General features: G+C 35.8%; 2 protein-coding genes and 1 long non-coding RNA gene across 4 annotated transcripts in view; 2 read left to right on the top strand and 1 right to left on the bottom strand.

Annotated features, from left to right (window-relative positions):
* Positions 1–16773: 16773 nt before the first annotated feature.
* LOC148780238 (uncharacterized) lies at positions 16774–21132 on the top strand. The gene is made up of 2 exons (XR_016042145.1): positions 16774–17994; positions 20817–21132. It is a non-coding gene; the product is annotated as an uncharacterized LOC148780238 (long non-coding RNA).
* Positions 21133–28992: 7860 nt separating this feature from the next.
* On the bottom strand, positions 28993–41135 carry LOC18433939 (O-fucosyltransferase family protein). 2 transcript variants are annotated; one of them, XM_011625013.3, is made up of 10 exons: positions 40586–41135; positions 40103–40187; positions 37697–37767; positions 37213–37301; positions 36864–37107; positions 32610–32722; positions 32436–32526; positions 31916–32044; positions 31024–31574; positions 28993–29996 (listed from the first exon to the last, which is right to left on the bottom strand). In XM_011625013.3, the coding sequence occupies exons 1-10, from the start codon at positions 40763–40765 to the stop codon at positions 29543–29545; spliced, it is 2007 nt and encodes a 668-aa protein (XP_011623315.1). In that variant the 5' UTR covers positions 40766–41135; the 3' UTR covers positions 28993–29542. The 2 variants fall into 2 exon arrangements, with proteins under 2 accessions (XP_011623315.1, XP_088705117.1); XM_088848991.1 differs by lacking the exons at positions 36864–37107; positions 37213–37301; positions 37697–37767; positions 40103–40187; positions 40586–41135 and having other exon boundaries at positions 32436–32519; positions 32610–32717.
* Positions 41136–68174: 27039 nt separating this feature from the next.
* The window catches only part of LOC18433940 (phosphatidylinositol 4-kinase gamma 5), a 5521-nt gene continuing 1606 nt past the window's right edge, over positions 68175–72089 (top strand). The window contains exons 1-2 of the mRNA XM_006844017.4: positions 68175–68467; positions 70825–72089. The exon at positions 70825–72089 is cut by the window's right edge and continues 1606 nt beyond it. Of these exons, the coding sequence (XP_006844080.1) occupies positions 71150–72089 (940 nt within the window). The 5' untranslated portion in view covers positions 68175–68467; positions 70825–71149. The remainder of the gene's footprint in view (positions 68468–70824) is intronic.

Raw genomic sequence — 72089 nt, 5'->3', positions numbered from 1 at the left:
GAGATGTTGACATGTATGGTTATGAGGCCTTACGTGTCTTAGCCTAAATTTGTGGAAATTCCATATATCCAACGGTCATATCCATATAAACGTAACCATTCATCCAATGGTCATATCCAAATGAACGTAACCCTTCAAAAATCCGTTGGAGATCAGGGAATCCTTTCGTTTCTCAGAGACCTGTTGGAAAAATACAACGGTTACCCCTTCTTCTCCCTAGAAAATGGGAAGCCAGAGAAAGGATGTGTACAGCAAAGAATATGTGTACATCTCTCTAAACGGTGAAGGGTAAAATCCGGGTTCTACAATCACCAGCCTCTCGGCACCCCTTCTCTGATCTCGGGTTTGATCTTATACACGCTTCATCAAATTTTGCTAACAGTTTGCATATGCTTGTAATTTTAAATAATCCAATTAAGGCGCACCTCTAAATTTTATCATAAATGTAATTTTGATATAAAAAATTCTTAGGATGGAAATCTCGATGCCGAGATGATCAACTAGAGGGTTTTCCAACATCAAAACAACTTTTTGTGATGGACTTTTGAGATGCACCCTTAATCTACATTTTAAGGTTGCTACCGCATATAAACTTTTTTCATAATAAAATATACAATACAACTTTTTTACGCTTCATCAAATTTTGCTAACAGTTTGCATATGGTTGTAATTTTAAATACTCCAATTAAGGCGCACCTCTAATAGGATATCTTGAGAATCTATTTTTATCTCTAATTATAAAATTTTAAACTCTAAAAATAGTTCAAATCAAGTAGATCTATAACACATGAATATCTTGATTTGGACGGTCCAGATAATGTGTTGTAAGATACACTATTTTGTGGATTTGAAATCTTTTTTCTTTTCATATTTATATATCTTGATGTCGAGATGATCAATTAGAGGGTTTTCCAACATCAAAACAACTTTTTGTGATGGACTTTTGAGATGCACCCTTAATCTACATTTTAAGGTTGCAATCTCATATAAACTTTTTTTTTCATAATAAAATATGCAATACAACTTTTTTACTTTTTATTTCTAGACCCGGACACGGCTCATAGGTCAGATCTGGGTCCAGTTGACTTGGAGCTGAGCTGGGTCCAAGTCTAGCCTAAACCTAGTCAGGTCAGGACCAAGGCCAAGTCAACCCACCCAACCCATTCTCAGCCCTAAACCATACATGTGTTTGACATGTGCGGAATTCTTTTTCCAAAACTCCATGGGAGCAACATTAGCTATGAATTTAGGATAGAGAAGCCCACTTCTGCAGAACTTAGGATGTCACTACCACGATTTTATTAATCCGTATGTTGATTTTCAACGTGATTAGCTACAATTTAGGATGCACTTTTGCTTATCTTCCCCTATCCCATAAATCTTCTTAAAATGCTATGCAAAACTAACACACATTCTCTTTTTATATGTTAGTGGTAGAAATAGAGCGTGAGACGTTATGTTGAAGCATCCACCCCTAACAACTAATGCCGCAACCCCATTCCCTACATACAATCTTTCAATTGCCCCCCTTGACTTTGATTGGGATTTTCGCTCATACTTCTTGAAGAGTTCCTTGATGCGCCACGTCGTTCGTTTTGTTCGCCCCTTACTGCAAGAGAGTCCATCTTCGATTTCACTTAAATGCCTAAAGATATCTTCTTACGAAGTTCAATGACACCCAATCCAAATGGAAGGAATTTTCCTTGTTAGAAACATCATAGGATTTCAAGAATGTACAAAGTAACATGACCGACTTTTCCTCACCTTCCATTCTTAGTTGATACTTTTGAGATTTCGAATGATGTTGTTTACTCACCTTCCATTTTTAGTTGATACTTTTGAGATTTCGAATATGTTCAACAACTTTTATTCTTAAGGCCTGCATCTTTTCTTTCAAGAAAATTTTATTTATGAGGATTTTATTTGGTAAAAATTTCTAGCTTTGCTAATGAATCCTTTATCATTTTGTTCTTAATAATTTAAAGGGAAATATATCAAATTACCCACAAGTGATGAATAATTTAACACTTTGCCCACAGGTGATGAATAATTTAACACGTCACCCCGAGTACAATTCACGTTTTTTTTTTTTTTTTAAATCAACACAAAGTTTAATATTACATATATTATAACCTTCACTTACAAACTGAAAGGCATTTTGAACACTGTTCGGTCCCATGTTAGAAACATCGGACCGCATTCTGTTAAAACTTTTTTTAACAGTCTCCAGTCCGATGTTTCTAACATCGAACCGTGTGATTCGCTTACAAGTATTTTGAACACTTTGTGGTCCGATGTTTCTAACATCGAACTACATTCTATTAAAAAAAGTTAACAGTTTGGCAAACATCGTATCACATTCTGGTGTAAAAAAAATTAACACCGTAGTTTTAACAAAGGAAAAACCGTTATGGAGCAATGAAGAACAAAGTAATTTTGAAACATCAAGTTTTTTTATGCGTTCATGAAGAACAATATAATAATGAAGAACATGAAGAACATTGTAATTTGATACATCAAGATTTTTTTGCATTCATCCATATTTGAATAGTACAACCTCAATACATTCATTTAAGGAGCAATGAAATTTTGAGTACATGATGAACGACAAGATTGCTTGTTGATGCATATAAAGGTTCAATCAAAAGTCACTGGGCTCAATTGCATCGTCTGAATTATCAGAAAAGTCACTTTCATTTTCCGATGCATCAGTGACGTCCATTTATTCTTTAGGTGTACTTGAAAAGTCATGCTCTTCCTCAGGTGTATCACTGCCTTCATTGTCTCGTTCAGGTGTACCAGAGAAGTCTGTCTCTTCCTCATATGTATCAAGGAAGTCATTGGCTTGCTCAGGTGCATGAGGGCAATCCATCCCTTGCTAAGATGTGGGAGGCCTACTATAATCAATTGGCTCTTTGCATGACCTCTTATTGTGGCCCTTAGCACCACAACCATTGCAGAAGTAAGTTATGGTGTATGTTTCTTCTATCCTAATTGGCTGCTTCTTTGGTCTATTAGGGGGTCGCATTGTCTTAGGGGGAGCACCACCCTATCTATAATTCCAGGCAAAGGAACATTATCTGGTACTGGTAGGAACATGCCTAAATAAGCAATCATGTAAGTAGCTACACAGAAAAATGACTAGCAAAATGCAGTTACTGGAAGGCAAAAGTGGTTGATAGCACAAATTGCATGACTGCAAGGTAAACCATTAATCTTCCACTCCATGCATGTACAAGACCACTGATCAAGATCTATGGCATACCTCTTGTCCTCAACCACTTCGTACTTCCTTCATGACACCCATATTAGGTTGTGGTAAAATCATGACTGTCTGTAGACACCCTATTTTTTTAATTTGGCTATTTTCCCCCATTTTTCCTATTTTTTTAATTTATAAATCCCTAAAATGCCTTAAAAATACCTAGTAGACCCTTAGGGACCATCCGACCCAAAGACATCATAGTCTACCTTTTTCTATGGTCCATAGTCCCTCGGACCATGGCCCCAACCTTCTAAAATATAGAGAATCTCCAAGATAACCCTAAAACCCTAGGAAACCATCTTCAAATCCAGAATCTCCAAGATAATCCTAAAACCCCAAGAAACCATCTTCAAATTCGAAAACCCTAAGAAACCATCTTCAAATCCAAAAAGTTATCTTAAACACTAGAAAATAGGAAAAACTGACTTCAATAGATGCTTTTCAGATAAGTATGATAAAAAAACTACGAAATTTGGATCAAAATCAAGAAGATCTGCGAAATCCTGAAAAATTAGATGCCTTATAGGGGTCAAAACTCGTTGGGAAAGATAAGCACGCGTAACAAGTAAATCCCTGGTCAAAAGTCAAATTTTTTAGAGTCACGGATTTGGGCGGCACGCTCTATGTCGCCTGGGCAGCACGCTATGTGTCACTCAAGGCTGGGCGGCAAGAGTTGTGTCGCCAAGGCGGCACGCTTCATGTTGTACACACCAATTTTTGTCAAAATTGATATTTTTCACTTCTAGTGTATTCCTCAGCCTCTTGTGAAGTTCTCAGAGAAACTTTGGGTCAAAATGGATTTTTTTTACTATTTTTAATTATTTGTTTAGTAAAACAAGTCATTTACAAAAATCTGGGTCAAAACAGGGTTCCTGCAGGGTTCTGGGCAAACAAACTAGTTCTGGGTCACAAGGTAGGTTGTGTGAACTATGGATTTGGGTTTACTAGGTTAAGTGTGGTCATAAGAGTTCAAGAAACCATAGAATTTTTCAAATTTAAAATGGGGTGTCTACAGTTGCCCCTCTTTGGCACTCCCTGTCGTTTGAAGGACAGGTGAGTGGCAAAGAAGTAGACACTCTAGCATTTCCTGTCCTTCAAGGGGCAGGTGAATGTCAAAGATTTCTTCTTGATGTCACGTGATCAGATGGTACACCAACTATCCCTCCAAGTCATTGCACACACGGAGCTCACCCACCTAGGGCATTTTTCGTCCTAGGGTTTTCGATGTGAGAAATCGGTGAGTTACACAAACTTGAAACTCGAGTTAGATTTTCTAGCCACGCCACTTAACTTTAGGGGTTTTGCAGTTCGAAATTTTTTAACCCTAACATTTTCTTTGATTTCTTTAGGGTTTCCTAAGGTTGTTTATAGGTTTTAGGAAAAAAAAGAATAATAAAGACATTGAAAATTTGTTCCTGACGTCACATGGTCAGATGGCACACCAACTATCCCTCCAAGTCATTGCGCTCACGGAGCTCACCCACCTAGGGTATTTTTCCTCCTAGGGTTTTCGGCGTGAGATGTCAGTGAGTTACACAAGCTTGAAACACGAATTGGATTTTCTAGCCATACCACTTAACTTCAGTTTCAAATCCGCAGACCTACATTTTCCTGGATTTCCTAAGGCTTTCTATAGGAAGAGACTTGTCTGGCCGAATCCGAAGTGAGAGACGAGGCAGCAACGCGGTAATCATCATATACGGGTTTTCAAGCTCCCCTTCGTTTTACAAGTCGTTTTAGAAATTTTGAAAGTAGGGGGAGATTTAAAATAGAACCCGGAACAGGGACAGGCTACGATTTTAACAAACAAATTAAAGTTTTTGAAAACACAAGACATATAATAAAAATTTTGAAAAGAGGAAGATATTTTGAAAAACAAGGTTGGTTAACAATTTTAATTCCTGCAACCATAGAGCCCTCTAAGAAGTTTAGCGTCATGCAGTTATGGACCATACACCCAACCCTTTTACTTCAATATGGGGATAGACAGAATACACTGACCTTTTACGTCATACGGGGATAAACATTTTTCTACAGGGTAGTTGTGCCCTGGATAAACTCGACCTTTTGCGTCATACGGGGTTGAACGTTACCTGCCTCGGCTCTTTTACATCGCATGAGTTTGACATTGAACTAGATGCACCCGACCTTTAGCGTCATACGGGGCTAGACGTTTTCCATTGAACATGGTGGTTGTGCCTTCAGTACACCCGACCTTTTGCGTCATATGAGGATAGATGTTACCTGTCTCGGCTCTTTTACATCGCATGAGTTTGACATTGAACTAAATCTTGATTGGCAGTTTAAGCTCATGCCACCATGGAATTGGACTTTGGTTGGTAGTCTAGGTTCATGTCACCGTAGAGCAAAATTTGCAGAAAATTAGTTGGCAGTTTAGGCTCATGCCACGAGGAGCATTTTCTTTTTTGAATTTTTTGAAATTGTTATTTTTCAAAAACAGGTTGGCAGTTTAGGCTCATGCCACCAAGGAGCATTGTCTTTTTCATTTTTATTCTTTTTTGAAATTTTGGAAAATTGGTTGACAGTTTAAGTTGGTGCCACCAAGGAACAAATTATTTTTTTATTTTTTAAATTTTGGAAAATTGGTTGGCGGTTTGGAAAGCACATGGGCGACACTATTGATTCGCTAAAGCACAACGGAATACTTTCTTTGCGCACACTTTTCAAACTAAATTTTTACAAACTTAGTCCCCTAGTTGTAGGGTATGTTGTCTCGAATTTCCTGCTATTAGGTTATCATACGCACACACAGGGATGAGCTTGCCTCATTTTGCCTTAGGGGATCCACACGAGAGAAAAACGCTCCCAGACTAGCCAATATCGTAATTGGCAAGGTTCACCCATCTCTGATGTGTGGTAGTTGGTAGTTATACTCATACAACGATGGAGTGCCTGGCTAGTTTCAAGCTTTCATAACATGCGTAGGAAGTTGGCTTCGATAACAAGGTCAGATTGATTAACACTTTAGCCTCTTATAGTGATGGAGGAAGTTCTTTCTAAAAAGGTTTTTATCTTTTAAAATGGATGACTTTAACAATTAAATTGAAACAACATTTTAAAAAGGGATGGGCCTTACAGTTTTGCCACCTGTGGCCCCATTGGTAGTGATTTTCTTTGTTATATTTTACCCAGAGATGATGAAAGGATTCCCTTGCGGGATCGTGAGAACTCATAAATCACGAAGTTATCTTTTTACCTTTGGAGCTTTCATCCTCTGTTTCGCAGATCCATGAAGAGTCCTCTGGATTCTTGCCGGGCTTTTCTGTCTGAGGGTCTCGACGTTTTTCAGGGTTCATCGAAATCACTTCAGTTTTCCATTCATGTCACCATCCTACATATTTCTGAGTTGGTTCTATTGGAAACCTGCAGGGCTTATGAGGAGTCCTCATCCTCAGGGTCTGCTTGTGCAGTATTATTGGAATTTGCAAGTGCTTGTTTGTACTTGAGTGTTTTGCATCGAAAGCACCTTCTTGGAGATTTTATTCTCTCTTTTACCCATGATGCTTTTTCAGATTTTCACCACTTCTATTTTTTATTATTATTTATTTATTTATTTTTATTTATTTATTTTTCTTTGCGATACCTTTTTAGGTTTCACCACGTTTTTTAGCCCGTTACGGGTAGTATTTTCTAAGATACATTATGTTAATGGGGTCGTTGTTATTTTATAAGAATTGCCTGCATGCACTCAAGTAACCACGAATGGCCCCTCCCAATTAGGTTTAAACTTGCCTAAAGGGTGTGGATTTGCATGCGTGTGGAAGATTTTCTCGAGTACCATGTCTCCTTCTCTGAATTGTCGAGGAACAACTTTTCTTTGGTATGCCCTCTCGGTTTTATGCTAGTAAGCAATGATATTTTGTGTTGCACGTAGTCACTTTTCATCCAAATTAATGAGGGCAGCGATTCGTTCTTTGATCTTTTGTACAGGGCGAAGGGTTATACCGGCGGTGTTTAGTTAAGTGATACGGACGGTGCATGGATGAGGTCTCCATAGAGTTGACACTTGAGACACCTCTTAACGAACTTCCAGCAGTCTTCAGCCATGGTGGTCCAGTAATAGCCTTTCTAAGCTAAGGCGGCTGCACCAAAATGACCTCCTTCATTGTGCAACTCTATTAGTGCTTGGTCAATTTCTAGATGATCAAGGCACCATAGAATGATGTCATCGAAGGACGTTTTGAATAGGAGATCACCTCTTACTAAAAATCCCATAGAAATCCTTTGAAGGGCTTCTTTATTCTTTTTTATGGCTCCTTCGGGGTATAAAGCATCTTTTAGCAAGGATAAAAAATCAAGGAACCACGGTTTTGCTTTGACTAACACATCTGAAGCCACGAGAGATATTTCCCCATCGTTGTCATTCTCTTGCTTTATTTCTTTTTCGATCCTCGATGGGGAAGAGTCATGTTTGTTCTTGATATAGAATGGCAATGTGGTGATTTCTGGAGGAATATCAACCATCGAAGCAAGGGTTGCAAGGGTGTCGTCGAACCAATTATTTTCCCTATTTACATGCTGAAAAGTGATTTTCTTAAAGTATGAAAACATCTTTTCCACCTTTTCTTGATAGGGTTTGAGCTTTTTCTTCTTTCACCCTCCAAATCCCTTGAACTTGGTTTATGACGAGTAAGGAGTCACTAATCACTCGTATTTGCTGGATTTTCATTCCCATGGCATTCTCAAGCCCGGCTATCAAGGCTTCGTATTCAGCAACGTTATTGGTACATGGGAAATTCAACCTGATGGCTGTTGGCATTAAAATCTTCTCGGGTGAACATAGTATAACTCCAACACCTGACCCGTATTCGCTCTTTGCACCGTCGAAATATAGCTCACAAATCAAGTCCTCAATTGTGAAGAGGTTCTCATCAGGGAGATCCATGTTAAAAGAAATATTGTCTGGCAGTGCGTGTTCGGCTAGGTGGTCAGCAATGACTTGTCCTTTGACCGATTTTTGAGTGACATACTCAATCTCAAACTCGCTCAATAGCATTCTCGACCTCTCCAAAATTCTGTTGAGGACTGGTCTCTCCAATAGGTACTTGAGTGGGTCAATTTTTTATATGAGCTTGACTGAATGTGATAAGACATAATGTCTTAGTTTCTGCATGGCCCACACAAGTGTTGAGCAATGTTTCTCCACATCCGTGTATCTTGTCTCATAGTCGACCATGGTTTTGCTGATATAGTATATCGTTTGTTATTTTCCATGGTCGTTATATTGTCCTAACATTGCCCCCACGGTCTTGTCTTTCACTGACATGTATAGGAACATGGGTTTATTTGGACTAGGAGAACTAAGGATGGGAGGTTTGGTGAGGTACTCCTTGATTTGATTGAACGCTTCTTGACATTCATTGTCCCATATGAATGAGGTGTCCTTCTTAAGAAGTATATTGAATGGTGCGCACTTATCCGCCAGTTGTGAAATGAAACGCCTTATGGCTTGTATCCAACCTTGAAGCCCACGGATTTCTCTGATGTTCCAGGGATGAGGCATTTCAGTGATGGCTTGTATTTTGGACGGGTCCACCTCAATGCCTCTTTGGCTTATTATAAAGCTTAGTAATTTGTCAAATTCAACTCCAAAAGCACATATTTGTAGATTGAGTTTGAGTTGATGTTTTTGGAGTCTTTCAAAAATAGTTCTCAGGTAGGTGAGATGATCAGACCCAGTCTTTGACTTGACCAGAATGTCGTCGACATAGTCTTCTATAATGGTATGCATTAGATTGTGGAAGATGCTAGTCACTGCCCGTTGATAAGTTGCTCCTGGTTTTTGAGACCGAAGGGCATGACTTTGTAACAGTAGGTTCCCCATTGTGTTATGAATGACGTCTTGGTTTGGTCTTCTTCTGCCATGAGGATTTGGTTGTAACCCGAAAAGTCGTTCATGAATGACAACATCTCGTGACTCACAGTGTTGTCGACCAAGGCATCTATGTTTGGTAACAAAAATTTGTCTTTGGGATATGCCTTATTGAGGTCTCTGTAATCAACACACACTTGGATCCTCCCATCTTTCTTGGGTACGACCACTATGTTGGCCAACCATTCTGAATAATCGATGTGGGTAATGAACCTTGCTTTGAGCAGTTTATCTATTTCTTCTTTGATTTTGAGCACGAGGTGGGTCTTTTGACGTTGGAGTTTCTGCTTTTCAAGCTTCTCCCCTTCGTTGAATACTATGTGATGTTGCACTAATGTGGGATCTAGCCTTGACATATCATCGTATGACCAGGCGAAGACATCACGATATTCCTTAAGAAAGGAAATCACATTTTTCCCTTCTTCAGAAAATAAGGAGGTTCCAATCTTGGTTAAACCTTGGGTCCTTCTCAGTTCCTAGGTTTATGTCAATCGTCTCTTCGATGATAGTCATCGGGTCACCATCGAACCTCTTCTTGAATTGCTCAACATGAGAAGTAAGTTCCTCAGGTTGAGAGATTTCTTCAGACTCTTGACTATCTTGATCTTCATCTTGGTCTTCCAATTCATCGTCTCAAGTTATTATGCATTGTTATTGGGCTATCTTGAGTGAACACTGTTTTTGAAAATTATTTTTCATTATTATCAGCTTTATCATGTTTTGAAGTTTCTACAGTTTTTGAAATGTCACAAGAGGTGTCTCTTACGGGACTCGGGAGAGAAATGTTGGGGACCGGACGCGTAGGGTGGTTAGATGGCCACCTTGTGCCAATCCGTTTTTTGGCATCGGGACTTGGAGGTGCCACTGGTATGCTTCCAACGATTCTCGAGATAGAGGAGTGATCGATCAATTCCATTCCTGAGTTTGAGTAGGCAGATGAGCACGCTTAGTTGTGTTAGAGCCGATTGTGCATACCTTCAAATCTAGGTCAGCGAAAAGGTTTTCAATTCTCAATTCTTATGTGTGTTGAGATGTGGAAGAAGAGTTATTCCTTGTTGGGGAATCAAGGATCACCTTTGGTAGTTTTGAAAGACGGGCATTGAGAGGATCGAGGCTTTGAATGCCTCCGGATACAAAGCCTGGATAGCTTGAAGGCTTCATTCGGCATTGAAATAAAGAAAGAGAACACCCAAGTCCTCTTCGATCCCCATTTTCAGTTTTGGCTTGAGGTGATTCAGAAATCGCCTCCGTTACGCCTTGCCCTTAACTCTTCAAGCCTTGGCTTGGTTGGAAGCCTTGGGAGAGGAGCATGTGCCAAGCTTCTAGGGACCCAAAACCGTATCAATGTTGACATTGGATAATGTCCTCTATCGATGCATATGTTTACAAAATTTGAGGAACATTGTCGCCGCCCTCTAGGCGTAAGGTGGCACAATCAGCTTGCTCAAAGGAAGCGAGTGGGATTTCTCCAAGCTCGACCCCTATGTCTAGCTTCCCGTTATGTATGCTAGGACTAAGAAAAGTAGGGGGTTCAACGCATACCTTTACGATACCATTTTTTGTTGAAAATTTAAGGCATTGATGGAGCTTAGAGGCGTTCGTGCAGTCATGGTCTTCCTAGAAGTCATCCGAGCTTTTGCCTATCTGCTTTACCATTTTCGTAGGGCATATGTTTAGGGATGCCCCATTATCAACAAGCACTCTACATATTTCATATCCTTGCATGAAAATACCGATGTACAGAGGTTGGACATGAAAGCGGTCGAAGCTGGCCAGGATGTCATCGTTCGTGAACACGATTGGCGTTGGTGTCATCAGTTGGTTGATCATTTCACACAATTCATCCGGTTGTGTGTTGCTCGGGATGTGTCTTAGCGAGAACCCTTTCGATCTAGGCTCTGTGTGCTGGCGAGTAGCTCCAAGATGGAGATTTGAGCCTGGATCTTCTTGAGATGACCCGGTAGATCGTAGGTGGTTGCATATCCTTGAGTTTCTTTATTCGACTCGTGATCTGTAGCTTCTGTTGGTTGTTTTGCTCTTGAGGTGTTTCTCATTCTTTCATCGAGAGTGTCGGCCCTAGCAAGAGTAATGCGAGATTTCAGGGTGTTGGCCCCTTGTTTGGAAGATGATGCTTTTTCATAGGTTTTGACCATATCGATCTCTAGTGTGTCATCTTCGTCATATCGGTCCCACTTGGGAAGGTTGTCGAGGTTTGGAGATGAAGGGCTTCCTCTTAGAAGATCTAAAAGATCTTCTTCAAGTTCTTGAAAGTGACGATCACAAGCCAATATAAATTTGCAGGAATCTTCTTCTTCGTCGTCTCCACTCTCAACCATGTGAATGACAACATTTTCCTTTGAGTTGCCTTGAGCTCCCGGCTTTTCGTTCGTTGTGACTATATTTTTAAGGAGAGAGTTTGTGAAGATTCTCATCTTTTGATTAGGCTCTTCAATGGGTTGATTTCTAGGTGCGACAGTGATGGCCCCCCTATTGATTAACCCATGAATTATCCCTTTCAAATATATGCAGTTTTGGGTATCATGTGCATGGTTTTGATGCCATTTACACCACCTGCTCTTGTTTGTGACTTGAAATGGTGGTTCAGATGGTGGCTGTAGATAAACCATGTTTCTTGCCAGGAGTAATTCTAGCACTTTTTCCAGCGGGTCTTTGAGAGGAGTGAAGTTATCCTCTCGCCTTTTGTTATTATTTTAAGCGTTGGCTTTAGGCGAACCCCATCGGTTTTGGTTCTGATTGTTGTGCTGAGTGGACGAACCTTGAGTCGGTCTGTTAACGACAATCTCGTTAAAGTGACAGAAAGCCTTCCCTTGTTATTGTTTTTGCTCTTATTTTGGGGAGTCGTTATTAGTTTATTGTCGGGCGTGGTGCTGAGGGGTGTCCCTCTTTCCCTTTCATGTCGTGCCACCCACTCGATCATGAAGTCGAAAGAGTGGGGGATAAGGTCTTGGCTGAAAAATGTCATGTATTCAAGACCAGCGTTCTCTAAGACCATGAAGATTTTGGTTGGGTCTGTCAGTGGGCACTCTACGACCCACATGGCCGCCTCGTGGAATCGACGGATGAAATCCTCAAATGATTCTCTTAGATTTTGCTTCGTTGCACTGAGCTCGCCCAGGGAGAGAGATCTTAGTGTTGACCCGCAATAGTGAGAGATGAATAGGTTGAACATTTCATTTAGAATGATATGTGGTTGAGCGGACATTGTTCTCCAATGCCAGTTCAAGGCCTCGCCGGTCAATGTTTGCGAAAATATGGCCTTCAGTTGGTTAGGCATGTCTCGCAAAGCTCTCACGGAGAGGAGAAACGCGTTGACGTGATCATGTGGATCGCACTTCCCGTTAAACTTGTTTCCAAATTCTGGGATAACTCCCAAGGGAAGGTCCTCCATGCCTCCAAGGGCCTCTTGAACATAGGCCTTTGGGGGTAGAATATGCATTCCCATTCTTATGAGCATATCCTGCATCGCTTTTAAATGCCTTCTAGCTGGGTGCTTGGCATGACAGTAGGCCCACTGGTCGGTGGGTTCCTAAGCGTGGCCTGCATGGGCTTGAGATTGATGAGCCGCAGTCACCGGGGCGGTTTGATACACTTGCGCCTGAGGGACGTACTGACCCATGGGTGTCGCCACCAGTTGCAGAAATTGCACGGTTTGTTGGACCGGATGAACTAGAGGGACCGATTGAAGAATTGGCTGACTCGGTTGTGCTAAGGGTAAATCTATGCCACTGACTTTATTTGGGTTTGTCCCGTAAGCTAGGGCATGAACAGTGTAACCTAGGTGAACTAGACTTTTAAGGGCAGCTTGGACACCAATCTCGCCTAGGGATCGGTTTGGATCGACACCTTTGCCTCGTACAATATTCAAGACATCATGAGTTGTACTACGGCGACTCGAGGTAGGGTTGGATCCCCTAGACCTAGGTGGGTCTTGGTCTTGAGACCGCTGCACCCAAGAGTTATCTCGGTTCGCGTTGTTGGAATTGGCATTAGATGCTACATGAATTTCTTCCCCCACTCGATTCCTACTTTGGTTGCCTAAGACCCCTTGCAGGACAACTCCAGGTTGGACCCCTTGACTATTCAGAGTCTTTCAGGCTGAACCAGCCTTTCGGATCACACCAATTTCAGGATAAGGAGTGGATGCTTGGGACTCTGTCTCTAACTGAAGACTTGGGCGCTGGATAATGGATTCGCCTGAGATGTTTTGATAATTCCAAAGGATTGCAGCATACTGGTCTCGAGGTTTAGGAAGGTTAGGCTTAGAGTCGGTCGTGGAGTGATCATCATAGTCGCTTTGAGTAACCGACATGGTGATTCTCTTTGACGGAGTTCTAGAATCTAGACTTTGGTAAGATCTAAACTCGACGATTTAAGGCAGACCTATCCTAACTCTAGAGGCAAAACCCTGACTAAGACATAGGCTAAGATTAGATTGGAACCTAGACTTGTTAGACTCAATGGGTTCTGGTTCGGACCCTAGATTAGGGTAAGCCTAGTCTAGCTCTAGAGGTAACTCTAAGCATAGACCTATATTAGAACCTAGACAAAAATCTAGACAAGGTAAATCCGAGTCTCAGCTCAGGCCAAGAGTGGGTCTAAGTTCGGACCTGGGTGCAAACCTGGTCCGGACTTGGACTAAGCTGGGTGCAAGCCTAAGCTTGGACCTAGAGGGTTATGATAATCAGACCGAGTGTGGACCCGAACTGGATCAAAGTTGGTTTAGGCACGAGCCCTTGGCTTAGACCAAAAAGGGGCCTAGGTTCAAACCTAGGTGTGAACTTGGTTCGGATTTGGGCTAAGCTGGGAATAAGCCTGAACTTGGACCCAGAGAGTTTTAATGATCAGGCCAAGTATGGACCTGGACTAGATCAAAGATGAACTAGGAACGAGCCTTCGGCTCGAACCAAGAGGGGCCTAAGTTCAAACCAAGGCAAAATCTGGTTCGGACTTAGGCTAAACTAGGTACAAGTCTGAACCTGGACCCAGAGGGTTCAGCTCGAACCAAAAGTAGATTTGGGCTGAGATCGAAGATCAATAAGCAAGCAAGCACATGAAAAAGTTTGACCTAATATAGTACTATAGATAGGCTTGGCTTGAGAGTGGGTTTCTAACTACTGAAATGCGGTTAGGCTGATATAGGTCCCCGCATAGGTCCTAGCCTCCTGTTATAGGATTTTGTAAGGTCCTACTATACGCGGAATTGCTTTGAGGCAAAGGATTACGAAGGGGCGCTCACAGTTAAAGTTACGCGAATCCCAACCGCTTTGACTCTCAAAGCTGGGTTCCCGTCACGCTGTTAACACAAATTTTGAAGGTTTTGGAAAAATTTGAATTTTAGTTTTCTGGGATTCTCGGTCGGTGTGTGCTAGAGTGTGTAAAGAAGCACACAAATGAAAATAAAGTCAAGCACACAAGCACACAATAAGAAATAAAACAAGTGAGCGCCCGGCGCTAATCGCCCCTAGCGATGAGCGCTTCGAGGCGAAACTCGCTCGATACACAATATAGATGGAGGGGTGAGGAACCCCTAAGAATGTATGATCAAAGCAGTGAAACCAGGCATAGCTCGTGCTAAGTCGAGCGTGACCCGAGTCGAGGATGACTCGAATGGGACACGGTTCAAGGAGGGTGCAAGCAACCCTCAATCAAATATTATTTTTTAAAAAATATTTTTTTCCTTTTAAATTTGATGAAAAACAACTAAACTAAGCATGATGAAAGCAGAGAAAACAGGAATTAAGTAACTATAATGAAATCAGAAAGTCAAGAATAGAGCAGACCTACCTGAAGCAAAATATGTTTTTGGTATTTTTTAAATTTTTTTTTTATGCTGAAATTTGTGAGCGTGTAGCTAAGAGTCTCTGGAAGATTACTGCAAAGTTTCAGAACAATTTGGGACTTTTTAGTTTGGACATTATAAGCTGGGCGACCCAAGTGTGTTGCCCAAAAAAAAAAAAAAAAAAGAGGATATATACGTATATATATATATATATATATATATATATATATATATATATATATATATATATATATATATATATATATATATATATATATATATATATATATATATATATATATATATATTATTTTATTATTTTTTTTATGATGGATTTTGATGCAATGAAACTACTGTAAACCAGCAGAAGCAATAAATACAATGTTTTTGATGAAATAAATTAAAATAACTGGAAAACAGAGAAGTTCAGATAGGATAGACTTGTATCATGTAAAATATGTTTTTGGTATTTTTTAAAATTTTATTTTGGCTCTGAAATTATATGACCAGACTCCAGAGAGGTCCTAGAACATATTTACAAATTTTCAGAAAAATAAAAAATATCTTGGTTTGGGCGACACTGGTAGTGTCGCCCTTGTAAGCTAGGCGACACCAGGTGAGTCGTCCAAACAAATATTTTTGTTTTATTTTTTTTTATATTTGGTCTTTGTAGATCTTGATAAAATAAGCTTACTGCACACTTGGAGAAATAGCAAATACAATTCTTTTTTATGAAAGTAAATTAAAATAAAACGACATGAGGGAATTGAGAGAGAGAGATGACAATTTATCAAAATTGTCACAAAGAGACGAACAATTTTATATTTTACTTATATTTTTTATTGAATTATAAAAGACCCAAAAAAAACAAACATCATCTTAGTTAAAATATTATACTATTTTATAATATTATATCATATTACATTATTTATTTATATCCATTTTATCAATATAATTTATATTATATAGTATATAGTGACTACATATTATATACAATATGTGCAATATCAATATATATATTTATTATATATCAATCATTGAAAAAGTATTGCTTCATATACCTAATCATTTTCTACGAAACCCAATTATACTTATAATATATTTTTTTTGCTTTTTATGTAACAATATAAAAAAACAGTACATGTAAATTTTAAACATTTTTTACTATTTTTTTGGGAACTTTTGAGTTTTTTTGGATTTCTTTTAACAAAATTGCATTTTTTCAAGAAAAAATCGGAGCACTAATCGGCCGATCTATTTGGAATCAGTCCGACTAATTGGATCCGACCAGGACCGACTAATCGGCCGGATCGACTGTTTGAACACTGATTAGATGCACACGCTTATTGTACCCTCCTTTTTTCTTTTTTGAACATTAACACAAGTTTCCATTAAACATAAATCCAAATTACTAGATGTGTTATACAATAAGAGCATAAAATCAAAAAAAACCACCAATGAGGAATTTGAAACTCCCTCCTTGGCTAGACCATCTGTTTCCTCATTAGCCTCCCTATAACAATGATGAAGATGAGCATTAAGCAACAAGACCTTACCCCTTATTTTGTGAAACAAGGATCCTAATCTCCAAGGAATATTGGACTCCCACCTACTCCAAGCTACAACATTTGCCAATTCTCTTTCAATTATCCTTCTGCCCTCCCATCTAGAGATCAGCTTCAAGCCTTCTAACAAACCCCATGCTTTAGCGTCATTAGAGGTAGTAAAACCATAGGGGCCAGAATAAGTGCATAAGATATGGCCCAAGTTATTTCTAATCAGTCACGCTTATTGCACCCTCTTAGATGGACACGCGTACAACAAACACTCATTGCTTTATATGTGAGAAAAATCAGAACTTTCAGTTTGAACCCTAAACTCCATATATAACATAATCTTTATGGGCCTTCTTAGATGCACACGCATACACGCAACACTAATGTTTTATGTGTGAGAAAAATGTGAACTATCAGTTTGTATCTCCATAGATATCTTCATATTTTATCATCATCATCAAAATCTCTTTTCCAATTAATTGGGGTCGGTTTCCGTCATTCTACTCTATTAAAGGTCATATCCTTGACGATACTATAAATCTTCGTATCTTCTCTAATTTGCTCATCTTTATGGACCTCAAAAGAAGAACCAGCATATACACATACAACAACAACCACACAAGTTGTAAAATTACTAGAGAAAATTTCTACCAGGTTCAAGTTATCCATTGCAAACATGGTCCTTTTGTATCATTTCAGGTTGTCCTGAAGTTCATGCCCACCATCAGAAGTCGGCTGGGTGATATCACTCCTTTCCATAATTGGAAAACTTTTCACTTTGTCACAAACCAGGGGAATCCTTCACACGTGTCAACAAGGTCACCACCATACCACACGTGTTGGGCTTGGACCCCACAAGAAACGAACTCAACCTGTAGTAACACCACTCTGTTACATGAGAACCCTACCTCTTTCTAGTGTTTTAGAGGCCAAAAAAAAGAAAAAGGGAAAAAAAAAGAAAATTAACATGCATGCTGCGAAAGCATTGTTAACACAAGCATGTAAATTGTCTGCAATTATCTTCATCTTCTTCACATTCTTCCTCCCAACTCTTTCTTTCTCTCTCATCTTCTTCTCTTTCTTTTTTTTCTTCCTCTTCTTCCCTGTAACATGCATAATTTTATCGCTTTTCTTTCTCTCCTCTCTCATAAATCGGATCCCGGCGGCTTTGCTTATCCGAATTTGCCAGAATTTGTTTACGCATGCATTTGGGGATTCTTCGAGCGACACATATGAGCGCTATGACTTGAAAATGTATGGTTTAGATAGAGAAGAGCCAGAGATCCTCACGTTGGATCGTGAAGAGGTGCCCAAATATGAGGAATCAGAGGAGGATGAAGACTCGAATCACGATTTTCAGGCAACTTCGATATCTGACGATCATATGAAAAGTTGTAGGGACAAGTTCCATATCGCTTTCAGGCAACTTGGGGAGCTTAATGCTAGAAGCCATGGCGAATTGCTCCAAGAAAGGCGACCGGTACTCTCTCTCTTTCTTTCTCTCTAACACGCATACACCATGAATTCTCCTTGTGCAAGGAATATAAAATGGAGATTTAATTTAAGAGTAACAATAATTTCCTAAAATTTTCTCTCTCTCGGCTTTTTTTATTATTATTATTATTGTTTTCATGAAATCCTTGGTTCATTTTATGAGCTCTAGTTCAAAATTTCAATTTTAATTATGAACATAAACAAGGACAGAGTTTCAATGAGCCCAAGGACTCGTATGTATAGCTCCTCTCTTGAAAGGTTATTTTTCAGATGGATCTTGAATTTATTTTTGGGTGCGGTTTGTGTATTGTCGAGGTTCTAAACAATCAAATTAGATCCCACCTTCAAATTGTTTCGAGAAATATAGTTTCAATACTGAAAAGTTCTGGGATAGCCTTAAATTATATTTTTAATCTTTAGTTATAAATTTTAAAGCTTAAAAAATAATATAGATTGAGTAGATCTATAAAACTTAAAAAACTTAAAAATCTTGAAAATTGACGATCAAAAATGCGTTACAAGATACACCATTTTCAAAAACTTGAAATCTTTTTTTTTTTTCTCATGTCCATGCATCTTGATGTCGAGATGATCAATTTGACGATATTTGGGCATCAAAACAACTTCTTCTAGTGAAAGTTTTGAGGTAGGTTCTAATTTGATTGTTTAGAGCCTAGGCTCTATATATACTTTTTTTTTTATTTTTTTTAGGAAATATATAATATCCAATATAGAAATCATTAATATGTAAAAAAAATTAAAAACTAAAAATAATAATTAATTAAGGTTTAACCTTTTTTTTGGAGGGAACACCCATTTGCATCCTTAGGGCACGTAAATGTAGGGATGGAACGCATACAACAACTTTAGATAGATAAACCCCTCTAGTATCAACGAGAAAGTATATAATAAGACCATTTACTTTTGGTATAAGGTGGTCACAAATAATATTGACCATTGGATATGAAATTGGGTGGCTGCATTTATTTCATTGATCAAACTCAAACTTCAAAAGAAATTTTTTTCAACTTTGTGAATAGTTGTAAGTAATTGTGACCTCTTTGTACATAAGGTAAATGGGCCTGATTTGTTCGGCTAACCCAACCAAGCATACCAGCAAAACCTACGTAAATATTAGTTTGGGATTTATATCATGAGACCATTTTCCTTTGATATAATGAGGTTGTTATTACTCTCAACAATCCAATGTTAAATTTGACAACTTGGGGGTATGCTATAGAATTTGAGAAAATATCATTTGAACTTTAAGACCGATCAATTACTTTGATGTTAAATATAAAGAAAAAGTTTATATAAAGCCGAGGCTCTAAACAATCAAATTTGAGCCTACCTCAAAAATTTCATTGGAAGAGGTTGTTTTAATGCCCAAATATCTTCAAATTGATCATCTCGACATCAAGATGCATGGACATGAGAAAAAAAAAGATTTTAAGTTTTGGAAATAGTGTATTTTATAACGCATTTTTGGACCGTTAATTTTCAAGTTTTCATATATATGTGGATCTACAGTATTTTTTAAGCTTTAAACTTTATAAATAAATATAGAAATATATTTTAAGGCTATCACAAAAATTTCAAAACTACATTTCTTGACATTATTTGAAGGTAGGCTCTAATTTGATTGTTTAGAGCCTAGGCTCTATACAAACCGCACCCTAGATATATAATGATCAAGAGTAATTTTGTACTCTTTATCTCAATTTGAGTTCTAACCTCTGGCTAAAAGGATCGAACGTATTTCGATAGGCAACACTTGGATAACCAAAATAGGCCTTGGCATTTATTCTAGGGCTTTCTATTGTTAACTTCCCTTAGAAGATGGGACAATTCCTTAAATTATCCGATGTTACTATTTTTTTTGGTGTTGTATGTTAATACGTGTGTATTGAGTTGAGATCTATGTACAATAAAGTCTATTGTAACAATAATTAGTTGAGTAGGTAGGACAAAGCATATAGAGCAATTTAGTTATTTGGTCTACTCAAGCCAAAATGTGGGAATATCTCTACTTATTCTAGGTTTCAGATCAAGACTCTTTGATGATAAGCATGCATCAAGTGTGGAACCCGGAATAAGTAAGAGTACTTAAGTCATTTGGTTCGAATCATTTAAATGATTGCTTTTTCAAAATGACGTCACTTTTCAAGCATTCGAGGGCTTGAATGTCGCAATTTGGATATTTGCTAACAAAAATAGTTGAGGAAGTACGTTAATGAATTTATTAAAAATTAACCACTTTAATGATAAATTAATTGGTAATCTTTTTTAGATGATTTGACCATTTCATTCTTATTTTCTCTAATAATTATAGGGACATGTCCTGTAATGTTAGCTTTTTTGGATGAAACTAACACTCAAGAAAGTGCAATGGACATCGAATATTTATAAGGACGTGTCAATATCCATGTAACACTACTGCATTTATCTTTGTTTTAAGGTAGTCACACTGCACACACACACACAGCTCAAAGTTGAAAAGGAATTCACAATTAATCTTGATTATTAGGTGTGAAATTTGGTGGCTCTATTTATTTCATTGACCAAGCTCAAAGTTGAAAAGAAATTTTTTTGAACTTGATAACACACTCAAGCTATCCAATTTCACATCAAATGATTGTAAGTAACTATGATCTCTTGTACCAAAAAATAATGATCTCATTAAATACAATCCCAAAAATAAAAAAAAAATCACTTTCACTCATCATCAGAAAAGGACGATTTGACTTTTTCCTTTTATACGTGAAAGTGGTTTATCTCTAAATATTTCTCCTCGTTACTCTGATGCAGTTCTATGAGATTCTATCCTTCTGGAGGAGAAAGGAGAAGGGTGGCGATTGAAACTATGAACCATGGCGTTCTTACAAAACTCCTCTCTCTCTCTCTCTCACTGCTCTGATTAGAATAAAGGCTTAGGCATTAAAACACTAAACACCGATAAAGAAAATTATGTTAAATGTTGAATAGCTAATGTCATGACAACCAATGGATATAGGAATCCATTTTACATTTTCTTTCATGGGAAATTGTTTCATGTGGGCTGGACTGGATTTGTACAATATATGGTCCAAAGGTATAAAGTATCCATTTTAAAGATAGATACAAATACGTGGTCCATCTAAAAATACGTGTAATTAACGGATGCAATGCTTTCTTAATAAAATTATTATTTCTAGTTTTCAAAAAAAAAAAATCATATTCATGATCTCCATGTTTAAAAAGATTATATATTTTCTAAAGGGTAAAGTTTATATAGAGTCGAGGCTCTAAACAATCAAATTAGAGCTCACTTCAAAAATTTCACTAGAAGAGGTTGTTTTAATGCCCAAATATCCTCAAGTTGATCACCTCGACATTAAGATGCATGGACATGAGAAAAAAATATGGATTTCACATTTTGAAAATACTGCATCTTGTAACACATTTTTGGACAGTCAATTTTCAAGTCAACTCACCTAAAAACTTTCACTAGAAGAGGTTGTTTTAATGCTCAAATATCTTCAAATTGATCACCTCGACATCAAGATGCATGGACATGAGAAAAAAATGGATTTCACATTTTGGAAATAATGCATTTTGCAATATATTTTTGGACTGTCAATTTTCAAGTTTTTATAGATGTGTTCGATCTGCACTATTTTTGAAACTTTAACTCTTGTAATTAAAAATAAAAATATATTTTAAGGCTATCACAAAGATTTTCAGTATTGAAACCACATTTCTCGAAACTATTTGAAGGTGCACTTTACTTGATTGTTTAGAGCATCGGTTCTATGCAAACCTCACCTTTTTCTAAAAATTAAGATCAAATTATATTTAAAAAATATATTTATTATCAAGCCCGTATTTCTACATTGTGCGGGCAGGCCCCATTGAAACCATGCCCTTTCATTGCTTAGCTAATTATTGTATAAAATTAACCAATGCTATAAAACCGGTCCGATAAAATTAACCTGAACTGGTAAGGTGAACCGGTCATTTGGAAAATTGGTTAAAATCGGGAAATTGCCGATCTGCCTGGATCAGTAAATGTTTGATTCGAATCGGCAATCTAACTTATTCTCTCGAATGAGAATTGGTCAATAAAAATTTTAAAAATTAAAAAGAAAATATGGGGGAACCGAGCATCTGGGCGGTCAATAAAAGAAATTTACCCCGTGGATCCATGCAGTGTTTTAAAAACAAGACCGAACAAGTCACCAACCGGTTCACTAGTTTTTGGGATTTCTCTACCGAAAAAAAGAAGAGAAAAATTGTTGGGAAGATGTGAAAATTGGTAGAAAACCGACAGGTCTTGGAACTGAACCGGTACTCCATTGATTCTGAGCTGGGTTAGCACTTTTCAAAACACTGTTTTCATTCATGTGTACAAATCATGAAAATCATTATCAAACTCATTGATGGTAAATAAGTATCAGTAAATTTTTCCATCATGTTGCGCAATATATCCGTGTAAGATTCATTTCTGTCTCATCGAATGCCTGAATGATATGACGATCGCACAAAACTGCGTGCATGCTACATGTATCGTAGTAAACAGCATACTTATACTTTAACTTTCCATTCGTACTTTTTTTCTTTTCTTTTTTTTTTTTCTTTTTGGTCATATTGTAGATCGCCCATGACCGGCAGTACTTATATTATTTTAATGGTTAATATATTATAATTTCATACAGTTTGCTAACAACTCTTCAACCTTTCGTCACCGACACTTGGTGGTTGAGGGCTGTCAGTATATTGTTTTAAGAGACTTATCAAAATACACTTTACTTTTCAATAATTTAACAATTTACTTTTTTTTGAATTATTTCAAGTATCGGTCACATGTATATTTTGATGGGTATTTTGAAATTAAATAAAAAATATAGGCAAAAATATTAAATAATTCATCTCTTATATACATTTTGATTATTTTTTCTTTTTTAATCCCAAGTGTTTGTTTGGGGGCATTTTGTCTCAAATAAAATTTTACCTGACTCAAGAGTGATGATGTCTAGTCAAACAAATTCCTGGCACAATAAGTGTCGGAATATCGAAGGAACCACTAGAAATGGCTACAATGGGTTACCAAAAAAAAAACTAACTCAAATAAATCAAAACATGAAAAGTCCCGTTAATATGATGAAAAGGAAGTTCCATGCCAAAAAATAAGAAAGATCTGAGCCTGATTATACACAAATCAGCGATCGGATGATCCAAAATGAGGAACAACCAAACTTGGGCCAAAATATATCAATATCACAATCTAAGCATTGAATCATTAATCCAAAGTACCCTAAGGCTACCCTTTAAAAATCATGTCAATTCGAGACAAGATAACCAATATATGTCGTTTGACGAATCTTGACTGCCATTTCGATCGAAGGCCAATTTACAAAACCTCCTCATGATATATAAAGATAAATGGCCTGATAACTTTATGGGTAAAAAATATCAATATAAAATAGTTACAACCCAAATTTGAGCCCAATTCGACATCAAATGGAGGAGACATGACCTCTTCAACTGTAGGTTAACCTAAATGGCCCAACTTTTGCCCCATTGCCCCAAATGCTTATGGGAGGAAATTCACGATGAGAAAGGTCATTGCTAAAACGTTTCGCCAAATCGATCTGAGAAGTGTCCTTTCTATCATCTTTGGAGCACCACATAGTGACCACCAAGAAAAGAAAATAGACCATACTATAAAAGTAGTTCATCACCTTCAGGGTATATACAGCAAGCAGTGAAATTCCTTGCAAAACGTCAGGTATATATATCCCAATTCCCATAGCCAAATGGGTCCAAAATTTAATATGTTACTCCTTGCTACATGAGCTTTTTATACATACAAAGATATGTGAGTTTTTCCACTCGGAACAAGATCTAATCGAATCGAAATATTAGAGGTTTGCAATGCATGAATGGGTATCAGTCCCATGACCTCCGCTCACTCTCAGAGCAATATCCTGCAATCTGTCCAACAATTCTAGTCAAAATTTTGTGAGGAGCTTCCCAGTTTAGAGATGAACACATTTATATATAGAAATCCAGGATCAAAAGCCAATTCAAGGCGCAAAATTTCAATGAGAAGTTGTCTAAAATTATGAAACCATATTTCTTAAAATAGTAAAAAATAAAAGGGCCATATCTCTCAAATTTGCCATCATCTTGAGCCGAATTTTTGTCAATCATTGGTCTCAAGGTCTTCCACAATAATCTACTGGCCTATTGCCAAATCGGGGTCAAATATGAGCACAATGATGAGATGTACAATTGGAAATACAATATGGAAAATTGAAACTCAACATGAGGGAAACTTGGCGAATTGTGGACACTTTTGGCTCAAATTTGTTTAAAATGATAATGATCAATTGCTTTATAATTTTACAGAAGAAATTTGTGTCGAAATAGTACAAAACGATATGATTTGATAGGTTTATGTGGTAAAAAAAAGCCTCATCAAAGACAAATTATTGACAATTCCAAAGTTTAAACGTCTTTTTTAGTCATTTGCACATCTCGCTTAAATTTACTTTTAATAATGCACCTCTTTTTTAGTATGCTTTTGATTTTTTATCCACCAGCTTTTAATATTCCACCAACTTAAACCTCATTTTTAATAGTTGGAAAATTAAGCTTTAATCTTGAGAGAGAAATACTTGCCTTAGAGAGAGAAAACTTAAACTTCTCAAAGTGCCCCTGCCTCTATTCCATAATCTCCAAATTACCTCTCAACTTTACCAAAATACTCAAAATACCCTTGAAGATTAAAAAATCCCAAAAAAAATATTGAAAATTCCCAAAAACTTCTCCAAAACCCTAAAGCACCAAAGTTACCCAATTTACCCCTACAAATTCCCTAATACCCCCAAAGGGAGGTCAACTTGGATTGGGTTGCCCCGCTCTAATGAGATTAGCTTGGGTCCGCATCTAGGGACACTTTTATAGTGTGGATTTGCCAAGAGAGTGACTAAGAGTTGTTGACATCCCTCCGGCCCTGCCTAGCTCGTTTCGAGTCATTTGGGATCCCGCATCCAAGCGTACTTTAGCAGTATCGAATCCTCATATCAGATCTGCCAGTTGACCGATACTGAGTGGGCAGGCCTCCATCCTATGTATTTCGGATCGGATTGGCTCCACCCTTTCGGATCGTATGGGTCCTAGCGCCGAGGCACACTTAATGTATCGAATATTTGACTAAATTTGCCAAGGGACTGTTGAGGGTTGCACAGCCCGGTAATCGGATCAACTCAAACTCAAATAGAGCGGAACACCCCAACCAAACCCCTCCCCCCACAAAGTACCCATTTGGCAGAAATTTTCTAAATTGTCCCTCTAAATAAGATGAAAGGATACCTTTAACTGATTGTATAATATGAGATCATTTAGTTTTAGAACAAGGTGGCCTTTGGATGTGAAATCCAATCTATCATAGTGTTTGCTTTTGCACCGAATCAATTACACATTCCTCAATCATCTAATTTCACATCTAATGGTCACATTTCCTACCTTTGAAAGAGTGAAATTGGCATTTTCATCCCCTTAATTTATTGGAAATTGCTAGGTGGAAAAAATAATTTACAGTGAATTTTTTATTGATGATTTTATTTTCTTTTCATATTTATAAAGCTATTTGATTGTCAACATTTTTAATTCCATTGAGTAAAAACAAAAACTAATTCACCAAAAAAAATTAATGGAAAATATACAGTAGAAATATGGAGTAATGAAATCGGCTCAATTTCTTATTTTCTCGATAAACATACTTTAGAAAAGAAGAGCAGTGAATGTCTAGTAATTCAAACTGAAATTTGACTGGATTTTTATTTCATTCTTACTTTTCAGTACATTTAATAAGAGAAAGGCAATACTCGCTTTATCAATAAACTTTCACATACAAATTACATATGAACACCTATTAGTTATTACAAACCAACAAACATATTACAAGTACAACACAATCCATCTTCTACTCCCATAGGAGAGGCCTTCCTAATTTTCATGTGATCATAGAAGATCCATGCTACATAGTTCTTCTCATCATGGTCCGATCAATGGTCGAACGGCAGAGAGAGTACGGGAACCACCAGAACATGTCATGTTCCAAGTAGCCGGTCCAACTCTCTCCACATCCCCGTCGATCAGTTGATCCGACATTTATAAAAACTCTGTATTCTATGTTCATGTGGATCATAGTATATTCTCCCAAATCTGTACACCAAGAAGGTAGAAAGCATCACCTGAGATATCTTAGTGTTGTGCACCTTTTTCATAACAACCAAGCCAACATGTAAATCAATAATAACCCTCATGTACCCTCTGTGCAGTAGCTAGGAAGCCAAGACCTCAAAGCAGTGGCCCTTACGATCATAAGTCGTCAAAACCAAGTGTGGCTCAGACCCGTCCGAGTTACTGCTAGTCGGCCCATATGTAGGATTAGAATCCAAGACCATAGATTTGCAGGCCTTATGCCATAACCAAATTAGCTAACAAAAGTTCACTTTGTGGGGTTGCTGGAAGTGTTTACAGGCCGCGACCATGACCTCCTCCGGCGACTTGAAGGATGTTGGGGGACTGGCCTCATTCTTGCACGCCTTCGAGAAGGTCTTTCGCACCCATGCGAAAAATAACGCATACCACTTTCGCTCAGCGAAACCCATCTGTGTGTGTGTGTGTGAAGTGGGCACTTTGGTCTGTGTGTGTGTGGAGTCTTAAAAAGGCAATGAATTAGTTGTTGCACTAATGTATAGGGGTGATAGTAGAGGGGGTTATAGCAAAGATTTGAAGAGAGAGGGGAGTGTTTTGGTGATTAGAGCTGAAGAAGCTATTATATCTTGGAATGTCTTAGCCTTTGAATTTCTGAGGTAAGGGATATATGTGATTTCTTGCAGATTTATACACATGCGATTACTTGCAGAGCACGTATAAAAAAAAATGGGATTCATCTTCAGGACCAAGAATGTAAAAAGTCAGCAAACTCACTCTCTCTCTAAAAAAATCTCAGGAGGAGCCCAAATATCTCTCTCTCTCTCTCTGAAACTGAGATTTCCATCAAACTGTGGTTCTTTCTTGGAGGGTTCGTATTCATTAGAAATGTAAAATCAGTGAAAATATTATAGGATCAATATGGTCAGCATATACCATCATGGACGTGTGGACCATCAAACTATTGGTGATGAGGGAGTAAATAAAATGTGAAGTTTGAAAACAAAGAGAGTAAATCTTGGTTTTTCATTTTAAACTTGGGAGAAGTCACGGTATTAGGTGAGGGTATTTGGTAGGAGGAAAGGGCATAGTACTTTACCGGTCAAGTACATGCAGCAGCGTGGAAACTTCTAAAAGAGTATGGGGAAGGGAATATATTCATTTATTTACCCCCGAGAGAGTATTTCTTTTCTTTTATCTCGGTAAAGTGGTAAACCCTCGGGGTTTTTGTGCATTGGTCTTGCTACCGAAACACTCAGGAGCAAGATCTAGTCAAAATTGATAGGATTATTATTAAGATCTAGTCAAAATTGATATGAGTATTAGTTTAACGTATACAATTTTAAATATACAAAAAAAAAAAATGAAGAGTAATTTTAAAATGTGAAATATATTATAAAAAGGGTGTGGTTTCTATAAGGTTGTAACCTTAAACGATCCAAGGCACACCTTCAAATTTTATCAAAATATGTAATTTTGGTGTTAAATTTTTAGGACTACCTAAAAATCCATTTTCATATCTAATTAAGAAATTTTAAACGGTAAAAATGGTGAAAACAAAGTAGATCTATAAACATATGAAAATCTTAAAAATGGATGATCTAGATAATATGTTGCAAGATGTACTATTTTTGGGGCTCAAAACCTTCTTTTTTTTCACATTTATATATCTCAATGTCGAGATGATCAATTAGAGTGGTTTCTTAACATTAAAACAACCTTTTCTGATGGAGTTTTTCAGGTGCATATGTAATTCAACATTTTGAGGTTGCAACCTTATATAAACTAGTTCTTTATTATAAAAAAGAGATATGAAACATATGGAAATTGCAATCTTAAAATGTAAAATTACATATGCACCTCAAAAATTCATTAAAAAGAAGTTGTTTTAATTTTGAAAAACCCTCTAATTGATCATCTCGACATCTAGATGTACAAATATGGAAAAAAAAAAAAACATGATTTTGAGTCCCAGAAATAATGCATCTTGCAACACAATATCTAGACCGTCCGTTTTTTAGATTTTCATATGTTTATAGATCTACTTAATATCAACCATTTTGAAGTTTAAAATTTTATAATTAGTGACGAAAATATATTTTAAGATAATCCTAAAGAATCTTTACATCAAATTTACATATTATAATAGAATTTGAAGGTGCGCCTTGGATTGTTTAAGGTGCAACCTTATAGAAACCACACCCAAAACATATTATAAGAAAACAGTTGACACGAATGTTTGGACACGCTAGCTACTCAGATTGGGTCGTGAGACCAACCAAAATTGGTCATAGGATTTTGACAGCTTTCTACCAGACTTGTTTTTTAAATCCTAGAGAAAAAAATGAAATGCTTGGCATCCATTTTACATGTTTTGAAAGTGTTTTAAAAATTAACCACGCTGAATCAAGACCCTCCATCATCAGCCCGATCATCCAATAGACCATTCAAGACCTCATAGCCCCGGAATCACTCAAGTTTCCTTTTACATAATTTTTAAATTACTCTTCTTAAAAATTGCAGTCCAATTCGCACTTGCCAAGCAGGGTCTAGGGGGACTCAGGCTCGACCCCCTGGCAAGTCGGAGCTTGAGCCAGGACTTTTAAACACTGCTGTTGAAGAACATTCAAGTTCTCTCCTTATTTGTGAGATGAGTTTCAAATTAGATAAGCCACAACAAAGGCTCCTTTTTCTTAAAGGGAAACAAAAGCTCATAAACGTACAGCTGTAAAAACAGGATCAAGAGTTCCAACAAAATCCCCAAAAAAAAAAACATCCATACTGCATGATTGGACATCACATTCATCAAAACCAATTCCTTTCACTGTTAAATTACAAGGCCTCGACCCCAAAAACCCCCCTGCAGATGCTCTACAAACCTGAAATATGTAGAGATAATATAAACTACAATAATTCACAATCCAAAACAATAAAAAAAAAATACAGTCCTACCTCGCATCTAAGCATTATCAGATTAGCTCTCCCCAAAAATAACTCTTACGAGTTCATCCCGGCTTCAAATTCTATGCAGGCAGCACTAGCACCAACAAAAGAGTATCTCATCCATGCATGTCCCAAGGTAACATAGAATGCCATCCTTTTGGAAGCTTTCCAATTGACTCATTGCTGATCCTAAGCACTAAGTGGTCACAAATTTGTATCCAAGGCATTTAACCATGGATTAGATATTCCTTGGTAAATTTCCCAAAAGAATAAATAATGGGTTGTATCCAATTTCCCCAATATTATTGTGCATGGATCCTTGTGCACGGATTCAATTAACATTGGTCACTCCCTCAAAAAAGAAAATCGGTTTTCTTCTAGCTATGCTATCTATCCCCACCCTCCAGCTCCTCTTGATCCAATATTTGAACCTCTTCTTTGCCATTCGCATAGGCCCCACCACCCCGGCCTTGTTGAAAGAATTTCCCTGCAATTGCATCAGCTTCATCTAAGTCCTCTTCTTCTTGCTTATCTTTATTAGGCTGAGACATAAATGTCCTAGTCTCCATCCAAGCTGGGCATTGGTAATCGACCCTGAGGGTTATGTTCTCTTTTGAGGCTATTGAATGAGGTGGGGTGTGTTTTGTGCTCATGTTCCCTAAACATGAGCATTCAGGCACTGGGTGTGAGAGAAAAGAGAGTGGCTTCGCGGTCAAGGATGCTTTTTCTAGGCCCTCGATCACTGACTTGGTGAGGTGCCGCCTTACTGATGTCAACCAGGTGCTGTTGGCTTGGTACAAGTGTTCACGGATATCCTCCAAGAGTTTTGTAACTAATTTTCTGTCAAAATCAATAGGCAATTAGAAAATTAAAAAATAATAAGAATAATAAGAGATGGCAGTTAAGGTTGAGAACTTCTGTAAGGAAGTTGATAGATAGAATTTAAGCAATGTATATTATAATCCAATTGACTCTAGAAAATAACAGTACATAGGGTTCATCTTTCATCTAATCAAACGATGGACAGGAGAGCATGTGTGGGCCACCATAGGTACAACGTCTCTTTTGTAGGTCTACTCTTTCCATCAATGTTCAACATTTTGCTGGAGCTGATGCCTCTCACGCACTACTGTTGTTCATGGCCCATTGGATTGTAGGATACTCACCTAGACTTTTTTTTTTTTTAAGTTAATAGTGTTTCACTTCATTCCCTTGGTTGTTTTGATGCAGGTGAGCATAGATTTAAAGCCACAGCTCAGAAAATGGCTTGAAGAACTCAATAACACAAGCATAAGATCAGAACCCAGACATAAGACCAGAACCCAGACAATATTACCAAGCATGTCACTCTAGGTGAGCCAAGAAATATCCCATGTTAAGAACAACTACCTCCTTCACCTGGATGGACCAAGAGCCAGATCAAGCTAATAACCCCTTGAGGTTTAAGGTCATGGTACACTCCCCAACTTAGTGTTTTGGAGCTCTTTTTTCACACCCTAAGGTGTGGGTTCAAATTACATGCTTAAGGTAACAAAATTAGAACCCTTCCTCAATCTCTCATCAACCACCTTTACAAGACCCTTTTTTCCTCTCATGGGGAAGGAGCTCCCTCTATTGCCATTTTCCCCTCAATACTCCCAATTTTCCTCCACTTTCATCTCTAATGTTTCAGGTTTCATTCTTTAGATTTCCTCCACTCTTTTGTCCTTTATTCATTTCTAGATCCTCCTCCTTGTCCTTCTCTTTCGGATTCTTCTTGTTTACATATTATGCATTTTTATTATATTAATTCCTTGTCAATTACTTTTCCTTTTGTGAGTGTGAGAGCGCGAAAAAGAAATAGAGAGCAATGCCAAAGAATACATACCGGTTAGGACGGAATGTCTTAGAAGCAGGGGATTGATAAAGCCTATGACCCATCACCAAGCTTGCAAAATTTGGATGACCCATTCCATCACGATCGAATCCAGGAATAAAAGCATCAGCTTCCACAGAGACTATGTAATCAATTGCTTCCCAAAGTAACCTGTGGGCTTGGGTTCTGAACTCTTCAATTGTTAACTGTGGCTCTTTATCCATTTCCCCAACCCAACCCCACCATCCCTCAACATTGTATGGATACTTGGGCCTTGCTGGAGGTGGAGGGAGTGGACGAGGTCTTGGACCAGCTATCTTCCATGGCTTAACCTTTGTATCTTGTCTAATGATAGATGACAAATGAGAAGGACCAACTTGGTTATCTTCGTGGCCATAAATTTTGGAAAGCTCCTTAGGAGTGCAGAGAGATGTCCTATCAACCACATTATCAAACATCGCATGTAGAGGTATCATGGTCCTTTGCCCTCCAAATAATTCTCCACCAGAAACATATATAATTGTGTCGGATGGGTAGCCATATGCACGGAGAAGAATGCCGACCTACAAATAGTTCTCTAAATCATAAGCCCAAATTATGCCTCTTGAACATAATCAGTGGTACTCATACCATCATTTAAACAAAATCAGGGAAACCATATTACAAACCGAAGGAGTACAAAAAATCAGGCTATTGGATAATTAGGTGTCCTTGATATGATGAAGAGAGTGGAACCCACCAAAATAGGGTATGATCCCAATGGCGGGCCAGGTCTCCATAACTGTCCCTTACAATGGATTGTGATGAAGCCATTGCTTGGTTTCTCAATAATCCATTCGATAGTAGCATACTTTCACTAAAATTATTTTCAATGTTCAATTCATTCTAAAATTCATCTCCTTACCTCCTCAGGCATGAGTGGACAAGACCCCTTAAGACGTTGCAGCATGGAATCCACAGATAGCTTCCCGTTAATGATATGGTGCTTGATCATCCATAGGCGTCTATGTTGTGTAAGCTCCGAATGAACATCCTATGATGAATATGAGAATTTTGGATAGAGCACGATGGAACATGCGATGAAATTTTCAGTGATGCCTTGTCAATGCAGAATAACATTAAAGCAAACTATACCACATACTGTGTCAAAACCGAGTCAATTCGGCTCATTACCATCCAATGAATTGGATAGTGACAGGGGAGAGAGCCACACCCAAAAAGGATAAGAGCCAATAATTACTCTATCTCTCTCTCTCATTTCAGTGGAAAGTGATGGTCCAATGCAATATATTTTATTTAATCCATGGAGCTATCTCTCTGACCATCATTTCAGTGAACAGCGATGATCCTCATGGACTATAGTTTTTACTCAATCCCAGGGACAAGCTTTAATTTCTCATGTTTGCAATGAATAAATATCACACCTGGAAGCATTCGGCACAACCATGATAGGCAAGAGCATCTTTAGTCATTCCTGGATCATAAGCTAGAAAAGGCCGACCAGAAGCCTGTAACCTGGATAGTTTTAAATGAGAAAATGATTATATGAAAAGCTCAGAAGTGGAGTAGCTATGAGAGAGAATCCAGGCCCCTCTTACCGACGCACTATTCTGTTGCCAAGTTCTTGCACCTCTCGACGGAATCTAAGGGCATGGAAAGACACCCTGCATCTAAGCCTCTGGAGTTCTTCAAGATATGAGGGCAAAAGAGCCTGAAACATGTAAAGAATCTAATATATCAGACAAACATCTTCTCTGACACAAAAATATAGCATCTTATCAAGATTTTTAAGGACAGTATTTGGAAGCAGTTGGCCAGAGAAATGATGTGTGGAGAAACAGTAGGAAAGAAAAAATTAATGAGTATGACACCCCAAACCAGATCATTTTATTGAACATAAAATAGCTTAAGAAAATATATGAATTATATTTCTTAACTATAAACCAAAAGACCTATATTTGTTAATCTAAATAAAAGCATTCAGTGGATATACACTCAATAGCATGCTAGATATACAACATGAAAACTGTAGGATAGAATCTAAGCCCATGGATAATATCAACAAGACCAATAGCCAGTACTAATCTCAAGTATACTTGCTGGAACCTTGGGATTAAGGCCACGGTCCCACCTTACGAACTCGATCCCGAGGTTCCTCGGAGGGATCTTAGAGGGAGCTGGGTTTAGAGAAATATGGATCTCACTCCCAATAAAATGGGATCTCGGTCTACATGTTTGTAGGATCCCTCCAAAGAGAGGAGATATACTATTAATGAATTACTGGTCCTCTCCTTGGTATTATAGATTTATTTCTTTAGAATATGTTAAACTATGTGCATATCATATTGTGGTATAGTATACTTATGGTATTAAAAAACTATATATTAATATCATAGTAAGCCAATTTATGATATTATTAAACTATGTGATATTATTAAACTATGTTATTGTAGTAAATTGGAGTACTATAACTACGGCATTAGCAATAAGCTAAGGTGTATGATAAGGGATGAAGCAAGCATTAACTTGATCCTAATTTTATCGTACACTATTAATTGATCTCGTTTTATGTATAGTGGAGCTTAGATCCCTCCGTTAAAACCTCGCTCCCAGTGACAGGGAATCTCACTCCCAAGTATCCTAGGATCTAGCTCCTTAACATGTTGAATGTACGGATGTCGATCCTAACCCTAGGGAGCTTCCACCCTCTTCCCCGAACCGATCCCGCTCCTGCCTCCAATAACTATGATCTCAAGTGATTATATGCCCAATATGTCCAACCCACGATATACTAGATTTCTTTGATGTAAAGATACACCAAATTAATGCATAGCTGTTAAGAATTTGATGACAAACTTGAACAATAAACACCATAGCATCAGGATAAGTAAGAAAACTTCGAGATAAGTTATGCTTCGAGTGGTAAACAGAAGAACCAGAGAATTCAGCTAATATTCGTTTATAGCCTTGAGAGTAGAGCACCAAATGGAAGTAACATAGCGGGAAATGGAAGCAACATAGCGGGACCGAAGCATTTTTCTAATTGGATATTTTTCTCATTTGATGTACTTGGGAGTAGTATGGATATTGACAGCAATCACACACATTGATGATATTCAGATAGAAAAAATCAAAGGCATACAAGTTATTGCAAGAGTGGATTTGATGTAGTTAACTTGATCAAGGGAGTAAAAGTCTCATCATAATCATCCAAGAGCTTTATTATAGCCTTTACCAACAAGATGAGTGTTGTGCCAATCAAAGCACCATATGACAGGTGTTTGTTTCAGTGTCAAAAACTTGGGCGAGCCAACTCTGACTCACCCGAGTAACTCAGACTTGCCACCCTTTCAAGGCCTAGTATCTCCACGTTGGGTGGTCAACTTGAGGATCTTAAAAAAAATTCAAAAAAAAATAAAATTCCAAAAAGAATAAGAAATGTATTTGTAATATGCTTTTTATGTTTTCTATCATTTTCAGAAAGATTGGAAAGTGTTTGGCCATGAGTACTTATTTTTACATTTTTCCTTTTTTTTGGATTATTTCTAAGATACCCCCTGTCCTAAGTTGATTTTTGCAAAATCCATATTTTCACCACTTCGTGTTTTTTTGTTTTTTGTAACACTTTTGGGCTTGGCCAGGACCCTACCCAACTCGGGCCCGGCTTCATGGTTTTTTATTTTGAACACTAGTTTGATTCATATACCAAGGAGGAGGAACATAAGTCTAAGTACTATTCCTGAGCACAACATCATATCTGCATTGCAAAATTCATGCCAAACTGATGATGACATGCATCCAAGTAGGATTCAGGTTTCCATACTTTTACAAATAATGGATAAAAATGTAAGGTCCTCTAGAACCCCTCGTTTATGAAACTAGGAAGCCCAAATATCAAGATTCTACTCAAGACCATATATATTGTTAGCCAAATGCGAATAGATGTATACAACCACAAAACACATGCAAAAAATAAAACAAAAACCGGTACCACATCACAATAACACAATTATTTACACGGTTCACCCTGTAGGGCTACATCCATGGCTTCGGCAAGTAGAAATTAATGGAGCCCAGAATACAACTCTCGAGTATCTAAACATGAGAGATAAGCTTAAAGTTTACAGGAGGAACCAAAAAAAGGCAAATTAGTCATTGAGTCTATCCTTTTATGTCTTTTATTTATTTCTTGAGTCTTTTCATTTACTTAGAGGCATAAGTAGTAATTTCTAGTGTTTATTTACTTGGCAAACCCTTCTTCTTTATTGGCCCGGTTCTTTAAACATAGATACTTTCGAAATTTTTCTATATGGGTGGTTGAAGCTAGAAGAGGGTGTTCTCATGCCTGGAAAGGTATTGTACTGAGTTTAACACATCTAAAGGGGAATGTTCAGTAGTCTATTGCTAATGGTCAGATGGTGGATTTCTTGGGCCCAAAGGATGTCCCTACACCCTTGACACCATTCCAACATCTTTGACAGGAGCTTCTATATCTGCATGTCTTTTTATGTAGACTTTCGAGGAGGTCAATACAGTGGCAGATGCTCTACCCAAAGAGGGAGCTGCTGCTACCGTTGTCCCACCATTTCAATAAAAGCTGGACAACCACTACTTTATTTTTTCGGATACTGGCCTCAGTTTTCTTTTTGTGGCTTGTTCGTCTCTCTCTCTCTTTCTCTCTCTCTCTCTCTCTCTCTCTCTCTCTCTCTATATATATATATATATATATATATATATATATATATATATATATATATATATATATATATATATATATACTTTTTTTTCTTTTTTTTTCTCTCTCTCTATATATATATACTCTAACTATATATATCTATATATACATTGAAGATACTACAAAACGCCTATAGGATAAAATGAACAGTGATTTCGCCTACCCTCATCACCATCCAAACTTCATCGCACGGACACAGCTGTCCGATAGTATTTCAACTTTTATTTCTTTTTTTTTACTAATTGGAATGATTTGAAATTTGGAACGTGTGTTCTTAGTGAGACGCACCTAATAAAAATATAAAAAAAATAATTCGTAAAATATAAATTGACCAAAATTCCTCAGAAAATTTACTGGGGTATTTTGGTCAATTTTTTTATATTTTATTAAGTACACCTCACTAAGATGTACATACGCTCCAAATTTCAAATAATTTGGATTTGTAAGAAAAAATGAAAATTGAACACTACCGGACAACTGTGACCATGCGATAAAGTTTGGATGGTGATAAGAGTAGATGAAATCACCGTTCATTTTCACCTATAGGCCTCTCTGCATCTACCTTAAGCCGGGTCTTTCCTCTTTCTATCTTTCTCTTATTTCTCTCTATATCACCGCTTCTTCTATTTCCCCTCCATCCAACGTTTCTCACTCCCACCCAGAAACACTTTAACCACTTTCGCACTTCTCTTCTCTTCTCTTCTTCTTCAAAACCTAGTTCGTCTCCTATCAATATTGGTTCTTCTTCCTTTTTTTCTCTATCAGCAACAGCTCGCTGATTTTTTAAGGTTGTGTGAACAACAGGTTTGTATGTTGCTACACCTAGTCCACTGAGCACCCAATCTCTTTAGGTTTTGCACCCGACTTGTAGCCAAAATTTTATTTGATGCTCATTTTTTGGTTCTTTTTGTTTTTCTTTTAGTCGTTTTGTACAAAGTGTCCAGCACATGGATTGCCTCAAACTCGTGTTTCGTGAGGTTTTTTGTATATCTTATACATAAATATAATTTGAACTTTAGAAGAAGAAAAATTACTATAGAAAATGTAATGACTGCTTAGTTACCAGAAAGTCCACAAATAAAAATTCCCATAAGCATTGAGATAGAAATACCACCACCTGCAAGCATCCTCCATCATAAACAAGAAGTTCAACAACTGAATGTTGTTTTAGTACAGGAAGAACTCGATCAAGATAAAACTTGGGGGATGCTGAAAATGGAGGTGCAAAAACTGGGATTTCATTCTTCTTTCTTGCTAGCTTAAAATTTTTAGGAAGGCCCTTCACAACGAGAATATCCTTTGATAGTGAAGTAATGAACTGATCCTCATTATAAAGGTACCCAAAACTTTTGAACCTAGAGCTGCAAAAGAAAACATATACATTCAGAAATTCAAATCATCCATGAATTTACCATTTACTTGATCAATGGTAGCTGCAGAAAAACTACTATTTTTATAAGAAAGACCTTATCCCCTTGGTGCTAGTAGTCGATTGAAGCTCTGGAATAACCAAAGCAGCATTGAGAAGCCTCGCAATAGCTACTACATCGCATATCTGAAAGTAAAAGAGAGAATTACACATCTCTCATTAGAACAAAACTAACAATATCAAGTTCCATAGTGATAAAAATCCCAATATTTTCTTAAAAAATCTCTTGAAATTTCTTGGAATTTTTTGTAATGAACATTTTCTTCATTCTCGCGAGATTTTTCCTTTGGTTATTTATTTTCTCCCTTGAACTTTTCAAAAAAATTGTCCTCAACTAGAAAAGGATATTTTCTTTTGTCACAACATTTTTATCCTTTTCACATATTGAAATCTCCCCAAATACTTTCTTGAAAGTACTTGTGGAGGAAATTAAACCAAAGTTTTTTTAAAAGAATTCCCAGTATACTAAGATTTGTCATTACGATCACAAGAGGAGAGTGGCTCCAAAAACTAATTCTTACCGAATTCCTGATCTCATGGAAACCTCCACGTATCTTGATGAATATAAAACCTTTGTTCTTCAAATCAGGACCTGCAAGATATCACTTGTGTTAAGACAAAAATGAAATAATTATACATAATGTATACACAATAACAGAAAATAAAGCTCTATTTCATGAAGCATAACCGTTTAGATCATTTCATTGTTGAATAAAAACTTTGCAATACTATCGGTTTTCTACATGTCAAACTTCCAGAACTATGATCCTCATTTCGCAAGTGGCCAAGACTGGTCTCAATAGCATCCTCTCGACAATTTACAGAATATGTATGTGAATTAAATCCCCCTAATGTGTAAGTATACCAATCAACACCTGAAAAAAAAAATCATAAGGTGGTCCCTAAACTATGTACATTTGTGAGAAAATATCATTATTTTTGTGCAACCCCAAATAATTGGGATAAGGCTTGGATGATGATGATTTAAACATTGTCATTTACAGATATCAACTAAGGTTATACAAATAAAAGACTAAAAGTGCAGTTGCAGTAGATATGAGATTGGAGAAATCCTTGTAAACAATTTAGAGTTAGTTGGTGAACTTTTTGATATAACTTTAGAGTGATGGAATTCTAGAAACAACATTCGACATTTCATGTTTTGAACTATCCTATTTACTTAATTCCTTCATTTACTTTGGAAACGAGAAAAACAAGCCACCTGCAACGTCATCAATAACAAAATTACATCATTGATTGGAAGTAAGGGAGGTCTCACTATTCTCCTAAACTGCAGAAAATAAACCCTGGGTATCCCAAACACCATCATCCCAAATAATGATTTAGAGGCATGAAAACCAAACAAAGCAATACAACCAACCATCCAAGATGCCACTAATCAAGCCAACAATCCAGCTGCCCACGAACACCGAGATGCACTCATAATGCTCCCAAATTGCAGCATGGAAACCAAATGGATCCAAAAGAACTTGAATAACAGAGTTTTGTAAAACCTAGAGAGAACAAAAATTCGGGCTCTGTCCATTATAAGAGCATATGGTCATAGAGCACTGCCACAACATCCATATTTCAAATACTAGCTCAAACTACATAAAGCATATCGAGATAGATGGAAAACCCAATAGTGTTGTCCTGCAACTTCACCTCTTAAGCCACTCACCACTTCATGACAAAGAGACCCTCATTCTAGCCTTTGATGAAAAGAATTCCCTCTCTCATTGGTCATTGCCACCAAGAACTGGGACAACACATAATCAAGAAGGTGGTTACTAAACAATAGCGAGGCCCCTCAGGGCTCAATCACTCTTTAATTGCAGTAATGTCTCTGCTCACAGTTTTTTTCTATGTTGTAAAGGCTTTGGTTGGTTATGTTTCTTCCCGCTCCCCCCCACCTTTTCACCCATCACCATGCATAGCTTCCCTAGCTATGCCCTTCCTTTGTGATCCATTTCCCCTAAAACAATTTCCTAACCTCCCTTAATCAGTCTCCCTTAAATTGTACTACACCCTAATACCCTAAAGCCTTCTTTGGTGGAAAATCATTATGAATGTAGATTAGGTGTTAACTTCTATGCCTCAAAGTGAGAGAGCAAAGAGTCAATTCTCATTTTTTAGCAGAATCCTTAACACCATAATTCTCAAAAGCTGATGGAATTTATCCCAAATAGGAGAGAAGTCAATTCCTAAACCCTTGTAACTGGGTGCTATTTCCACTCCCAAGATTGATGCTTCATGGAAATCCATTGGCAAATTTCCCTGAAATTTGATTATTCATCGGTTGTGTGCTTTTTGTTATGGTTTAAGAAAATAATGTATGTACATAAACAACTATAGAACACAGATGATAGTAGTTTGGGGGAACGTATGGTCACATGTGCCATCCACAGATGACGTCTTGCGAAATCCTAGCAATTATTGTAACATGGAAAAAATGAAACAACTGATGGCAGTGTAGGATGTGAAAATCCATGGACAATGGAGGCCTTACGAAAAACAGTTTGAGCTTACACAAGCATAAAGGCATAATCCTCCCATCTGTTGAGTATAAATGTTAATATGGGAATTGCAGAGATTTGTAGCAATCTCATAAGAAAATGCTCTTAAATTAAAGACTCAAGGTGACCCTCGCCAGAAAAGCTAACATTTTCTCCAGATCACCAACTTACATTTACATATAATTAATTAGAAATAACCATATTCCATAGATGAGAAGAACAAAGACCAAGAACAAGAACAATAAAAGCATAACTTAGAGCTAAGACAAAGATCCCAAAATGCTAAAACTATAGCATAAACAGAGATAAAAACTAATGCACATCAACCACCTACCACATCGATTAATGTTGACCTAATATAATGAAAATGCTGAACCAGAGAGAGAGAGAAGAAACAGTAAAAGATCTGACCTTTGTAGCTAGTCCTGGGATTTGCATGTGGATGTAAAGATTCAAGAGGCTTCACAGGTCCCCATAATCTCGCATACTTTGCACTCTGCAACACCCCCACCGAAAAATTTCCAAAAGATAGAACGAAGGCGAAAAAAATGAAATATCATAACCAAAAAAAATAAGAAAAAGAAGATCAGAAATTAGCACACTGTAGCAAATTAAAAATAGAAAAATCACAGCTTTGTAAATTTTTTTAGTGAGAAACAAAGCTAAATATTTGATCGGTAATAGAACTTCAAATATAAGAGCGAAAATTCTGTGCTGGGCAGTAAGGAATTTCCAAGTGCGATGGAGAGAAAAGGCAAAACCTTTGATGGGTTTTAAGGAATTTAAAAGTTAGAGTGAGAAACAGAGGCAAAATCTGTGAAGGGTCCTAAAAAGTTTGAAACTTAAGAGTGAAAGCCAGAGGCAAAGTCTTTGATCGGTGGGAAAGAAACTCACAGTGGGTCTGAGATCCACGTTTGAAAATATGGGCTTCCATCTGAAAATGGTGATGGCAGCTGCGTTTTGCACCAGGTATCGACCTGAATATCTGGCTAGTATGAGATGGGTCAAGAGAGAGAAAACCGATAACACGAGACCAACCAAACCTGCCCATTTAATCCTGGACTTGAACGGCATTTGTTCCAGAGAGAGAGAGAGAGAGAGAGAGAGAGAGAGAGAGAAAGAGAGAGAGAGAGCAAAAACAATATAAAACGAAAAACCCAAGAAGATTAGTACAGTGGGCAGGAAGGAAAGAGCCAGTAGAGAGAGAGAGCTGGTTCGAAATGTCTATACTTGAGGGATTTAGTGGGAGTGGTTGGAATCTTTCCTTTTAGAGAGAGAAAGTGGGTCTGAATCTCTCTTCCATATAGAGAGAGAGAGGACTGAATTGTCGTCTTTTTTAAATTTATTTCTTTTTTTTGGAGACTTTGCAGTCAAGAGAGAGAAACACGCGAAGCCTTTTCTCAGGCAGGGGGAAGGGGCGATGGAGACGGCACGTGCGATAAATGTACGAGCACGTGCGATGTGGGATAGGAAATGGCCCTCTTTTTTCGGACGATTGTGGGATTATTGTTTTGTTGTAATAATATTGCGCCTCGTTCGGATGTAACTATGTCTCCGTCTTAAGAGATGGAGAAAAAATGTCCTAACGACAACTTCTCTTTTAAGTTTTAACTAATTGCTACATGGAATTTAGCATGCTCCTGCGGGATCACAATACTACATGGAACTTAGCATGCTCCTGCGGAATCACAATGTATGTTTACTCTCCCGGGCAAAAGACCTATTGGAGGTGATCTAAAATTTTGAGATCTTTATGTTTAGGGGTATTCTAAATTTCGAAAACCCTAGCAACAACCTTATATTAGAAGGGAAAAGTTTTTATATTTCGTCTAATCTAGATCAAGTAAACCACTCGCCGTTTGATTTTAATTTTGACGCCCTTAGAGTATACACGATTATCGACAGACCTAAAAACAATATTAAAAAATATTTTAATAAAATACAATGACCACAATACCATTAAAACTTTCATAAGTATTTTAATTATTTTATTTTATTGAAAATATTTTTTTATATTTGTTACAAGTGAAATTTTAAGAGAGAAGTCGGTGCCCAAAATTTGGTGTCAAAATATTCTATAAAAAAAATTAAAAAAAAAATTAGTGTAGAGGTGTGATTGGGGCCATATCCGCCTTCCATTTAGAATGGACAATTGGATAGAGGAAAGTATATAAGTTTTATATAGTAGGAAAAGTATAGAAAGATTTCCCTAATCAAAATTAGATGGTCAGTTTATTCTTGAAATGTTCTTTTAATGCATATATTTTTGAAGTTGGTCACTAGGATTGTCAAATAAAAATTAGATGGTCAATTTAACTTGGAATCGCTCGATCAAGATCCAGATTCAAGGGTCAGAGATTTTAGATGCAAAACCCTTATAATCACTTTATCTTTTCAATTTTCTAATTTATCTTATTTTTAGTTTTTTGTGATATGCGTGAGAGTTCAATTCAAGAATCACTCGATTCGAATCGAAATAATCTAAACTAAAGACCTACATTTCTAAGGTCCAATTCCTGTCTTCTTTTTTTCTTTCTTTTTGTAAGCACTCATTACAAAGCTGAGAAAGTTACATCCCCAGAATTTGGAGTCTTGGAAATACTCCCATGGAGGGTGCAGAGAAGGTACAGGGAGCAAATAATCATATTAACTTTTTTGGCAGTTAGAATCCTCTACTTTTGTGGAAAGATATGAACTTGAGGCAACAACATGCCAAATATGCCCCTAGCTCGTATCATGTTCTTTGGATCTAATCTTTGTGTTATGATCTATAATACCTAGAGCAATGTCATAGAAAGCAGTGGTCGATTGAACGACTTGGGCCATGTACTCGACCCAGGCCCAAGCCGAGTACTTGCTTTGAGTCCGGGTACTATTCAAGGTATATAATGTTAAAAAAATATTAAAACTATTTAAAGAAAAAAAGGAAATATAAGTTTAAAGCAAGAATAAAGAAAACACGTCTAAATGAGGTTAAAAAAAGTAATAAAAATCGACTTAAAAAACTCAATTTGTGATTGACGGTATTTTTGAAATAATTCAAAAAATATAAAAAAAAATGTAAAAATAAGTACTCATGGCTAAAATACTTTCCACTCTTTGTCAAAAGGATACTATGCATAAAAAAACATATTACAAATAGATTTTTTATTTTTTTATTTTTATATATTTTTTAATTCTTTTAATATCACCACTGCTAAAAAGCGCACTGGTGGGGTGAAGGCTTGGTGAATCATATCAAATTGTGAAAGTTTTAACAATTCAACTCAATTGTACCATGCAGCTTAAAAATTCTGAAAAATTGACAAAAAGATTCTAAAAAATGAAAACATGTGGCTATGTGAAAAGGATTTTGTTGAATATGTTACATATTTTGATAAATTTATAAAAGAGACATAAATATGATAGACATGTCCTTGTCTGAGCATTACCGATCGTTCCATATCAAACAAAACTGTAGTAAATTCACAATATTAACATGCCTAAGATCAATTAGTTATCAATAACACAAGTAACAAAATTTAAAAAAACAGAATCAGTGTTAAAAAATTCTACTCGGTACTTAGGACCTAACCGAGGCGATTTACTCGGGCGAGTCCGAGTAACTCGCCTGAGTCTAGCTCTTTTTTAAAAAAAGAAAATGAAGAAAACCAATGATTATATATAATATAATTGCCTCTTTTATCACAAAAATAAAGAATGGTGTACTGGTTAGTGCGCGCGGCAATAAAGTGCTTCTTTATAAAACGTCTTGACCAAGACCGAGTTACTCGGCCGAGTCCGATTTGTCTCGGCCGAGTTTTAAAACTATGAACAAAACATACAATCTAGAAACAAAAAGAACAACGAGATAGCTAAAAGTCATTCCCACCATAGAAACATCACAATGTGAAAATTATTGAATTAACAAAGAAAGCTGTTAATAATAAATAGAAATATCACAAAGTGAAGAAATTGAATTCCTAGCAAATTCTAGAACAAAAACTTAACAGAATATGACATAATATTTTACAAAAATGCAAATACTTTGAAAATCCAAGCATTTTTGCATAAAAATAAATATCGAGCAAAGAAAAGTCTGAATAAATGGATATATGGTTTACAAATTGAATTCATGTTGCAGATTGAACCTAACCCCATCTAATCCCCAATAAAATTGTGGATAAAAACTATGAAATCTATAATCTAAGCTCGAATGTACAAAAAATGCTTTGAAGTGCTAATATTATGAAGCAATGGATTTGTTAGGGGACTTCAAAATTATCATTTTGATACGAATTTCAAATAATTTGTTCGAGAAATAAGGGAGAATAAAAAAGGATTAGATATTTGAAGCTAAAAAATGACGAGATTTTGATTAAAAAAAAAAACTTGCCCTAGTACAATTTAAAATTTTGGTTTGAAACTTATGCTTGTGAATATGAAAAGTGCTAGGAGATGATCAATTTGGCAAAAATTGATTTAAAACATGTTAAAATAGGGCAATTCGAGTAAAAAATCAAGAAAATGACAAAAGAAAAATACATCAACCCATTCAAGTCACATTTTCAAAGGGATTAGTACTAGTGAACTATGGATCTAAGTTGACTGAGGTAATTCCAAGCCAGCTCGACGATTTTTTTAACCCTGATCAATGGTTACCATTATGCAAAAGCAAGCGAAGCTCACAATAGATGATCAATGGTTACCATTATGCAAAAGCAAGCAAAGCTCACAATAGATGATCAATGGCTACCATTATGCAAAAGCAAGCAAAGCTCACAATAGAACTCTTTTACCAGAAGCTAGAGCTAAAGCAAGGCAAGTGATGCTACAGCTGTCAGACTTACCTATACACAAGACAGGAATAGTGACGGGATAGGTGCAACACCCCGATCCCAGCGGTCCACACCTTGTCTCGTCTGCTTGGATAGTCCGGCTCCAGAACCGTAAAAGAGCTAAAATGGCCTCTCTTCGGTTCGAGAGGATGAAAATGACTAAAATATCATACATGACTGCACGTAAAAAGAATGTGAGACGAGTAGATTATTCATCATTTATCAGCTTTTTAATACTGACTCAAATGGATGGTTGTGATTTCAAATTCTAAAATGGAAGTTAATTCTTTTGAGCATTTGAGCCGTTGATTTTGAAAATAGATTCTCTATTTGACAATGCATGCATGCAAATTCTAGGCATGATATGAGTAACAGTCTTAGAGATGGTGACAACTGATAAGCAAAATCACCATCCAAATAAATTCTATCAAATAGGGATAAGTTTGGATAAAACATATAAAATCCGACAAAATTATGACTCTTAGTTATATATCTTAAGTTTGAGACATATGTGACGTCTATGTACAAGGATGAGAGAGAAAAGATAGTTGTGCCCTACCTTTTTGGAAAATGTCGTTTCCTCTAAAGAGATTGAGGCTTCATGTGCATGAAGAGAGCGCTTTTATATGAAGAGAAATGAGCTCCCAATTGAGTGAAACATTGCGATGGTGCTGCCTGCAGTGTGCAAAGCTAGTCTCTTATAAAAAAATAATTCCCATGGATATTTTAGGTGTTATACCTTTTTATTGAGAAAAAACATATCAGTTGCTCTCAAAGTTCTCTTCTTGAATAGTGGTTGAGCTATAGAATAGTGATATGAGATCAGTAGGTAGTGCTCTTTATGAGGGTTAGAGATCAGTTCTCTTCTTGATCAGTCGGTAGTGCTCTTGATCAGTAGGTGGTGCTCTTGATCAGTAGAATAGTGACGTGAGATCAGTTCTCTTCTTGGTAGTGTTATTGCTGAGGGTCAGAGACATAACTCTGTATCCAGAAATATAATATAACTCTCATCAGCATGATAGATTTCAATTTGTCATGCTTGTAGACATAACATCTCAAGGCAAACAAACCACATAGTTTAATGTTCTCGTGATGTGTATGTTTTATGCTTTAGTTTTCACATTATGGTATGCGTTCACATATTTTGCGTCTAGTATCAATGGAAAGCATCATTTCTTTCACTAATAGGAAGTTAAGTTTGGCTCATGTTGACACTCGAAGAGCTTAGATTTGTCATGTTAGTGCATGGAGGCCTTAGATTTCTCCTCAATATGATGTGGCCACATTCTAGACCAATCGTTATCAAAAACTTTTTTATCGCTATCTTTTTACGTACAGTATTTCAAAATTATTTTGATTTTTTAATACTTAGATTACATTAGGTAGACGATCCATTCCATTAGTCTATATTTCGAAACCCCGGTCTTTACTATTGTTTAAAAGCTTCTCTCTCGCAGTTTTTAGATCACTTATCCTCGTGCTACCACAAATGTCTCGGGTGGAAAATAACGTTACATGTATCACTTGTCAAAAGCCAAAAGATTATATACTTGCATAGCATGTTCTTGAGGGTGCGGTTTCTATAAGGTTGCAACCTTAAACAATCCAATCAAGGCGCACCTCTAAATTTTATCATAACATGTAATTTTAGTTTAAAAATTTCTTAGGATTATCTAAAAATCTATTTTCATATCTAATTATAAAATTTTAAACTCTTAAAATATTAAAATCAAGTGAATCTATAAACATATGAAAATCTTGAAAATGGACGGTCTAGATAATATGTTGCAAGATGCACTATTTCTAGGATTCAAAATATTTTTCTATTTTCATATTCATATATCATGATGTCGAGATGATCAATTATACAGTTTTTCAACATTAAAACAATATTTTTCAATGGATTTTTGAGGTGCATCTTTAATTCTACATTTTAAAGTTGCCACCTTATATAAACTTTTTCCTATTATTGATTTCACTTAGATAACATTCTACATAGTATCTATGTGACCCTACACTTTGCAAATGTAACCCCCATTAATGTAGAACCAACTACAAAATAAAAGAAATAAATAAAAATAATTATTTGTCCTATAAATCATCATTTTCAAGCCTTTTCTCAATAATTATTGAGAAAAGTTTATATAGAGCCGAGGCTCTAAACAATCAAATTAGAGCCCCGCTCAAAAATTTCAATGTAAGAGGTTGTTTTGATGTCCAAATATACTCAAATTGATCATCCTGACATCAAGATGCGTACACATGAGAAAAAAATTGATTTCAAGTTTTGGAAATTGTACATCTTGTAACGCATTTTGAGACCGTCAATTTACAAGTTTTGCAAGTTTTCATTGATCGGCTTGATCTACACTATTTTTGAAGCTTTAAATTTTGTACTTGAAGTTAATAATATATTTTAAAGCTATCACAAAGATTTCTAGTTTTGAAATTATTTTTTTCAATACTATTTGAAGGTGGGCTCTAATTTGATTGTTTAGCGCCTCAGCTCTATACAAATTGCACCCATAATTATTTGCCCTATGCAAGTACCTAAAAAATAACATCTTCAATTTATAGACAATCGAGTCCAGGAATTAAGGAACTCCTTCTTCTTCTTTTCTTTTCTTTTCGTTCTTTTTTTTTTTTTTTTTTTTTTTTTATTTAAGGAAAATACTCATCTAGTGATTCAAAACTAGTTCCCAAGATTTTAAATTACCAAACTCCTCTCAAGCAAATCTTTTACCTAAAAGAGTAAACCAAGTGCACCCGCAGGAGTAAGCTATATGCAATCTATCAAAATAAGACATATCTATCTTCACATGGGAAAGTGCTCCTTACACTAATGATGATGATGGACAATTGAGATTAGAGGTACCCAATGAACATCCATGGTGGGACCCACATGGTTAATCTCCTTCACTGATCATTGGGAAGGACGATGATGTCCCTATGGTGTACCATACCTCACCAAGATATGATGCACTCCCCCATTCACTATGTTCCTCTACAAGGAAACATTAGGACTCTCTCTCTCTCTCTCCTTACCACGGCAAGATGGGCCACTTTTGATAGAATTGCATGATGCTCATGTGCATGCCTGCACTAGTTTTTGTTTGAATTCAACACAAAGAATCTTCTCTTGATATCTTGGTACTACTTTAAAAATAAAGAAGTTTGATCTTTTCAGCTTTTCCATACCTATCTTTCTTTTTTTCTAGTTGCAAATATTTAATTCTCACTTTCAACTTGCATTAACGTTATTCTTTGAAATTTCAGAGTTTATTACTAGAGACTTTGAAATTTCAGTCCTCGAGATCTTCATTTCGAGATACTCCCATAAATTCATTGAAGTACGTCTTTAATGCTCGCCAAAAGTGTCTTTCAAGTCTCAATTAATACTACTAGGCAATTTTGGTTCTATGCAACGAGTAGGAGTCTGAATGATCGGGTGAGGTCGGGTAAGTTGGACTTGCAACCGACCCAGACCTGACCTACCGAGTCAGGTAGGTCCCATGTCTATAAATAAAAAATATAAAAAATAAAATATATATTTTAAAGGAAAGTTACATAAGGGAAAAGTTTTATAGAGAGCCGAGGCTTTAAACAATTAAATTAGAGCCTACCTCAAAAATTTCACTTTTGTTTTGATACCCAAGTATCTTCAAATTGATAATCTCGATATCAAGAGGCATGGACATGAGAAAAAAATAGATTTCAAGTTTTAGAAATAGTGCATTTGTAACACATTTTTGGACCGTCAATTTTCAAGTTTTCATAGATACATCGATCTACACTATTTTTTAAGCTTTAAACTTTATAAATAAAGATAAAATTATATTTTAAGACCATCACAAAGATTTTCAGTATTAAAACTATATTTCTAGATACTATTTGAAGGTAGGTTTTAATTTGATTGTTTAGAGCCTAGGCTCTATACAAAGATGAGTCATTGATTAGGCACAAAGTCCCAAATAAAATTTCTTAAATGTTATGATATACTTTAATTTATTAAATTTCAAATCCAATGGCTAAAAGTCCTACCAAAAATAAATGATCTCATAGGATACAATCACTATTTTATATCATGTACTTGGTACATATTTGTGCTAATATACATCGAGTTGGGTTAACCTCGACCCAAACCCGACCCAATCGAATAAGATATAAGCTGAACCCCACTTGGACCCAAACTCCGGTTGGGTCAAGGTTAAATGGACCCTACCTCTATAACATCCATTTGATAGCCTTAAAGACTTCGAAATAAAAAATGTTCCCGACGTGCATCAATGGTGACTTAGAAAACTTTTGGTCAAAATCCTCATACGTTTGGTGCGTAGAAAAATGTGTACATTGTGGTCCATAGGGACCATCATCAAGATTCCTACATATCAACAAATATATGACAAAATGGGTAGAATAATACAATACTTCTCCATAATAAGTATGCCAAGCTGATCTCTCCACCCATGCAAGAGAATCTTAAACGTGTATTCTGCTTGGTTCATTGACACCCATACAATTTACCCATAAAAAAATATCCAAAAATATAAATGCAGTGCCCTTTGACATAAGAAAATTAGTAATGAGTCATGGGTTTCAAACTAAATTTTAATGGAAGTTCGCTTAAGAATCCTAATCCTGTAGCGGTCAGAGTAGGTGGCATTTGAGAGATGAGAAAGAAGATTTGATATTAAGCTAAACCATGTGGAGGGACTATAGTTAACAAGCTGAGCTTAAATCTCTTCTATAGGGGTTGATCATTTTTCAGGAAAGAGGGATTTGAGGGGCAGTGAAAGAGGGATCTGTGGGGCAGTGGAGGTGGAAAGAGATTCATTGAATGTCATAAAGTGGTGTAAGAGGGAGCAAGATGTGCCATGGAGCTTGCATTCGATTTGATTGCACATATGTGATATCTGTTCTTTTTTCGATCTCTTTTTCCTCATGTGTATAGAGAAGCAAATTGTGAGGCTAATGAGTTAGCCAAAAGGGAAGTGTCTTTTCTCGAGCCCATATGTTTCCAGTGATCTTCTCTTTGCTATGTAATTTGTAATTCTAAATCTTTAGCATAAAGAGTTTTAACATTTGTCAAAAAAAAAAAAGAGAAAAGAAAGCGTCATGGGTCTCCAGAAATAAGTGGGCCATAAATCTAGTAGTAATTAGTAGTATATTTTTATTTTTTTTCTTTTTTCTCGGTAAGTGATGAAGCTAGTAATGAGGTTCCTAACTGTAGATGCATTACAATAAGGGAAAAGTTTTTAGAAGGTTACAACCTTAAAATGTAAAACTACGGATGCACCTCAAAAATACATTGGTAAAGGTTGTTTTAATGTTGAAAAACGTTCTAATTGATCATCTCGACATCGAGATGTATGACTATGAAAGAAAAAAAAAGAATTTTGAGCCCCAAAAATAGTGCATCTTACAATACATTATCTAGACCGTCCATTTTCAAGATTTTCATATGTTTATAGATCTACTTGATTTGAATCATTTTTGGACTTTAAAATTTTATATTAGATTTGAAAATAAATTTTCAGATGATCTTAAGAATATTTTACATCAAAATCATATATTATGATAAAATTTGAAAATGCGCCTTAATTGGATTGTTTAAGGTAGCAACCTTGTGGAAACCACACCCTTACAATAAATAATGTGTTCCTTTTCACTCATAGTGGGATGGCTTTCTCATTTTCCTCTAGAAGAGTGAAATAAACCAATTACGCCCACACATGAGCATAATTTTCATGTCATACATGGAAATGATGACTATGTTCCCTCAGCCCTATGATCTTGTTCCAACTGCATTTCTCTTTCATTATAAACAATGTGAAATCGCTAGGAAGCTTTTAGCCCCATTAAATGTTGTGTAAATGTGAAGCCAAAGTGGGTTTTGCTTTTTTTTTTTTTTTTTCCTTTTTTTTTTTTGTTTTTTTTTTAAGGGCTATTAGATTGCATTTAATCCAATAATTATAGTACCTTGAATAGTCCATGTTAAATGAGGTTTTTCCCTATTTTTTTTAGAGTGAAAAAAGGAAGAGAGAGAAAGAGGGTTTACCTTGGGTTTTGTTGTGCCATGTTTTTGCCTTACTTTGTAGAGAAGGAAAGTGAAAGTTTTGGGCTACTTTGTTGGGTTTTTTAAACTACTTTGTAGAGAAAGAAAGTGAGAGTTTGTTGGGTTTTTGACTGCAAGTTCAGTCTTAGTGATAGAAAGAATCAAGAGACAACTCGTTTTGAATGTATTCAGTGTCATATTTTGTGCCCTCCTTTAAGAGAGAGAAGCCTGCTATAATTTGGTGTTTTGGATTATTATTATTTTTTATTTTTTGTAATCTTTCTAAATCAGTACGTAAAGTCTCTCACAATTCTCTGGTAAATGTAGGTCATGATTAAAAAAGGGCCTGGAGTTGGGGTAGTCATCAGGTGGTCATCCCCACACCCAGTTACCACATCGTGGTATCTATTCCTACCGTCGATAACCCCATATAACACCTTCAAAATGTAACTCCCTAATTTATTGAAAAAACGGGTAGGGGCATGTCTAAATATTGTGTCTTGTGATGGTTTATTACTTTCTCGTACTTTCTTATATTGTTCTTTGGATTATATGAGATTTCATATTATTTCCATTGTTTGCTTATGTATTTTGGATACAAAATAACAATTTATTTCTCGTTGTAAAATTTCATCTTATACTTTTTATGTGGGAAAGGTTGTTACGACACTGAAAAACCATCTAATTGATGATCTCAACCCCGATATGTATGCATATGAAAAAAAGATTTCCAAGTCCCGGAAAAAGTGCACTTTGTAATGTACTATCTAGACCATTTATTTTCAAGATTTTCAAATATTCATAAATCTACTCAATATGCATTTTTTAAAAGCTTTAAATTTCATAATTAGATATGAAAATAGATTTGATGACCATCATAGGGATTTCAAACACTTGAATGACAACTTTCGGTATCAATTCGAAGTGCGCTTTATTTTGATTGTTTAAGGCCCCAACCTTATACAAACATCACCCTCGAGTAAAACAACTTTTTACAAAGATAAACTACTTTTACAAAGATAAACTTACATGCAAAATTATCTTTATCTGATATAACTTCGTAATAGACATTGTAAAGCAACAAATAATTCATTGTGAAGATTAACTTCATTGAAAAGATGAATTATTAATAATAACAAGTATATCTAAACAAGACTAAAATACAAGGTCACAACCAGTCGGATATCACATTTGAAAACTAAGCTAGCAGGAGTATGATGCATAATTCAATAAACTAGACTTAGGCTCATTCATTTATGCATTCCCGGTTGCTGCACCCCTAATGGCTTGAGACGATTGTAACCTTCTTGTATAAAGATAAACTTTATGTTCTCTCTCGAGGGCGTGTCTGAATTGAGCTCCTAGGTGCATTTATGGGTAGCATTAAACATGATTTAAAGTGAAATAAGTATTTATTATAAAAAAAACATATATAAGGTTGTAATTTTAAAATGTAGAATTAAGATGCACATCTAAAATCCATCATAAAAGGTTATTTTGATGATGGAAATGCTTCTATGTGATCATCTTGACATCAAGATGTATAAATATGAAAAGAAAAAGAGATTTCGAGTCTTAAAAGTAGCGTATCTTGCGACACATCATCTGGACCGTCTCTTTTCAATATTTTCAAGTATTCATAGATATACTTAATTTGAACTATTTTTAGAGTTTAAGATTTCATAATTAGAAACTAAAATAGATTCTCAAGCCATTGTAATAAGTTTTTATACCAAAATTATATTTATGATAAAATTAAGATGTGCACTTTAATTCGATGGTTCGAAGTTGCAACCTTATACAAACTACACCCATTTATTATTATATGATGTTTCAATTGGTTATGTGGGCATTTCTAAAACAAGCAGGAGTTAAATATGTAAGGGAAAAGTTTATATAGAGCCGAGGCTTTAAACAATCAAATTTGATCGTACCTCAAAAAGTTCATTAAAGGTTGTTTTGATGCCCAAATATCTTCAAATTGATCATCTGGAAATCAAGATGCATGGACATGAGAAAAAAATAGATTTCAACTTTTGGAAATAGTGTATTTTGTAACGCATTTTTAGACCGACAATTTTCAAGATTTTCAAGTTTTCATAGATCAGTCGATCTACACTATTTTCGAAGCTTTGAACTTTATAAATAAATATAAAAATATATTTTAAGGCTATCACAAAGATTTCTAATAATAAAACCATATTTCTCGATACTATTTGAAGGTAGGCTCTAATTTGATTGTTTAGAGCCTAAGCTCTATGCAAGCCGCGCCCAATATGTAAAGTCATGACAAAAGCGTTATCGCACAATTTCAAACTTACCATGTTCCAGAGATATTGAGTTAGTGGTCGAACCAAACAAGGAGTTAATGTTATGAGCACCGCCTCACTTTCTCCTTTGTGGAACATGGGTCTTTTTCCACGTATATTCCTAAGGTCGAAACACGCATAATGTGAAAAAGAAAATAAAAAAGATGATCAACTCCCTTGGATAAGATACTTGCTTAGAAGCACAGTTAAGATTGGGCTGGACCACAAGTTCTGATCGGTCATGTTGATGACTAGTGCCTTCGTCTGTCTTGTTTGAAAAAATATATAACTTAATTAAAAATTAATGGTAATATGTTTTAGCTAGTCGGATCGTCCTAATTTACTTATTTGATTGGCTAAAAAAAGTAGAGAAATATATTTTATAGTTTATACTATTATTTTTATTTTACTTACATTGTTTTAAGATATGATTTAATTGGTTCGACATTAAGGTTGGAATATACCCTTTACTGGTTTGGTAGCTGGTCCTGATCCTCATAACTATGTTTAGAAGTATTTATCAGTGATGATTCACCATTTAAATAAAATTAATCCTGATAATAAATTGCATGTTGTTTGGCCGTGTACCTCTCTAAAATAGACTTATTATGGACAGTTTTAAATATAAGTTATTTTTTAAAAGCTTTTTATTCAAAGTAACTTGCTAAAAATCACATATTGTGCGCCATGAATAACATTATAACAAATGACAGTTTGAAACTACTAAAATAGTTAAATAATTAAACAACATCTTATAATAGAAAGTTGAGATAAAGTGTGATGATGATGATGATTATTATTATTATATATATAATAGAAATTATGCAGTGGTTATCTTGTTTTTGGTACAGTGATCTCTTTCTACGTGGCAACCAATGGAGTGGACAAAGAGATAAAAAAGATAAAGAATCTGGTTTGATAGTGTTAAAACCCTATCAAAAAAAAAAGTAAAACCTCACCTAATAACTCATCAAAAATTGCAATTCAAGCATTGAAAAACCTTTACATCGATCATCTATAGTTGTAAAAATTAAAAAAAAAAAAGATTTCAAACTCTAAAGAAATGTACATGTAATAAATTATCTGGACTGTCCATTTTTCCCTAAAATAAGTATTCAAATATCCGCAAGACCTATACCATTTTTTGAATTTCAAATTGTATTATCGGTGTTGAAAATTGATTTTAGAGCTATAATAGATATTTCCGTTGCCGAAAGTGTTTTTTGGACGATGATTTGATGTGAGGTTTTATTTTGTTTTCATAAAGCCTAGGTCTCTTAGAAACTTCATCCAAAAGATAACCACATATATTGTACTCCAAGCAACAAAAGCACACTGTATAGTGACCCCCTATGGCAAAAGATCTATCTAAAAGTATTTTATATATTTTTTCAATCTCAAATTTGAGGATCCACTTCATAATTACCCCATGACTAGTTCCAAGAATAAATTAGATTTTTTAAACACAGTTATGGCAATAATAAAAATTGGTAAAAATTAATAAATCTCTATTCAATATTAGAACATTATTTTTTCTTTTGACACATGTAAAGTGCTCATAATGTTTTCCTGTTTGTTGAAGTTTGGTCTGTAGGTTGAGGAAGTTATATCATATTTTTGGGTCATGAAAATGCTCCTGGATAAAATATTACCCAAGGGAGTCCATGCACCATATACTTCCACTAGATAGTACATACAATACACCATATGCTCCGGCGGGAGCATACAATCATTCAACAAAAAAGGAGACAAAGTGTTAAAAAGAGTACTCACTCTCGAGTCTCCCCCTCCCCTCTCTTTGTTAGTGCATTTGTGATCCCCATAAAATAAGGTTCCCTTTCCCCATGTCTACCTAAGTTCAAAGCTTATTATTAATGCCAATAACTAAGAGGATCATGCAAAATAAATATTTAATCAACCATATATCACTTTCATACCTAAAAAATTGTGATCACATGATCTCCTCTTGGGATTGACAAGATTAAATAAATAAAACTAATTAAGTACAGCCTGCACTTAATCCTCGTTCCTCAAGTTGTGGATTCCTTATGTCTTTGTGAATCAACGTTACCCGAATTGACCACTTAATTGGTGAGGGGTTTGATCTAATTCAATTTAGTTCATGTGATTTTTAAATATAAAAAATAATAATATTTTATATTTTTAACGTATCTAATTACTAAAATTGATCAAAATTTATTTTTGATTGTTTTTCGATCAAACCTGATTTTTTCTTTAAACCGACCATCCAATCGATAACACCAAACACTCCCGCTTTCACAAAAATTATTTTAATGAGCAGTTTAGATTGTGGATGATCCAACTTGCATCCTTATATCCGGCCCACTGATTAAATGTGTGATTCAGATGGATGGTGGGTCCTCCTTGAAAATAATGACAATGTAATTCAGATTCATGGGATGTGCCCAAATGTTGGACCTATCCACTAAAATTGACTTAACAAGGCTTATCCATCTAACCTCAAGATTTCTCCGTTAATGCCAACATTAATTTAATATGGTCTTGTCTACTAATATGGAAAGATAAGTTATAATTTTCTTTTACTTTTAAAATATTAACGGGAAGATTGTCATCTTGTTTTTGGGATTTTAGTAGCATTTGGAGAGAGAGAGAGAGAAAAGAAGGGATAACACGTGAAAAGGAAACTACAAAACATGGGATGTAAGATATAAACGACATTAGAAAGTAGAAACAGGCAAAAAGCCCATGGATGCCTCAATGGTGTACCGTATACTTATTTTCCAAAGGAAACTAGAGAAAGGAAGGAACAAAACTTATTTTCTTTTGTTTTTTTGGTGGGTTGGAGTGGAAAGAATAATCTTAATATATTTAAAAATAAGTTTTTAAGGAAGGGAAAAGTTTCTATGAAGTTGCAACCTTATATTATAGGAAGAATGTGCACCTCAAAGATATGGGAGAAAAAAGTGTTTTGAAGTTGAAATTTTTTCCAATCGACCATCTCGATGCCGAATGGATGAACGTAAAAAAAAAAATAGTTCTAGAAATAGTACATCTTGTAAAAAGTTTGTTGGATTGTCTATTTTTAAGATGGATGACTGGCAAGACTGGCCTCACTGAGGGTACGGCCATTGATACAGCAGAATGATGGATCAAGATTCGTGTAACGAAGTCCAAATAGTTGGAAAAAATGTTATGATGATGATGATGAGCGGCAAGACAAGAAAAAGACAAAACTCAGAATGAATACATCATAGGTAACTTAGGGGTGGCTCCAATAAGCAAAAAAAAAAAGAGGGAAAGCATACTTAGGTGGGGTGGCTACCTGTAGTGGAGACCTAATACAACACCAATTAGGAGGGACAATTTAATTCGAATGGAAAGCTCTAAAAGGCTAAAGGGAAGGCTAAAAAGAACATAGATGGAAGTAGTGAGAAGAGATTTGATGATTTATGGTATAACTGAAAGTATGGCCCTTGATAGAGTCGAATGTTGGACTAAGATTTCTCTAGCCAACCCCAAATAAGTAGGGTAAAGCTCGGATGGTGATGATATTGGTAATAGATTTGCTCGATCCTCATCATGTTTGAAATTTAAAATTTTCAGGCCGCTCGTAAAGTTCCCGACATTGGACCTACATCTTCTTGCGAAATTTAGAGGTGTGCCTACTTGTATAATATAAGATGGGCACCTTATACAAATCTCAACCTGTAAATGACCTATATTCTTTCTCTAAATTATTTAACAAAGGCATAAGATAATTCTTCCCTATAATATGTATGCTTTAAAAAATACTACGAATTATTGCAAAGTGTATATTTAGAAATAATAATTTTCGCAAAGTTAACGTTTTAGTTCCGCATCGAGAAATAGAAGAGTAGTAGTGATTCTTAAGAACTCTCTTCTCGTTTGATCAAAGAATGAGAAGGATAGAAGGCGGGCGACGTCGCACGTCATGCACATGTGTGCACAAAAGCCGCTTCAGGCAAACTTTGCATTGCGTGCTTGATTTCATCGATGCAACAGCGACCGTGCATCATCTTCTTTGCGGCTCACTCTCTTTTCGCAGCCGCAAACTGTGTCCCATTCTTGTGGCTCACTCTCTTGTGGTGTGTAATGCTTATCACCGTTGAATATATTGATGAGGCTCTATGTAATGTGTAAATAAATGGTATCAGGAGTCCAACTCCTCAACATGAAGTCACAATTTCTATGGTATGTGGTGATCAGGTACCAAAACTAAAAGACAATCTCTCTATAAAATACTTATTCCTCTCATTTTTTGAAAAATAAAAAGTGACTTGTGCCTACTTCCTCTCATGATAGGCTGCTCCAAATCTCGATGTATTTGTATATTTTACGGGCAAGATGAGTGTTCAATCTTTTGTTGTCATGTATCTCGATCAGTGTTCGCATAATCGAACTGGAAATCTCGATGTATATGTATATTTTACAGGCAAGATGAGTATTCAATCTTTTGTTGTCATGTATCTTGATCAGTGTTTGCAGAATTGAATTGGAACGGTTAACCGGACATGGGGCCATAAACGGTTTAATCGGCTTAACCTGTAAACTGGCCGATTCAACCGTTCTAATCGGACAAGTCTTGGGCGGCTAAAAAATTATTGAAAAAAAGAAAGAAAAATCTACTAAAATATGAAAAGTATATAAAGAATTATTAAAACAAAACACATTCAAATGAAGTTGAAAATTAATGAAAAAATGGATTTTAAAATTGAATATTAATGACCAAAGCAATTTTTAATATTTACCATAATATAAAAAATATTAAAAAAAAATGTATTACAAATCAAATTCATTATTTTTTAGATTTTATAAATATTTTTTGAATTTTATTTTTAAAATACCATCCAATTACCAAAACTGCCCGAAACCGGAACTGGCCCATCGGGCGGTTACCAATTAGATCGGGCAATTTTTCAAACAATGATCTCGATGACGAATTTACTTACAAAACTTCGATGTGTACGTATTTACATGAGTAGGAAGAAAATATTGCCTTAAGAAAGCAAGTATTCCCGCCTAGAAATAGAAAGATCCCGTATTCTTAAAAGTCTTTCGAATGTGTTTGTCAACTTTGTACTGCACCAGTTTCACGTTTACAATTTCAACCAATGGTTTAAAAAGCAGATCGGTGACCCAGATCGGGCATCTAAAAAATCGATCCGAATCGGCGAATCGGTTATCCGGATTGAGAATCCGTTGAATTGGTCGGATTAAAGCTTCAAAAAAATCCGAACAAATTATTAAAATTCATTATAAATATGTTTTTTTAGGAATCCAATAAGAAATGAATGTACTACATTATTAACTTTCATTTTTTTCATCAATTTGTGAATATTGATATGCTCTTTCCCTTTATAAAGTTATGTTAACCATTAAATTTGCATCACATAAAAGAAAAATCATATAATTATCATAGATAAAATATATAATTATACATGGACTATTATAAAGAGTAGACTAATCAATTAAAGAATGGCCATTAAAATCTCGTTTTGGCGAAAAACCCTAATCCGTTAAAAAATTTCAAATTATTACAGCCTAACTAACTATAATCCAAAATTATTAAAACCTAACTAATTATAATATTATATACTGAAATTATAATTATTAGTTTATATTTTATAACTATTTTATTAGACAAATAATAACAAATTAAAAATATTTTATAATATTATCTAATTTAAAATGTATTATTGACAACTGTAAGAAAAATAATATATTACATGATTTTTAATGTAAAATTAATAAATAAAATAAAATATTTGGTTATCAATGTAAAAATTAATAAAATGCATACAAATTTTAGAAATAACACTTCAATTTTTCAAAAATTTATTTTTTTAGGTTTCTATAATAAATTTAGTGAAAGAGATTGTTACTAGAAAGATGAAGATTTCAAATAGAATAAACTTTTTATGTTTTATTTTTTTATGCCTTTCATATTATTTAAAAAAATAATTATACCATTATATACAACAAAAATTAACTGCTAAAAAAAAAATGAACTTTTTATTTTTCATTTTTTTATGCTTTTTATATTATTTACAAAAATATTTATACAATATATACAACGAAAACTATACAACACAAAAAAATAGGGGACTCGACCTTGAGACATCCCATGAAGAAGCAAAAGTTTTAACCACCATGCCACCTCACCATATGTAGTTGTAATTTGATGATTAATAGAATATATTTAAATTCCCTTTTCATTTAATGTTGTTTGGGAATTATCCCACATCGAAAGATGGATATTCCACTTTGGTATATAAATACCTATGTAATATAAATTAAAACGTTTGTGTAAAAATATTGGGGTAACCTCGTGTGTGTCGCACGCGTGCAGGGAGGGAACCAGGTAGAACCGGACAGACCCGGATTGGAACCTGCGGTTCTTCTCTAAAACCGGACGGTTTTCGATTTTATATTGGAACCGACACGGGTTGTGCCGGTTCCCGAATCGAACAAGGCGAGTCCGGTTCAACTCGTCGATTTTTAAAACACTGATTCCAACATAATAAATTAAGAATGCAAAGTATTGAATGCCTTTTCAAAGGGAAAGTATACGATAGGATTGTGTTAGGTATATACTTCGGTTCCCCACCCCCTCTATTATTCGACAATTGACAACTGATGTGTGTTGACATACTTTGGGTGCACGCCTAACATTAGATAATATATCAGCCAATAAAAAAATAAGAAAATGAAATGTGAAATATCAAAGAAATAGGAAGTTTTTCGCCATGATACGTATATCATAGAATCAACTTGCTAGATTTAGCCTCAAAGACCAGGCCCATTTACTTAAAGTGGCCGACCAGAGTTGGATTCATGGATCGGGTTAAGTTGACAGGCAATTTGCATTTATGGAATCTGGTTAATCCTTGGAATTTGTGCAAATTTCATTTTTTTTTAATCCATTTTCAATAGGGGTGGCAACGGGTCGGGTCCATTGCCACTCCTAATTTTCAAGGGTTATTTGTTATTTGATCCTAGAGAGTCGGCTGATCCAAATGGGAGTGTTTATTCAAAGTAGCCTTATGGGTGACCGAGTCACCGACCCAGTGCAGGTTTTGAAGCATTCGCCAAGACAATTGGTCAGTCGTTTTTTGTTTTTTTTTTTGAACAGTAACGTATGACTTATTATTAATTCATATGTACAATACAAGATGTCAAAGCAATGAAACAAATCGTTTTAAATCGTCTTCGGGATTTAAGCGGTAGGCTTCAAATTTGAGATGCAACTTTACAATTGTCAACATCTCAACCAATCAAAGGCCTATCCGAATCCTGCAACAAACATTTGAGATAAACTTTTCCTCCACTCAATGCCAATATCCACTTGGGAACATTGAAGTGCAGCAGCATGTTACATAGTCCTATGTTTTAAATAAATAAATAGATAAATAAAACAGTCCGAAATTGGAATTAGGAGCAATTTGAGAAAAATAAAACAAAATAAAGTGCATGCCGGGTGAACCTCCATATAATTCCCTAGAATTTTGCACCAGTCCGTAATTATAATATTCTTAATATTGTATGGACAAAAGACATTTTCTAAGAACGAGGGTTATCTATGCCCTAACACCTTCCCAATTCAAAGCACTGTGACAACGCTAAAATTGTAAAATTTCATAAACCAAGCCTCAAGTTTAGGGGATATAGAATCGAGGAAGATTTTTTAAACCAAGTTTCCGGATTTATGTGATGAATTATTGTCCTTTCTCATTCATTGAAGTTCTTCTAACCTAAATTAAAAGGTTTAATATTTGTTTAATTAGAGAACTTGAATTCAAAAGTGACGTGGACAAAATCCTGATTGATTTTGAGCATTACTTATTATATTACTTTAGTTTACTTCAGCAATGAGAATATGGAAATTTAAAATTTTGGGATCCACTTTAGATTCATTAAATGAGTAATTTCAAAACAAAACAAATACCTAGATCTAAGGGTATAAATGGGTTGGCTTCTAGGTCTAGATTTATAATGCATACTTTGTTATTTATATTATATTATTAAGCAATAGTTAAAGGGGTGTACATGTATTATAAAAATAAAAAGAGACCCTAATGCTATAGATATTGTAGGATAGGTGACTCTATTATGTAAGTCATATTCCCCTAATGCTATATATTTGACATAACTGTCCTATTCTAAGGTTGTAAGATAATGTGTTACTTTTTAGTTTTATTAATGAAAATCCAGGTAAGAGGCATTCTCACCCATTGACGTACCCGAAAAAAGTCATGCTCCCATTTTTTAAAAGGAGGGAGATAGAGATACGTACTTCTCTTACTATCCAAATAAATCTCCCCAAAATAGAATGGAAGGTTAAACGAAATGAAAAGTACATAAAGATTTAGGAATGAGTTCAAAGCTAGGTGGTAAGGATAGTGAATTGACATAACATGATGTATTGAGTTTCATTACTATCTCCATTGAACTACCATAAAAAAAAAAAAAAAAAAAATTTATATAAGGTTGCAATCTTAAAATGTAGAATTAAAGATGCACCTAAAAAATATATTGAAAAAAAATGTTTTAATACTGAAAAACCCTCTAATTGATTATCTCAACATCGATATGTATGCATGTAAAAAGAAAAACAGTTTTAAGTCCTAGAAGTAGTACATCTTGCAACACATTATCTAGACCATCCATTTACAAGATTTCCATATGTTTATAGATCTACTGATTTTAATCATTTTTGCGGTTTAAAAATTTATAATTATATATGAAAATAGATTTTGAGGTAATTCTAATAAACTTTTACACCAAAATTACATATTAAGATAAAATTTGGAGGTGCGCCTTAATTGGATTGTTTAAGGTTGCAACCTTATAGAAACTATACCCAAAAAAAAAATACAAAGATACTATTTGTTTTAAGTATAAGGAGATCACAATCATTCAAGTCCGTTAAATTTCAAATTGGATGGTTGTAAATGTGCCTTTAAAAACACTCAAAGTTCACAAACCATCTAATTATGTCCGTATAACAAAAATAAATGGTATAATCGCCAAACAAATATACCGCTTGAGAGGTGTTTTAGGATATGCGAAATATCTTCAAACCTTATGAATGTAAATTCAACGTAAAAACAAAATAATTCACACATTAAATGTGAAACGCTTGAAGGACAAAACCAGGAAGTGTAAAAACCACAGGCGTGGATTCCAGCTGGCAGGAATTGTCAGCCGTTGATATTGTAGCGCCCACAGAAACAAAATCATGACAAAACTAAAAGGAAACGAAAGAAGAAAAAGATAAAAAAACAAACAGAGGACCAATAAAAGAAGAATTAAATGCGAGAATATGCACAAATAAGAAACAAACTTCTCTTGTTTCTTTTGTCTATCAAGACAGTGGAAACAAATCCATCGGGTATGTTAGTTGGGCACCAATGTTTTTAGTCAACCACCCAAAATTGTAGAAAACAGTGTGGGTGAAAAATTTTTGATTTATAGATTGATTTAAAACTAATGGATTTGATTTGGAATTTGCTCAAGTGAAACTAGATGGGGGGGAACTATATTCTTCTTATTTATTTATTTTATAATATTTTTTTGTTAATTATTACTCGATTAGACTAAGGAATCGCACGAGTCAAACTAGGTGAATCGAAATTGGGCCCTTTGTGATTCAAGACAAGATTTCAATTTCCCATCGTTGGTTTGTAGCATTTTGCACATTATTTTTAGGTAATTTTTTTAGAAAAATATATGTAAAGAGACTATTTACTTTTAGTTTAATTTAAGGATGTCCTAGTCACTATTGTTTATTGGATTTTAAGTTGGGTGGCTCTAAATGTGTCATTGACAAGACTCAAATTTTTTTTTAAAAAAAGAATACTCGAACTTCGTGAGACAATTCAAGCGATCAAATTTGACATCTAATGACGAGTGATTGTGACCCCATCGCAACAACGATAATTGATTTCATAATCCACAATCCCATATTTAAATCCAATAGATCTATAGCAGAGGATAACAAACTAATTCATTGGATGGGCAATCTTGGTCCTCTCTCCTTCGAATCATTAGTTTAATTGATCCGGGTTGTTGATCAATCCTCATAAATACAAGGGATGGGTATGCTATTGGTTGACATAAATATGTGAGACCAATAAAAGTGTGGGTAGCTAATCAACTCTTTGTCAATTAGCGGCGATCAGTACTTTAAAACCCGATAATTTTTTATTCGAAATGAAAATTGATAGGGACTAAATCGGTTTTAAAATAATGTGGGCTCTGGCTTGGTTCCCTCTAAAACCCTTGTTTTACATTTTTTTTTTTTTTATACCGAACTAATATTTCTTCAAATCCCCCCTAAATCCCCATCCACCAAAGACCGTTTAATTTTAATTAATTAATTTAACAATTTTCTTGATCACCAATTTAGACTGATCAAGACCGAATGCAAGTCGCATATCCAATTACCATCGATGGGGTGAACCACCCCACCGATCCGGTTTATGAAGTAGTTGGGGGTCACCCTTTTTCGGGCGTATGTCCAAGTTCCAACCATTTTAGGGTGGGTATAAGCAAAATAGTGAGTGTGCAGAACACTGCCCCATATAGTCATCCTGCCACGCGGAAGAATCTGACAGGGTTATTTTCTGAGTAATGTATAGGACGCAATGCTGTGGGCCCATCGGTTGCGTAGGAGACGTGGCACTTTGTGACACGTGGAACGACGCTTTCTGTGCTTGTTTGCTGACGTGGTCGTAGGGAACAGCTGGCAAAAAAAAGGTCGTGATGAATTTCGGGAAGAAAAAGTATTCTTAGGGACCAAAATACCCTTTACAAACCTTAAATGGCAGAAGAAACTTTAAAATTAGCAACTGACACGTGTGCTTACAGCTTGCAAAATAACGAAACTACCCTTTATGATGCAAAAAGTGCAAAGCATTTGGCTGCATCCTTGAGAGGGAACGGATGGCTGCAGCCCTGTCAAGATTGGTAAAGCCTCACCTTCAACTCACAAAAAATTGTCGTTTTGTAATAGAAAAATTTCAAATCGATTGTCTCGATCTTGACCCTGGTTGTAAAGAAAAAAAAATTTAAAGCCTTAAAAATAGTGTATATTATAATTAAAGTAATAATCTCATAAGGCCTTCCCACATTCATTTATGTAGGATCTCAAAAAATCATCATTAAATTCACATAGGTGTGAAATTTGATTTTTCTAGAGATATGTGTCAAATTTAATGGTGATCTTGTGAGGTTTTACACATATGGGTGTTAGAGGGTCCTATAATATCATTACTCTTTATAATCATAATATATTATTCAAGCTATCCATTTTTAAGTGTTAACATATTTGTAAGATTTGTACCATTTTTGAGCTATAAATTTTATAGTTGGTGGTAAAAATTGATTTTAGAGCCAGAGAGTGCCCATCTCAAAAATACTTTTGAAGGATTTTTTTTTTATGTGGTGTAATTCAACATGGAAAACATGCCCCTACCGATTTTTTTCATATAGATTAGGGAGTTAACATTGTTTAAGACATCAATGGGTGGTGTTAGCAAGATTGGGAACCATAATGTAATAATTAGGTATGAGGTGCTATCACCCCGATCCAACCCCTTTCTTGAAAAGGGTAATTAAGGAAAATTTAGAACGTTCATCATCATCAAAAGTATGCATACAAATCAATGCGTTGCTTAAAGCAAAGCTTTTATCTTTTTTTACATAAGACCCATGCCGAATATTTAAGTTGTATCCTAAAACGAAATTCAATCCATTGTAAAGAAAACATGGGTAAGGGCAAGAGTTTTGGAAACGGCACTAATTTAAACCAAAAATTTGGTGAGATATTAAAGGTTTCATGTGCATCGCACGTGAAAAGGGTATCCAATTGACACGTGTGACAAGAGTTGGGTCTCGCATGTGGTGCGCCTTTTCTCTCCGTAGAAAATTACTTACACGTGCGACAAAGTGCTTGGGACCTCACGTGAAGTGTGAGACCCAAGGGAATCCTCCATATGCCCATGCACTCGCGCCCTTTCTCACTAATATATATCCAAATATCTCATTTTCTTATGGCCAAGATATATGAATGCCGACAAATGAATGCCAGGTCAAGGAAGTTGACATATATTGCTACACTCTCCATCCTTTGCCCATGATCTAAATGGGCTAAATTTTGTTTTCACCAGTGTTTCAAAACTCGAAATCGTTTCATGGGCCAGGGTCTAACTCGGATATGCATTAGTACTTCTGAGCAAATCAAAACTTGAGATCATTCCTTTGGCCAAGGTCTGATTTGGATCTGCCTCTAAACTTCTGAGCAAGATCGGAGTATGTTTACGAATAAACGAAAATTAATTGTTCAGCTGGTGATCCAAATCCGACTTGGCGATTTTCCGATCACTAGATGAGATTTAGGCAAATTTCAATCATGTCCAAAAGACACACCTTCCAAACATGAGAACGACCTGTCCATGCATACTAATCGGATTATCCCTCTCCTCTCCTCTCCTCGATGACTCTTTTATTCGAGTGTTTATCTCCTCTGCTATGATGACTCATTGCCATGTATTTTAGTGGTAATATAAAAACTAGCCAAAAGAAGTTAATGGCTGAATTGTCACTTCAACCTCTATTATTATGTGGGTCTTTATCGGTTTCAAGTAGGTTGGTGTTTATGAATTTCAAGTACAAAAAAATTAGAGAAACATTCCCCCAAAAAGCAGCAACAAGTAGATGCCGCAGTTTCTGTAAGGTCGAGGCCTAATGCAAAAACTAAAGTCTCGCTCGAAATCTGGTTCGGAAAACACTACGGTCATGGGAAATCCCCAAGCTAGAAATCTAGTTCAAAAAACACTTCGGCCACGGCCATCGGAAATCCCCAAGAGAGCTAAAAAATCTATTCTTATGATTATAAATTTTGTAGCTAAAAAAATAGTATAGATCTTGTGGATTCATAAACACTTGAAAACAAGCGATCTAGATAATGTGTCACAATCAGTGTTTAAAAAAACGCCGAGTCGTCTCGAGAATCGCCATGGACGGATCAAATCGGCGAAAAAACGGGAATCGTCCGGTTCTAGAGAGAATCGGACAGTGACTCGCCGATTCACTGTACAGAATCGGCGAGTCTCGTACGGATTTTTTTTTTTTTTTTTGTATTTTTTGTATTTGTAATCTATGATAGATTTTTTTGTAATACTTGAACGATTTTTTTGTAATCCATGATCGAATTGTTTTTTTTTTCTTTTTTGTAATCCATGATCGAAATGTTTGTTTTTTTTTCTTGTAATCCATGATAGAATTTTTTGTTTTTTGTTTTTTTTTTGTAACCCATGATAGAATTTTTTGTAATCCATGATCGAATGTTTTGTAATCCATGATCGAAATGTTTGTTTTTTTTTTGTAATCCATGATCGAAATGTTTGTTTTGTTTTTTTGTAATCCATGATCGAATTTTTTGTTTTTTGTTTTTTTTGTAACCCATAATAGAGTTTTTTGTAATCCATGATCGAATTGTTTTTTTCTCTTTTTGTAATTTACGATCGAATTTTTAGTTTTTTTTTGTTTGGTTTTTTTTGTAATCCATGATCGAATTTTTTGTAATCCATGATCGAATTTTTGTAATCCATGATTGAATTTTTTGAAAATTTGTGATTTTTTTTTTTCAATCCACGATCGAATTTTTTTTTGTAATCCATAATAGAATTTTTTGAAAATTTGTGATTTTTTTTTTTTAATCCATGATCGATTTTTTTGAAAATTTGTTATTATTATTTTTTAATCCATATTATTCAAAGAGAAAATGAGAGAGATGATGATTCTGAGGCCACCCTATCCCAGCCATATTATTCACATATCGAGTCCCAACAGCAACAGTGTAGGGATGAGTACGACAGTGCAGGTGAGCATGAAGGATGGACAATCTTCGGGGATTTTAGATTGGGTACACAACAAAACACTAACACTCAGGGATTTGGAAATAGTCAGACGCCTGTTAATATCGATGATTCGTTTTTAGATCGAATCAATGAATTGTTAAACGAATTCAATCAATGGCACCAGCTTGACCAAGAAGAACAATAACGTCGTCTATCATTTTATTTTTAGATCATATGTTATTAATTTTATGCTTTATTGTAGTCCATGTATGTTGATATACTTATTCCATGATAATTCTATGTTTATCCTTTTGTGTGATGTAAATTAAATGCTGAATGGCGGTTCATGCAGGGAAAGAACATATCAATATTCGCATATTCATTCAAAAACATGAAATTCTTAATGGAGTACCCTCATTTCTTATTGAATTCCTAAAAAAAAATATTTATAATGAATTTTAATAAATTTTTCGGATTTTTTTTAAGCTTTATTCTGACCGATTCACCCGATTCTCGATCCTGATCGCCGATTCGCCGATCCGGATCGGTTTTTTGGGAGCTCGATCCGAATCACCGATCTGTTTTTTAAATCATTGGTCACAATATAAACTATTTTTAAGGTTGGAGATCATTGTTTATTTTTATAACGATAATGGTCAAGGTCGAGATGATCGATTTTCCAACACCAGTACTGTTAGTAAGTTTGGAGGTACGCTTTTATTTTTTCTCTATATAGCCTTGGGCTTAGCGTTAACGAAATTACAGGGAGAACTACTTACCCAAAAAATATTATAGGGAGAATAATGTCAAATTTAATGCAAAAACATTGAGAAACGTAGATTTTTTTTTGAATTATAAAGTTTTAACAGAGGTTTATTCTGACTACTTATCTAATAAAACATACCTTTTTACCTCAGCTTAGAACTGGTTAAAGAAAATTCTTATACCATTTTAAATAATAAATGTAAAATTTAAAAAATCGAAGTAGGCCACTTTAGTTATTTCAAGAGACCCACCACTGTAATTTAATTCAGGCCACTACGTGGGCCCCAATTCCATTCCAACAAAAGCAAAGGGCATTTCCGGTATTACATTTTCAATTGGAATATTTCGTCTGAATCAAAATCTCGCCGATTATCGCCGGCACGCAATTTAACGCCTGCCGGCCGTCAACCGGCATGATGACGTCATCAGAATTATCAAATAATGTCCCTCCACGTATCGCATCCATTCGTCCGTACCGCATTGCGATCAACAGTTACGATGACATTTCAGATCCATCTGACGGTTAGGAGCTTAGTTCTAGAGCCTTCGGCTAGAGAGGAAGAACCTGGGTTCATTTAACCCCGGTTAAATCCTCGGGTTAAAATCCCACCAGAGATGGTTAGCGACTTAACTCTCGCTTTTAGAACACAAGAGTGGTCGGATTTGTTATTCGCGAGGAAAGAGAGAGGGAGGGAGTACGAGGGTTTTGGCTTGCAATAGGGGGTTTTTTTCAGGGGAAACTGCGGGTTTCTGTTATTGGATGATCTGTGTTGTCCATCTCTCCCACACCTCGATCTGAGCCGTCCATCGTCGTGATACCAAGATCCGGCCATTGATTCCGCGATCTGAGGGTATTCGCGCGTGATGGACTGCTGATGTTGCTCGGCTGGGGTTTGAAGGAAGCGGCAATGGCTTCTTCTTTGATCTTGCACTGATCTGTGAAATTGTACTGGTTTATGATTCAGGTTCGTGTTTTTTTGGTAATATCTGGTTTATTATGTTTGTGAATATCTGTGGACACAGTGCCTTTGAAATCTTCAATGTTTTCGTAAATTCGATTTGATTGTATGAAATGTTTTGGATTTTGATTTCATTTAGCGATATCTTGTGTAGAAATATCAGTGTTTTTGTATCTCTTACATTGTTTTCAAAGTCTGAAATTTCCATCTTCTTGAATTTGATTTGAAAGTAAAGGATTTTGAAATTTCCTTTCTATTTAGTATTGAGTGTTAGGGTTCGCATGTTATGTCATTGATCTCAGTGGCATGAAATACACTTTTTGATTTTTATCAATAAAGTATAACTTTTTGAATATTGCCGTTCCTTTATAATGTTGTGGCCTTGAGGGAGAATGTCAATTTGTTTGTTTTGTTTTGTTTTTGTTTTTGTTTTTGTTTTTGTTTTTGTTTTTTTGTTTTTTCTTTTTTTAATGCATTGCCCTGGTTTAGATGGTAGGGACAATCACGGAGATTTCTCTGATTTTTGAAGTAGTAGAAAATTACTCGAGTTTGACAGGAAGTGCGTCTTTTATTGAAGGCGTTTCTGCTGATCATAGTTAGGCTACTGAAATGTTGAAGTACTCTTTAATTCAGAAAAATGGAAACTCTGTCCTCTAAAGATCCTACTTCCCTTATGGCAAATGAGTAGGAAAACATGAGATTAGGGGTTAACTTATGGAAATATCTGGAGGGTTTGGTTGTTTTTCTTGTCGCTGATATCTGGAAAGTATTATAAGAATACAATATTTTTCTTTCATTTTCGTAGATTTGGAAAGTTTTTGAAGACCTTTTAACTTGTATGTGGAGTCTAAGTCTCTGGTTTTGTGGGCATGTAGTCTGGCTTTACATTTTGCAGGAAAATGGCAGAAAGTTTAATTATTTTCAGAACTATATATATCATGCACACTCCGATCTTGACAAATGGTGGACTAGTGAGATGTATGCTTAATACTATGCATGTGTCGTATGAACGGTAGAATAATGTTCGACGCCACTATAAAAAAAAAAAAGGAAAAAAAAAAGAGATTATACTATATTGTTTAAGTTTATATTTAGAAAATTTTCGGAACCTTTCTTTATTTGTCAGGTAGTGCTGTAGGGTAAGGGTGTACTTGATTTTTGGAAAGGTAACAATGTTTTAGGAAAATATGGTTAGAAATTTCTTTTTTCATGTACTTGGATTTTGTCTAGTTCTTTTTGGGAACTTGTGTGTGAACTATTTGTTATATCTACAATAAGAAAAATAAATGCAATTATTTACTGAAAATGATAGTGCACCTGAAGAATGAAGTAGAGGGGGAAACAAATTCCTTTCTACTAATAATGTTACTTTTATGTCTTTTGATAATTAGCCGTTTTACTAGCAAATTTACCTTGCTGTAGAAGATTGTTTGTTCTTCTGAGAATGTGCATAAACTAATTGTTTTTACACTGTGGATCTCCTTTTTAATTAAAATTATTTTTTTCATTTATGGAATTCTTGGAAATTTTTTAAATCATCACTGAAAATCTAGTACATGGTTTCTGGTACTTCTCAATGATCCACTTATATGTCTACCCCTTCTAGATATTGTTTATTTTCAAATTACACGGGGTTGGTTTCATAATCTTTCCTTTTTTGCTGATGACATGGCAGTTTAAATTGTAGTAGGATTGGAATATTGGATACTATGTTGTAGTTTATCTTGGGATGAAATCTATTGTACTTTTTGCTCTTATAGCCTGCATTCTGGCGACTGTGTCTTTAAGGAAATATAATCTCATCTATTTTCTCTTGTTTTCTTTTGGTTCATCATTGAGAATTGTTGGGGCCTTGAATCTCATTGATTGTGTACTTGTATTCTGTCTGGATATACTAGTCTCGAAATTCTTCTCAAGGGAACATGATGATGATTATTCTGTAGTGTTATCAACATGTGGGAAAGAGCTGCACAATATTTTTTTTTTTTTTTTTTGGGGAAAAGTATATTATAATGTAATGGACTATGAAAAACCATCATTATTGGGTCATGAGCATCCATTTTAATGACTGATGGTGATGGAAAGAGAATGAGACCCATCATACAGGACATGAGCATTGGGTCCCATTCATTCTCCATTGCCATTCATTTCAAATCAATGGATGGCGAGAATCCAGTGTACTATGGTTTTTCCATGGTCCATTGGGTTTCATTATCTTTCCCAATTTTTTTGATCCAGATTTCTTTCTATCCACCTATTTCTATTTGTTAGTAATGATAAATGGGTTTCTTTTGGTTAATCTGTATTGATAAAGACAAGAATTTATCCTGTGGATGACTTTTGATGATATTCATCCTTTTCAGTGTTGGAGCTTGAACTTGGACTGCCTGAATAGTACTGCTAAACTATCTCCTCTCCTTCCCTTGTGAAGGAAGCCATGGCTTCCCCAATGTAGCCATCCAAAGTTCTTCAGCCCCTATTGTGATTGTTGAAAACAAACACCAGGAGCTCTGCATCAGTCATTTCACGCCCTGTTTCTCTCCTTCATGTTCATCTCCACAACTCATCTTCCTCTCTTCGAAGCAGGGTCGTCGACCTCTCAGTTCGGCACCAGCTCAAGAGAGAGACGGTACACAACTGCTATCCTTTCTCTAGCACAGAAGCCCACAGCGCTGCATCTCCTCTTCCATGTCTCCTAATCTTGATAGCCCTGTGCAAACCCAAATGGCTGTTGCAGTGTTTAGCACCCCTCTCAGTAGAGAATACCATGGCAACCGTGCCTCCATGGAAGGGAAGCCAGCAGGGAGGAGGCGTGTTTTTGTACAAACCGACACAGGAAGTGTTTTGGGTATCGAATTAGACAGAGGAGACAATGCCCATACAGTGAAGAGGAAGATGCAGCTAGCCCTTAATGTTCCTACTGAGGAGAGCTCGCTCACATTTGGGGATCTTGTTTTGAAGAATGATCTCTCTGTAGTGAGAAAAGACTACCCATTAAGGCTGACAAGGAATGTTTTACACAGGAGCTCCTCGACCCCATGCCTTTCTCCCACTAGCAAGGACCTTCAGCAAAGGGACCAAAGTGGCCCAATCGAGATATTGGGTTGCTCAAGCCAATGCTCTAGGACCAAGCAGCTGGTTAAGGACGTGGTGAAGGCCATCAAGGGTGGTATAGATCCATTACCTGTTCATAGTGGGCTTGGTGGGGCTTACTATTTTCGAAACCTGAGAGGTGAGAGCATGGCGATAGTGAAGCCCAGTGACGAGGAGCCGTTTGCTCCCAATAACCCGAAAGGTTTTGTGGGTAAGGCTCTAGGGCAGCCGGGGTTGAAGCGTTCGGTTAGGGTTGGTGAAACTGGGTTTAGAGAGGTGGCTGCTTACCTTTTGGACTATGACCATTTTGCTAATGTGCCCCCAACTGTTCTTGTGAAGATTACCCACTCTGTCTTTCACGTGAATGAAGGGGTTAGCACTCACAAGCCCCTACAAGTTAGGAAATCTGTGAGCAAGATTGCATCTTTCCAACAATATATACCCCATGATTTTGATGCTAGTGACCATGGAACTTCGAGCTTCCCTGTTGCAGCTGTACATAGGATTGGGATATTAGATGTTAGGATTCTTAACA

The sequence above is a fragment of the Amborella trichopoda genome, chromosome 10 (assembly GCF_054954075.1).
Source record: "Amborella trichopoda isolate Santa Cruz 75 chromosome 10, AtrichopodaSantaCruz75HAP2 v2.0, whole genome shotgun sequence".
Lineage (NCBI taxonomy): Eukaryota > Viridiplantae > Streptophyta > Magnoliopsida > Amborellales > Amborellaceae > Amborella > Amborella trichopoda.
Note: the sequence above shows the minus strand (reverse complement) of the source record. Positions and strands in the feature narration are given on the sequence as shown.

Excerpts from the sequence above, each read along its gene's own strand:
- LOC18433939 (XM_011625013.3), bottom strand. The coding sequence starts at position 40,765 with ATGCCGTTCAAGTCCAGGATTAAATGGGCAGGTTTGGTTGGTCTCGTG. Across the intron at positions 32,723-36,863 it reads ATGATGGAGGATGCTTGCAG|GCTCTTTTGCCCTCATATCT; the intron begins GTGGTGGTATTT and ends TACATGTTTCAG. Across the intron at positions 29,997-31,023 it reads AAGACATTCCGTCCTAACCG|AAAATTAGTTACAAAACTCT; the intron begins GTATGTATTCTT and ends TGATTTTGACAG.